The following is a 60,019-nucleotide window of genomic DNA, read 5'->3' on the forward strand; positions in this document are numbered from 1 at the left end:
CATCCTTCCTCTACTTTCAGGAATGCCAATTAGTTGCAGATATTGCTTAAGAATAATAAACTGGATACACCTCAGCTCAATGTGCACCGGTTCTATTCCCTCTCAAGGAAATAATGATTTCCCAGAATTGTTCAAGACTTATTTGACTGCCTGTGAATGGAGGGACCAGGACGAGGGACATCAAATAGATTCTTTTAGAGCCGTGTTGTTGTTTTTGGCTTCTCTCGCCGCACAACTTCAGGGAAGGCAATGTCTGCTCACCACACCGGTCCAGACTAAAATGAACTTAATTACAGCCCCATATAAAGATGTTAGTTACGGAGCTGCAGCATGTAAGCAGCTTCAGATTCGTAGGAAATCACACCCTGAAGTTTTACCAACTTTATTTTACAAATTTAATTTACATTTAATACACTTAATTCTGTACATCAGACAAAATGTGAAAACCTAAAGCATGATGTCTCCCTCTATTGCTCATATATTTCAAGAAATATACGGCATAAAAATAAACTTTAACAGTGATTTGATGTAAAAAAAATTTACACCATCAGGAACACAACTGCAAATACTGACCCTGTCCTTTCACTGAAACACAAACACACACACTCACACAAACCTGACATGATCTTTTTTCTTTCGCAGTGAAAAGCACCATATCTACCAGCACTAATGTGAACTGCAGCTTATAGATTCAAACAGTAGCTACGCTCATGCCATCGTTTTACAGTCGGGCCGAGCTTCGTCTTTCTCTGCTCGGCTCGTCATCGCCCACAGCGCCATTCACATTACACGTCGTCACACACTGCGACAGCATCATTTTGTAGAAGCTGGACTGAAAACATCCGTGTCCAACTTACACACAAACACTACGGCACATGATACAACCCGACTCTGAGCCAACATTAAAACGACTGAAATGAGGAGAACTGGATGATGAGCATCGTCGCAGCGTACGGCTCATCTAACCTGAACTTTGGAGAAAAACGGCCGAGCGCCCGCGACGCCGATTTCTCTCAAAGTGTCCGACAGAGTCGCTTTGGCTCTTTTCCTGTCGGCTCTGGAGAGGTTCGTCTTGAGCTTGAGCAGAGCTGAAATGTGTTTTTCACTGTGGGTGAGAGAAGGAAAAGGAAGGTTAAAAATCAGCATGTTTAGCACAAAGTTAATTATCACAACAGTTTTACATTTAAGGAAATAGACTTGTTCACATAGTTCACTGAGAATTAGATGAGAGGACATACTACTCTCATGTCTCGAGGGTGAATTAAACTAAAGCCAGGAGGTGGTTATCTTAGTTTAGCATAAAGACAGGAAACATGGGGAAACAGCTCGCTCAGCTCTGTCCAAAGGAAACGAAATCCACCGACCGACACCTCTAAAACTCACTGACTAACAGCCCGTGATTGATTTGTATTTTCAGAGAAAGAGAAAAACTGCTCAGGTAGATAAACAGAGCAGGTGTTTATTCTGGGGGAGGCAGTGACACCTCTCAGGTCCGAGCTTAGCTTTGATTGTGGCTCTCTGCCCTTTGACTAACTGCTGCACAGCAGCTTACTTAGGTCAGACTTTATGTCTGACCTAAGTAGCGTGACTACACTTCTTTGTTTATTAAACTGAAGCGGTACAAATATATATCATACTTAGGCACATTATCTGACCACCATCTCCTCCAGCCAACACTGCCCTCACACCACACTTCTTTGTCCACAGGAAACACTGCAGCAGTGCGATATATAAACAAACCAGCCACAAAAAGCTTTACCAGCTACTTCTCTGTCTGCTACTTCTTCTAATGTCGTCCTGCTGCCAGAGACAGCTCAACACACCTGAGATGTTTAGACACAGTGTGCTTCCTGTTACCTTTCTGCTCTGTCTGTGACTGTTTATCCTCGCCCTCCTGTCATTAGGTCTCTTACACTTGACCTAAATAAATGAGACCGCTGTGCTGTGTGTCCATGTGCTTTGTTCAGAGTGAAAGTGTTACCTCAGGTCAGGAAAAGCACTTCCCAGTGATGCCACTTGCATCTGTATGGCGGGGAGCTCCTGGAGTTTCAACACTTCTGCAATCTTGGTGAGGATTTCTTTCAGCCAGTCCTCCCGTGAACCCTGTGAGGACGGAGCGGGTACGTCAGCTCAGTCTACAAGTTTCCTAAAACTGTGATTAACACACCTCGTGTGTTTTAGGGAGGATTTTATCGTGAGCGGTCACAGGAGTGGAGTTTTTACTCTGGATTTTCCCCGGACCGCTCATTAATCAAGCTCTGCTGTTGGTCCAGTGAAGCCTTTTACTCACTGAAACATTCTTCCTGGATGAGTGGGTTGATATGAGTGATACAATACTCACAGGAACAGATAAAACAAGAGAGATATTTGTCCTGTGCCATAAGTTTATGAGACATTTTGGTCATGGATAATGTAACAAACTTCTTTTCCAAATACTTTTATTAACTTTAGCTATAAAATCCCTTCAGATTTGCCGCTGTTAGTCCCCAGGCCCCCGGTCAAATTTCACTGTGTAGCGACGATGAGGTCTCACCATTTCAAAGAATAAACTGTGCAAACTGTCTGCGTTGTCTGTCACGGTCATGTAGGCCTTTTTCTGCCATTCCTTGTCCTTCAGCTTGACTTCTCCTTTGAGGAGCCTCTTCACATATACAACCGTCACTTCCTGATGAAACTGGGAAATCAGCTCCTGTAGTTAATCCAATCATCAAATCAGAAACGCAAAACAAAACAAAACAAAACAAAACAAAACAAAACAAAACAAAACAAAACAAAACAAAAAAAACCCAAGCATTCATTCTTGGACTGTAAATGTATTTCTTGCTTTCGTACCCGGTGACAGGATTCTTTTGAACCCCTGAGCCCTTGGATCTCCGTTTCGATGCTGACCAGCAGCTTCTCAAACAGGGGCTTGTTCAGCCAGTCGCTGGTTCCCAGCTTGCGGTAATGTGGCTGCGTGAGAAACACGACGCATTTAGACACTTTCAGTCTCAGAAGCATGGAGATTGCACTTAAAATCACATTGTTCACATGATTTACATTTCAGAGAAGGAAACTGGGTTACACTGTAACACTGAGGGAAGCAGTGGAAGGAAATCTCATCTCATACGTGGGACCAGAGCGAGGAAAACTTTGTTTAGTCTATCTGATTTCCGGATTAAGCAGAAAACTCTTCTCTGTTTGTGGCTTGATAAACAGTTAAATGATACAGCTGATGTTGTTGTTCAGTCCTCCTCTATCAAAGACCGTGAGGAGACCAAAACCAAAAGTATCTGAGCTTTTCCCGTGATAATTTCTGATGACCTTCCTGTAGCTTTAATCACCAAGCTCATTGGTTTCTGCTGAAGATGTTAATCTGTGTAGTTTTATCAAATGATACTCAAACAGAAGGAAGTAGCGTATTTGCTGGGGTATATTTTTAGCGGCACATGAATCCACATTCGTTGGTATTTGTGGCAGAGGGGTGGTGTATGTTGGACTGAGTCAAAATAAGATGCAGTGTGTGTGTTCATGATAATAAAGGAATGTTACCAAGTTCAACAGTAAGGCTCACTGATGTGTTTTAGTAGTTTTAGAAAACAATGCACAGCTTTGGATATACACACAATATCTGTTGTTCATTGCTGGTTTGGAACTTTGCACGAGATTTGTCCAAAAGAAGAAAAAAAAAAAATCCTTTGCATCACATGGAATCAAACTCACCCTGAGGGTCTCGTGCACAGGGCTTAATAAATACGTGTGGGCAGATTCTTTCATGTCGGTCAAAACACACAAACAGCTTTCCCGCACATTCTCCAGGAACAGGTGGTCGTTCTTATTCAGGACATCCCTGCAGAAAAACCACAGGAGCCACATTAGCTCACAGTGAAGTGCTCTGCTGTCATCTTAACCAGACCTACGTCTCATCACGTCTCATCGCCTGAATATCAGAAACGTACCTGAACTGTTCCACACAGCCGAGGTTCGCCTTGACGAACGCCTTGCTGTTGGCTTTGTTTTGCCTTATGACGTCGTCTTGGAAGCTCTTGAAGCTGCGGGAGTTTGTGGTAGAATGAAAACAGTTGATTTTCACCTCCACACGGTTTCCATTACGTAAAGTATAAAACAAAAATGGATTTTAAAATGACACTGTTGTAGAAGAAAGCCATCGGGCTTGTTACCTCTGCATTAAGCCGCCCAGTTCGCTCGTTAAGCTCTGGGCCTTGTGCAGGTCTCCCACCACTTTTTCAGCTGAAGTCACCATACCGTAAATTAACTAAAGACAGACGGAAATAACAGCATTTTAAAATTACTGCTGAGTACAGAGAGAAAGAATTTCCTATACTACATGCCTTTTTTTTGTCAACGACTTTCTTCATCTACATACGTCAAGAATCCAAAGCAGTTAAACTATAACAAGGAACTGAACTCCTAACCTCCGCAGTGCTAGTGCCTTGCTTGTTTTCACACCGTCGTGCTGTTTTAACATTGCGTTGTACTGATCCTCACCTGGATGATGTCGTCGGCCACAGGACTTCTGTAGCAGCCATCCTCTCTCGTCGGCTCCTCTCCCTCGCTCCACTTTTGCTTCGCTTCCTCCAGGACACGGCTGATGTAAGTCGTCAGATCATTCTGAATACAAAAAACAACAAGTAGCGTTAGCCAAAAGTGTTGGGTGTTAGAATTAGTTCTGAGAAACCTGCTAAACTAAAACTAAAAACAGCTATGGATGTCAACAAAACACACAAGCTAAAATGAGCTCTGGTTACCTGTTGTTTGCTCAGGTACTGGTCCTCCAGAGATTCCAGTATGTCTTTAGGCAGCAGCTTCCCCAGCGCTTCAGTGTTGATCTCACTGGTGAGCTTTGGATTTTGAAGGAGTCTGGCACAGAGGAGCAGAAATCGTAACTTTTACTAACACCTCCACACGCGTTAACTCCAACTTTGTACATTATAGGAACATTATATCAGAAACATGTACTGTACATTTTTATTAATCTGTGATTCTCATTGTGCTCCAGAACGTTTTCATTTTAACTGCTTTGCCTCAGCTGCTTCCCTCATTGCACAGGCAGCAACATGTTGTTTTCAAAAAAAAAAAAAAAAGATAACCAACTGGTTTGGGAACACCGGGGTGTAACTGTAAAAAACAAGCTCCAACTTGGACAACTTTCTTGGCCTGTGGGGGCACAGCTGCAGGGTTTGTGCGTCTCCTGTCATGGATTCCTACACTGCCTTAAAAGTTATACAATTTTAGAGCAAGAAGCTTTGTCCATGAATCAGCCTGAGAAGTTAAGGGTGTAAACAACTGCTTCCTCATTCATTTCTCTGACGTCATATAATAAAATAATGGCAAACAGATTCAGTGGCAGATGTTTTTAGTTGCGCTGATATCCTAGATGTGGATTGAGAACATTAGTCCCATTCATTCATTCATCTTGCTTATATTGTTTAAGTTCCTACATAAAACCACACTGTCTTCACCAGGCAGTCCATACAAGACAGAAAGTCTAAGCTAGTCCTGTTGCAGTTGCTCTTTGGGGCAACATCTACTTACAACCCCTCACGACAGACTGCACAGCTAGCTAGCAGTTGTGACTAGTCTTGGCAAAATCTAGTAGTTGAATGCAGGACTTTCACATTTCAATATAAGTGTGAATAATGAGGTGCTAATTACTTTAAACATAAACTGAATTCATTACTTACTCAGGATAATGACTGTTCACCCAGAGCAGGAGGAAAGTGCAGTCCTTGTCCTCCAGACCAAAATCTGTGATCTTTCTGAGTATGTCACTGAAGGTCTGGTGGTACAGCCTGGCATAAAAATTACAGATGTCTGCCTCTGGTGGGTAGCAGGTCTTCACCTCATCCACCACACACAGCAGGTCCTTCTTCAGCTGCCTGGCCATGCTGCAGATGTGTGCCTCGACAGACGACTGCTCTACCTGGTTAACGGAGGGCGTTTTCGGGTTGTCCATACGATCCTTTACCAGGCTGTGGAGAGTTGTGTTGTGGAGCTCCTTCCAGCCGCTGGGCCTCCACCTCGGGGGCGTCCGATCCCTCTGCCTCCACAGTTGGTCCTGCTCATCCTCCTGGTCGATGGCCTTCACAGCAGACATCAGAGCCTCGCTGCTGACGTCGCTGAGAGACAGACTCCGCTCTAGAGTCTCCAGGATGCGGCGTTCCAGGGTTCTGTGATCTGCAGCCAGGTTGTTAACTTCTTCCTCATTACATTTCAGACTCTCTGTCTCCGTTGTCTCCCAACACAGATGCTCCTCTCTCTCTATCAGCAGCTGGCTCGCCTCACGGAAGAGGCGTTCCTCAAGATTTTGCTCAAATGTGAGGATCACTGAGAGAAAAGGGCAAAGAGGAGGCTTCTTTTTAGAATGTGGCAGATGTTGTTTATCATAAAACGAGGCATCTAAACATCCTAAAAGGAATACACATTATATTTAGGGCTGTAGATAAGGATTAGCTTTACTATTGATCAATCTCCCAAGTTTTTGATCGACCAGTTAGTCAACCTGGTGGCAGAAAAAAAGTAAAAAAGGCCCTTCACACTGTTTTAAACACCAAATGATTAATCGACTAATGGAGAAAATAAGCGGCAGGCTAATCACTGATGATGACAATGAAGCCCAAGAGAGTTTGAGAGTACAGTTTACTGTCGTTTGTTCTCTGAAGAAGTCAGTTTATGGCTATTTAAGGCCACTTTTGTCATGATAGCAGGGATTTCTAGAACAGAGTGTGTGGTGAACTTTACAGAACAGCTTCTCTGTGTTTGTACACACATACCGTTCTCAGGCTCCTCTTCGCTGGGCGACTGGTTTCCATCCGTCGTGGGGGCGATGTTGACACTGTCCTGACCTCTGAGGTTTCTCAGGAACTTGGGGAGTTTTCCCTTCAGCCAGCCTGCACCGGGGGATCTCGGAGTTTGGCCGTGGAGAAAGTTGGCCCTGAAGCCGTCTGACACTGTGGACGCTGACCGGGTTCGCATCCTTATCCGGGCAGAGAAACGGGACCAACAGTCTGAAAAAGGCGCTGACAAGTCTGCGGAGACAAAATACCACCAAACATTTGTCAAATAAAAAGGAAGTGAAAATCAGAAATTTCAACGTTCGCATTTTACCGAACTAGCTAGCTAGCTAACTACATTAGCTAGGTAAAATACTTGAATTTAGTTGCTGCTGTTTTCCTGCTTTTTAGGGTTTAATTAGCTATCTTTAATTACAATCCTGTCACGGTGTCTTTAAATTACCATATAATTATATTTTCTTATATTTTAAATTTTAAAAGAAAGCTTAAAAGTTAGCGCTAGCTAGTTAGCTAAACAATCTCGTAGGTTTAATTGCTCCTTATAAACTTCCTGTTATTTTCAAAATAAAAACCTTACTAACGCATTGAATTTTATTTTATTTTTATTTTTTTGTGCAAATAGTATCTGCAATGCAGAGGCTGCTTTTTTTTTTTTTTTTTTTTTTTAAATAATATTTTTCCCATCCCATTTATGTGAATTTTCTCACTCGTTCATGGCCATTAACGGAAAACAGCAGCGGTGCATATATTACTGGTCCTGCCTGTTGTTGAGTCTAATGTATTAGGAGATAAGATGGAGATCCGGAGGATGGATGGAGGTGAACCAGATGGTGCTGTCAGGCTGTTTCTGTGCCTGGTCTTCATCAAAGCGCCCGGGAATGCTTTGGCTTTAAGTGACCGTGCTTCACAAGAGCTCGTGCGAGTTTTCGGAATTGCATCTTAATTTCTGAGGAGTCCGCGCCGTGACCCGCGCGCGCGGCGCGCCGCCGTTTGAAGATCATCCGAAAAACATTCACGCATGACTCTGCTCATCAGTGGGTCCTCAGCTATACACGCGATTATAGAGAAAATCGAAGGACAGACGGACACAGATGCGTCAATTTACAATTACATAAGAACCGTGGAGCTCAGAGCGATTCCCACCCTGTCCCTTCACTGCAGATCTTATACAGTCTATGCAGCAGATTTAGGAGCAATTGCGTCTTGAGTTTAGCTGTTTGAGAAACTTTCTTGAGAGTAAACACACTATCGCTATCAGCCCAGAGATGGACATCATCTTTTTTGTCTAAACACCCCAGAAGATGTTACTCACCCTGATCTCACAGCCGCTGCCCTGTTAGTTAAAATTCAGCTGCTGTGAGCGTCAGGGTCCCTTTTAAAGCACGGACTGGCTCCTCCTGCATAAGATGAGGCGTGATGCAAAATGATCCCCAGATATGTGGAAAGTCCACGCACACACACACACACACACACACACACACACACACACACACACACACACACACACACACACAGACAGAGAGAGAGAGAGAGAGTGTTTGGGAGGAAAATGTGACTTCTGACTTATGAAATTCTGTAAAGACTTTTATGTTGTTTAAATTCTCAAGTGTTGAGCGTAGGACGAATCCTCCCAATCTCAACATAACTTGATGCCCCTCAAACTAATGGCCAACTTCCTAACAGAGATTTATGTTTACATGCTTCCATGTTAAGAATAACATAGCCGTTTTCACAGTTTTGTTTTCACGTGTGCAGGGCTGCAATAATCCTACAGTTCTTTTAATTTTTGATTATGCAGCTGATAGTTTTCTCAGCTGGTCAATGGATCATTTGGTCTATCAAACACTAGAACACTGAATGAATGAATGAATAAAAATAAATGAATAAATAAATAAGTAAGCAAGTTGTCTTTTTTGTGTGATCAGCAGTCCTGAACCTCAGGATATACAACTTACTGTAATTCAACATCACAGTAAACCAGCAAATGCTCACATTTGAGAAGCTGGAACCATCAAATGTTGGAAGTTTTGCTTGAAAAATAATTCAAGCAGTTAACAGATGACAATCTATTGCTTGACAAATCAGTTAGTTGACAGAGAAAACACTGTCCCCAACAAGGAAAGAGCAGTGTGACAGTGAAATAGCACCTAAAACAGACTGAAAGGGTTCACCACTGTACACATGCGCAACGCTGATTACAAATCATGACCGCAGTCATTCCCTAATCTCAACCAAGAAACCAAAACCTAACCAAACCTCAACCATGATGGCGGCAGATCAGGAAACAGTCATGTGCTTTTTAGGCACTGGCAAATAAACAGTTCTGTTGCTCAGCTTTGGGCAGGTAGGGATTCATTTCCTCAATTATTTCCATCAATTGTTCTGGACTGCTGTCCTTTGGTGTCACTTCCTTAGTCCTATTTACTCGAAATTACATTTATATACAGTACCAGTCAAAAGTTTGGACACACCTTCTCATTCAGTGTTTTTTCTTTGTTTTTTTTTCTTTCTACATTGTAGATTCATACTGAAGACATCAGAAATATGAAGGAACACATCCTCCATCATGATGGTTATAATATTCAGAATCAGAATCAGAAAAACTTTATTAATCCCCGCAGGGAAATTCTTTTGTTACGTACAAACTCCCAACTGAAAATGAAGAAGAGAATGTGTACACCAAGAGAAAAAATGTTTCTAAAATAAATCCGATAAAACGAAGTGAAAAAGAGAAAAAGTATACTGAAAATAAAAGTAAAAATATTGCAATATCCTCCTTAAGATATACATATATTCCAATATCAAACAGAACAATATAATAAAATAAATCCTCATCTTCATCCTCATCATCTACAGTATTTGTTTAATGACTTGAGTTGCTGATCATTTTTGGAGGATGTTGCTGTGCTTCTGTTTTCTGTTTGTTTTGTTTTTTGCCTATATTATTGATACAAATGGGGTGGACAAAACAATAGAAACACTTGTCCCTGTCATGCAGTACAACTCAACAGCACCACAAACTGCAGCCCCCAGAGTGACTGTACAGTTTTAGCACAAACTTTTTAACAGTCATGAAGGAGAATTTATTGCAGGGCTGTTGAATTAGGCTGTTTTAGTTTTGTAAGAAGCGTGGTGCTTCTTTAAACATGATAAAAATCAAGATTTTATCAGCTCAGAGCCGCAGCTTTGAACTGGCTTAGACGACAGACACAGAAAAACATCGAAATGAGGTCAAAGTGTCATCTCAGATGCTAACTTCTGGTAATCATTACCGTGACAGTTGCATCATCACCCCAGTCAGGTGATGCCAGTATTTCTCTTCGTTTTGTCTTAAGTTCATCATTCTGTCACACAATCCCTGTTCCTGCTGTGGATGATCCCGGTGCTATTACAGTGCCACAGCATGCTTCACTGTGCATAGTATACAGTACAGTAAAAGGTGCTTTTCATGAGTGCAGCGTCACAGCAGATGTGAATATTTTTTATGTCGTGTATTATTTTGTAATCGATTTTCCCAAATTCTGTCTTATGTATTTAGAATCTGTCGATATATTCAGAGCTTAGCTTTTGCTCTGACATGCTGCTTTTTGAGATATCACGGTGATGCTGTGCGGTAAACAGTTTGTCTTACCTTCTACTCCGTGGGACCTGCAGGGGAAACAGCTGCGAAGTGTCGAACACATTGCTCTTGGAGGCAGCAAGACTCACAAGTGTGTAAAGTAAATCTGTTTCTGCAGCTGATAAACACTGAAACAAAAACACATATGCAAATATGTCAGGATGTGGTCGAGTCACAATGTGAGAAACTGCACTCTGCTTTCCTTTAATGCACCTGTGCACATTTCCTCTGAGCATTTACATTCAGGAAGTGAGAATGAACGTGGGAATGATTTTAAAATTACATGTGTACAGTTTAAACAGTTTACCCAGTTTCTCACACCGTGTGTCAGATTCTATTTTAGAGGCAAACTTAGGATAATTCATAAATTCAGAGACTTCATCTTGTTTTGTCTTTTTAAAAAAAAGCCTAAAGCCCAAAGAATCTTACAAAGCTGAGTAAAGTTCTTACCACAAACTGCCCCACAAATAAACACTTTCTCGAACGTGACTTCAGGTTAAAGTGTGTTTTCTCTGCTTTCTCACACCTCACTGATTTTTAGATAACCAGTGTGCTTTGTAGCACGGCTATTATTGACTCAGAGGGTGCAAGAAACAGGAATTTGCAGCTCCTGGACACAAAATGACCAAAATGAATCTGCTCCAGTAGCTCAGGGCATCTACACGTGTTGAAAAATCTTTAAAGAAGCAGTGAATTAAGTTCTGTAGTGAGGACGATGTTCTGACATGGTAAGAAAATTAACAGCAGGGCTGGAGCCCACTTTAAGGCCTCACAAAAAAAAAACAATTCCTGAATAGCTGAAAAAAGTTTGATCATCTGCAAAATTCCATGCCATGGACAGCTGTGACCAAGGATAAGGAAGAATTCTGAACCTTAATCTTTTTGTGTTTCTCAGTCAAACATAATTAAAATGATGGCTTTTTAAAATCCCATGTATTTACCTAACCTTTGCAGCATCTTTTTTTTTTTTACTGTCATCCATCATCTATACAGCTTATCCTCTTACGGAGGCAGGTCTATCACAGGGCTGACACATAGAGACAAACAACCATTCACGCCTGTCTTTGCACTGTAGGGGGAAGCCGGAGGAATACCTGCAGGGAATCCACCTGCAGGGAACCCACCTGCAGGGAACCCACCTGCAGGGAACCCACATCCAAACTCCACACAGGAGACTCCGCCAGCCGGTGGAGTCTCACACCTTTTCACTGTGAAGCAACGGTGCTAACCACTGCGCCACCACGCAGCCCGAGTCCATGTTTTTAAAGACTAATGATGATACCCTTGTGTTTACATCATGGCTTTCACATGATGAGGATGAAATATTCACCAGTTTTTGACACTGACAGTTTTCATGTCTCTTAATTCACAGAAGTGGAACCGGTCTTTTCTTTCAGTGACGACATTTACACAAAAATAGTTTTCCCTTCCACAGTGTCACAAGATGTGTTGTGGTTGATGTGACATGAAAATACTGTGTTGGCACATCAACACTTTTACAAAATGAATGGGCCAAATAAAAAGTGAAAGTGAGGTGTGTCTCTGCCCAAACTTGCATCAGCGCCAAAAGTGAAAGAGCGCAGATGTCACATGAAACAGGAACTAGCAGACACCGCAATGAAGGTGGAAATGTGCAAAAGTCATTTTAGATAAGAGAGAATACATAGGAAGAAGGTTCTTTTTATTTGTTGCAGCCGGTTCTAGATGTTTCCACCACTACAGCGGGAAAGTTTGGTTGTTCTGTCAGTGGCGATGTTGTGATTGGAGGGGGCGTCTTTATGAATCACAGGAGTTCACCCTGAGTGTTCGTGTCCAGACATAACAACGTCATTCATCCTCTGTAATTTCTCTTCTCTGAAAATTACTGTGAGTCTTTTGTATCTGAAAATTAGTCCATGTGTGGGATTCACACTCAACCTCTTTGTCACGATCCAGGTGACAAACAAACCTGCACTTTTTCAGTTTCACGCTTCAGGATTTGTTGCTCTGACAACAGTTAAAGTCGTGTCAAATTGTTCTGGAAACATCATCCATGAATGAAGAACAGGGCCCGGGGGTCTGGATCTGAGGAAACGTAACACAACACTTTGTCATTGCAGTTTAACACTAACAAATATAAAACACCACAAACAAGTTCATCTATACAAACATTAGAGCATTCATTTGAATGTCTGACTAGATTTTAGCCATACTTTGTGTTTGACTTTAAAAATGCTGTGTGTTGCGTTCATGTGTGTGTGTCTGCAGGAGAAAGGGAAGTGGATTGTGTAGTCTGAAGTGTTTTACCAGATTCACTTGGACAGTAGGGGACTTTTTGAAAGCTTCAGTGTTGTGCCAGATTTTCCTTCCACAGTGTCACAAGAATTTTCTTGAGTTTGATGCAGTCTTCACCCACAGGGCTCACAGACTTCAACACGCCGAAGGGCAAGACAGCAAGACAATGAACGCTTTCTTTTCAGGCGGCTCGCTTCCTGTTGATCACTTTATCATCTTTATTACAGCAGGATTTGACTGGTTCAGAAGCCCCAGGCGCCTTTAAAACACTTTATACCAAAACAGTATTGAACATAAGTCATCACAGGAACTCAAACCAAACCTGCAACTGACAGAAACCACATCGACCTGTGGAGACAGACACACACTCTGCCTGAATCTTTGCAGCTGATAAAATTATGATCGATGGATTAAATTAAGTTTTGTTCTCTGAGTTGTTGCGGTACTTTTTTCAGCTGAGTAGATCCTATATTAATGTTGTGCATTGCAACAGACATTTCTCACCACAAAATATAATATAAACTATTTGTTTTAATGAAAAAGATTCAATGCCTAGTTGATTTACTGCAGTTATTTTACAGCCAGCGAACAGCTGTGATCAGCCGAGGCTCGGTGCAAGTGTTTTTACTCTGCACGGTAAATGTCCAAATGCTGTTCTCACAAGCTTTTCTTGGGAGTTAATGTGTGACTTCTAACCAAAAACTTCACACCAAAAGCACAACCACACAAACCCATTGGTTTTTAGCATCTAACTTCTCAGAAAAGCCTAAATAAAACCACAGGTGAGAACCACTGAGCTCCGCTCAGAACATGAGAAAAGGCAGCCTTCGCAGCAGTTTCCTGCTCTGAAGGAAACTCTTCATCGAGGGCAGTGAGACCAAACAGTGAAAACACATTTCTCAAGTCACCAACTTAAGACATGGTCCCTGAAAGTATAGTCTTCTCTGGGGCAGAGTGTTTGTCTGTGTCTTATGTCTGCAGACATGGACCTTCACTCCTGGTGAGCTCCTGCAGAGCAGGAGGACACGCCTCCTTCAATCACAGCATCATCACTGACAGATCCAAATGTTTGGTCTGTTATTATAATGTGGAGGAGGCAGATATTACACACACTGGAGAGCAAATCAGATTTTTCCCTTCTTGAATTTGCTCCAAAATTGGTTCATAAATATATTTGAATCCCCTTTTGATGAAGACTTCTGTGATGATGAAGCTCGATTGAAGGAGGTGCGTCTCTCAGATCCACAGGAGCTCAGCAGGAGTGAAAGTGCTTGTCTGTAGATATAAGACCCTGCAAAGGCGGCAGTCGAGCTCCAAGACTTTACTTTGAGGAATTGTTTCTTTAGTTGTTGACTTGAGAAAAATGTTTCTGCAGAGTTTGGTCTCGCTGCTTATGATGAAGAGCTAAGATGTTTCCTTCAGGACATTATCTCTTTTCTGCTGTGGATGATTGTTCAGTGTTTCTGAGTCAAACTGATGGAGGAAACATCTAAGTTGATGCTGTTCAGGTGTCAGTAGAAGGTTGATTTAGAATGAAGTTTTCTAAAGAGGAAGTGTATAGGTGTTATTTTTCTGTGGCTGAGTCTGAGACTTCCTGTTACTTTATTTTTTAAATATGAGAAGGATCAACTTCAGAATCTGTGCTTTCTGTTTTATACTGACAGTTGAACTTTGACACTGTTTGAGCACTTTGTGGAAAATCTTTATCTGTGTTTTTGATTTTTAATCTCAGCTTTTGTGACCATTGTTACAACTTTTTATCATTTGGGGCTTTTTTTTTTTTTGACTCACTAACTTCCTGTTGAAGTATCCAGGCACTGTGGATTACAGATATCCTTCACTGCTGATGTTTCATGTGAACATTAACAAAAGCTCCTGACCTGTAACTGCAGAATTTTATTCTTTAAACTCCTGCTGCATGATTGGCTGATTGGATAACTGCTTGTATAAGCAGGTGCACAGGTGTTCCTAAAACAAACCTTGGTGATTAAAGTATATACAACTTGATGTAAAGAGCTCTGGGCTGCACTGTATGTAAGAAAAGTGCTATACAAAAAAAGTGAACAACATTTCAAGATTTTACATTTTAGCATTTTCATCAAAAATTCAAGAAACAAACATGAAATGAATGAATATGACAGCAGAAGCACAGCAGTCTGGAGGGCTCACACCAGTTAAATTCCCAGTATATGCACAGTCCAGGACCATCCACCAGCTTCAGTTCAGTTTTTATCAGATGCTGTGACACTAAACCCAGACTGAGGTGCAACACAGTCACCAAAGAAGACGCTGGAGAAGAAGACGTTTCACAATCCTCCGCCCCCCCAAACACTGGAGTTTATCCAGATTGTGAAATTAATGTGTTTTGTTTCCACAAAAAAATTCTCGTAATTCAGCTGGAAACACTAATATTTAACAAACCAAATGCGTCACATTTAATGAGTTTTGTAAGTGATAACACATGAAACTTCTATAGTTGCCTGCAAGTTAGAGGAAACACAACAGTGAAGTTGTTGAACTAATATTTAGTAAAAAGAAGAGAAGAAAATTTCACACAGTGTTATTTGCAATTTGTGTAAGAACAGTGGACATATATTATTTTATATATACATATATACATACAGGAAGGGAAAATAAAGCTATACCTGTTTCTGTGCAAAAGGTACAGCTGGTTTTTAGCTTGGATGGCTGTGTTTGAGAGCAAGGACCCTCAGAATGTGTTAAATCACCTGAGAAATACTTGGAGCTTTGAGTTTTTATCTTTCATACATTTCATCCTCCTCCACTTTCAGTTGTCTGGCAGCAGGAAGCTGAGGCAGGAGAAAGGCAGACTGGACAGGCAGTTTGTGTTGACAGTGACCTGCATGTCGCCAAATAAAACGTGGCTTTTGTCGCCGCCGGTGTCGCCCTGTTTCTTCTTCAGCTCCGTGAATCGCTGGAGGATCAGCTGGTGTTCGCGGCCTCTCGTCAGGCCTCGAAAGTTCAGAACAGCAACCAGGTGCTTCCTGCTGCAGGTGGAGAAGCACAAAAAAAAAAAAAAAACACTGATAAATTTCATGCTTATTCATCACCTCAAAACCTGTCAAGTTAACCTGAAAATGCACTTCAACGGCAGATTTTGCAGGTCGAGTCATCCGAGAACTATTTTCTGAAAAACTAGAGAGTCATGGCAACAATGAAGCCACAAACATAAAAGTCTAATTTGTCACGGATTAAAGGAGGTGTCTCGTCTGGAGCCACAGGATTTCACAACGAGTACGAGTGTACGGATGTTTTTGTTTTGTTTAAAAAAAGATCCTCCTGCTGTTTACTTGCATTTTAACAATAATACTTCCAGTGTTTTCATAGCAGTTTGTTACGATGCAAACTAACAGTGTACAATCCACTGTGTTGGCAGTGATATTAGGTATATTCACAGCCATTTGGCCAACAGCTTGTTGACGTATCTTTAGGTCTTTTCACCAGGTGGGAGATAAAGTAAAGTCATAGGTTGATGTGAATGTTTTTTTTCTTCCACCTGGCTCATAATTACAGTTCAAATGCCACGACATAAAGGCGGTACGACGACATATATACATGCACATTTGTTGTTGAGAGTCGCATGGATGTCAAAAAAGCAGTTTTTAGAAGCCCACACAGTCCACAGGGTGGAAACATGCAGAAAACCTCCCACACTTAGCTGCTGGGGACCAGCTGGCTGCCTCCTCTGTGAGGAGGTCTAATCAGGAAACTTAAGTGAAAACATCTGTGCGAGTGAATGTTGAGTGTGGGATTTTATGGTGTGCAATCCTCTGCCATGTTGAGTTCAGAGCAAACATCTGATTTGAATTAAAATCCTGAAACATTAAAGATGTTCCCAGGCATGTTTCAATACTTAGGAAATCTCCTTTAGTCCAAATAACTTAACTAAAATAAAACTGGTGTGAAATATTAGAGGAATTTAAGTCGAAGCTGACATGTCAGTCCACTTTAATGTGATGGTCCTGGTTAGTCAGTGGCCTCGGTAACGCTCCCGAGTTCAGGATGAATCATCAAACTGTTTTCTGTTTTACAGGAAAAGAAAAGAGAAGGATTCTGATATAAAAACACTCAAATCTGATTTTCTTTGACTAATATTCAATTAGTCATAAATAATAAAAGACTGAAACTTGGAAAATGTGTTTCATTTCATTTCATGTGACAATTATTGCAACAGATTCCTCAAATTAAAGACTGAGATATTCAGACGTCTGCCCACGCCCAGTCATGGGTCAGGCTGTTTTCATCAGCACAGAAAACGGAGGAAGTCAGATCCTGAAAATATCAAGTAAAAACCTCAAAAACAGGTGTGACTTCAGTTCACCAGGAGTCACAGTCCCACATAACAACAACTAAACTAAATCAACTAAACTAACTACTACTAATGATGACTGCTCGGTGTGTCTGAGTTAAGCAGAGTTCTGAGTGGAGCTTGTTTTGTCTTAAAATAACAAAAATCAAGATTTTCATCTTCAAACTGGGATAAGTTTTTTTTCTCTGTGGAATCAGAAATCAAACCAGTTTCCATAGTTAGGAAAGAGCACGTAAATTTTACCAAACATTAAAAACAATAAAGTGAATGATTACAGCAGTGAAATCATCTGAATGATCGCAGCATTTGAAGACCACCTTGCAGATGTTGCCTTTTGACTCGACCTTCCTCGTGACAAACGTCTGGAGTTTTAGGTAAACACCGAACGCAGCCAAATGATCTCTTCTCTCAGTTTTGGGTTAATCAGTTACCGATCGTACTTCACTTCCTCGTTCCCTTGGTTATTATATCTTACACCCAGCGTTTCAGGTCCAGTTTGGCTCATTCGAGTGCAAAAAGGGTGGATTCCCATCCAGCTTTAATCTGCTGACCTCTCTCTTCACAAAGCAGACGCAACTCTGTCCACTACTTCTTCAATCACAAAGGGGGAAACACTTTTTTCTTCAAGATGAAATGAAAATCAGGATGTTGGTTAAATGTCTTCACTTTGGGGCTTTCTTTGTGTCGAAGCCTGTTGATGTTTGTTTCACTCAGTAAAACTGCTGCTTTTCAACACAGATGTGGTCAGCACACATTACTCCGACAGCTTCCATGTAGGTTTCATTTTAACAAACCTGCCTGGTTTTTTCATAAATAACTGGTGGTGCTTGGGAAATCCCCGCGCTTCAGTCCATATTGACCTTCACTCTCCCTGAGCTGTCTGGGACAAAAACTGCTGGATCAAAACCAGCCTCTGAAAGTTTTGTCATCACTGGCTCCATCCAGTGTTCTGTGGATGATTACCATGATCGTGTCTAAATGACTGAGTAGGAGATACTCACCTAAAGTCAGCGTAATGCTCCACTAAAGGTTCAAGGTGATCCTTTATGTCCGTCTTGTTTTTCTGTCCAATGATGTCGCTCAGGTCGTCTCCCACTGGGTGCAGCCACTCGTGAGTCGATTCCTACGACAGACAAAACACAAAAAACATCAAAACTAATGAGTGAGCAGCTGCTAAGTCTGACTCCGTTCTTCATTCTAGTGCTCTGTGGATTCATTTAAAAAAAAAAAAAAAAAGAATTCAAGGGTGTTGTTATCATGACAGGAACCCTGTTCTGTTGTGATCGTGGCCTCAGTGTCTTATTCTCACCAGGTAACAAAGGTACAAAACGTATTTTTACATTAAACCTGCTCAGATCACCAAATGATTTGAGGTTTACTGCATTAAGACAGTTAATACACTGTGAAATAAATACTTGGCTCCAACAGTAATCATGTGCAGACCAAGCAGAGGAGACGCTGCTCGTGTTGATGGGGATGTAAACAGTTTAGTACCATCTCTGTGAACAGATCCACCAGCTTCCTCCACTGCTGGTGGATCTTGTTTGCTGCCTTCTCGTGCTTCCGGTTCTTGCAGGAAAAGTTGCTCCTCATCAGCTGGCCGATGTATTCCCTCACCACGTGGTAGTGCAAGCGACTCGCAAACTCCTGTCACCGGGAAACAAACGCACACACACATACACCAGCACACACACAAAGACACACAAACAGAGAGCGTGAGGTGACAGAATAACAGGATAGCTCCCTCCTCCTCCACAAAAGGGGAAATGGGAGTGAGCTGGGGAAATATTGGTATTTTTATTCATCCTTCACATGACCAGCAGCCAACAGATCATCTCAGCTGACACCTCCACTTCCAACTATTCTTTCGTCCTAGCTGGCACAGTTTATTCCCTTTCTGCAGTGGCAGCATCCGGCCCGCAACAATGGTGCCCGAACCGATTCACTGGAACTTCCACGAAGATCAACGAAAAGTAAATAAGGATTTCCCCTGCAGACCTCCGCAGCTTTAACACGGCAGCGAGACAAACTTATCAGCACTTTTTTTTCCACTTTGCGCTGATTAAAGATGTGATATATAAAAGCCCCAGTGATATTAGATTTGTCTAATGCAGATGGGAAAAATACCAGTATGTTTTCGACCCAGACTGGAAACTTAACTGGATCATTTTCCACACTTTTTTTGGCTCCTTACCAATTATGATTGGCAAGGAGCCAATCGTAATTAAGAGATGGGAGTTTTTTTCTTGTATGTTGATTTAGCTGAACTGACGTCTTTTTCCTTCCTGCCTCCTCTCCCTCACCTGGACGTGTGGACGTCTCATGAGGGCACAGTGATGGGAAAGCAGCGTTGTCCGACTGTAAAGCTGATTAAAGTCCTCGTCGTTGGTGAGCCACTTCCTCGTGATCATCCTCTTCAGGTACGGCTGGAAAACAGCACATGAAGATGTTTCACAGTGAAAAACGTCACAGATTTTTCAAAACAAATACAGCACAGTGTTTTCTCTGTTCTACTCTCCATAGATTGGACAGAGGCTTTTATTTTTGCTTGTTTCCTGCCTCAGACAGTAAGTTATTACTACATTTTCCAAATCAGTGAGGCTGATGAGGTTTCAGGCCGGAGAATGCCACCAGAAAAACAACAGCATCATTCACTCACAGTTAACCCATTTTTACTTTTATCCTCATGAGATGATGATATGAAAGATGGCAGCAGTCTATGCAGTCTAACCTATATGACGGACATCAAAAAAGTCATGTTTCGACTGTGGAGGCCTGTGTTTGGTTTGACGCCCACAGTTGATGGTTTTCTTTAACCATGAGCACTAAACATTAACATGTAAGGAAGTCACCAATTACGTATTTTGTCTTTTAGATTGGAGAAGCCGTTGAGAGATTGTTGGTTTATCTCGGATTAGGAATTCACCACACTGTCTTACATCCTGTTTTCACATGTCCCTGCACTTGTTCTCCTGTGGTGTTATACACAAAACTGCAACTGATTAGCGGTTCAGGAAAAGAGCATTTCTTTTTCAATTTGAAATTTCCTTTTCAGAAACCACAACACGAATTAGCTTCGGTGATTGAGGAAGTGAATCCATCAAAACTGGAACTGGCCTTTACTCTATAACCCTTCCACATTTCATCCACTGACCCACTATTGTACCTTGACATCCTCTTTGTACTGGTCCTCCAGGCCCTGCAGGAGCCTGGTAATCAGCCACTTCACTTCTTTTCTGAACCCCTCCACCTCATCCGGGCAGGCGTCCCGGTAGCCATCCATGTGCTCCCTGCAGGAGGAAAAACAGGACAACAGGACACGGAAAAGTGTTGGTGTTTTAGATTATAACATGATGTTTGTAAAGCACTGACATTGCCTGTTTTCTGGGAAACATAGACACAACCTAATTATAACGTGTTCCCACTGAAAGGATGTAAAATCACATCGAATGTAGCATCAGGTTTAGAAACCAGACAGTAACCCTGCAGCCTCGTCTGCAGCCATACCCACAAACCGCCCACAACATATCTAGACGTTTTTAAATGGCGAGGTGTGTGTGGTGACTGACAGAAGCAGCTGGGTTGTTTATAGGGTTCAGCAGGAAAGTAATCTCTCACTGCTTTCTCTTTCCAGTGCTCTGCACTGTGCAGCGTTTCACGCTCATAGTCCTGATTCCCCGAAATCACATGAGGTGGCTCTTTCTCCAAGGCTGGGGTGCTTGTGTTGCCAGATCCAAAGAAATGCAAATGGCAAGCCTTAGTTTTAAATGGGCATGTAACCAGCTGGGTGAACAACGCCGAGCCACGGGGGAAATATGTTGGCGTAAATAAAAATCTCCCAGCAAAGTCAAAAATAACTCTGCCATCCAAAACAAAAGCTCCACAGTTTAACTGTTTGTTTTCTGCATCAGATTTTTTTTTATCAAGATACAGAAAAAAAGGAAACTACTTAAAGTCATGATCCACTAAACTCAAATATAACAGGATTACTGACAAAACAAACTGTTAAACCATTAAACTGTCCAGTAGTTTGATTTAAAAAAAAAATAAAATCTTCATTCAAGGTCTCAAGGAAGCTTTTCCTTTTAACCCAATTTAAATAAGCTTTTATTCTGAAGATGAAATGGCCAACCCATAAATAGTGTCTCCTTTCACTCTGGTTTGCATTCTTTCGCCCATGAAGAACTGGCACTCTTTTCTTTTTTCCAGAGGCAGGGAGGGTGGAAGCCATGTTTATGCATTTTGCAGGACAAGCTCAACGCTGTGCAGGAAGTCATGTGACTTACTGTAAAGCAGTGAAGCTATTGATGTAAGTGATCTGATACTCAGTCCAAAGAGGCTGTGGCTTGTCGTGGCAATGATGCTTGAACTCTGTCTCGAACCTGCAGAGGAAAGAAAAGGAGGAGGGAGATGGATTTAACCTGTCAGAAGACAAAAAGGGTTTCTAAGGCTAACTCCGAACCCCATAAAAAGATATTCACCATTTCACTTCATAAACAGTCAGTAAAGCAACATTTACAGAGGACAGGCCGACAGGGGGCCGGACAAAATAACACCTACACCTAACAAAGGATAAATACATAGTGTAGATTGTGATACCTGTATATTAAACGATATAATTCTAATGCAAAGCTAATGTAAATGTTTTCCTGAGGACAGGGCAGAGAGGTTTCAGTGTGGTCTGGATTACAGCTTTACTGTTTGTTTTTTGATGATGTTTTTTTTTTTTTTTTGTCCTCCACTTGCAGCGAGATCTGACAGCCTGAAGTGAAAATCATAGAATTATTGATACAACTGATGCAATAATATATTTAAGGATGAAAAGAAGAAGATGACAAAGAAGGAAACTTAAGTAAAAAGTAAAAAAAGAAACGTACGATGGGAAAACACAACACAGACCTGGTTCCATCACTATTAAAACACTGAATCTCATAACTGCTCTTTCACACTGTGAAATATAATGTTCTGATTAATTTTAAAAATGATTAATTACAACAACAAATGTTCAAAGATACACATCTTAGTTTAGCAATAACACAAGTTACACAAGTTTCCTTTCATCTTGCGCTTGATTTTTTGAAACAGAAGTTGAGAAGTCGCAGACCGGGGGGGGCGTCCTCAGGTGTTGAAAGAGATCGCGTTCGTGTCAACTACAGATTTTCAAATTGTGGATGAGGAGACCTAATGTGGGGGCACGTTGCATTGACTCATGTGCTCTGATTAAAGAAAAAGAAATACCACTCAAACTTGGATTTCACACATATCAGCACAGTTTTGCGTTTCTAGCAAACCTTGCACTTTATACTTCAAGGAAAAAAGCTCCAAATGATTGATGAGTTTTCAAAATTCAGTATATTATAGGGCCGAATGGTTAATCCCAAGGTTTAGGAGTCACAGTCACATGGTGTCATCACCGTGGAACATTCATGGCGTCCCCACATATTTGGCCATGTTGTGTATATAAAACAATATCCCCTGTTGTGTAATATGTGTGTGGGCGAGCAGTCAAGAGTTATGGTTCAACAAGAACAACGAGAACATAAATACATGAATGTCAGTCGACAATTCCCACTGTCACTGTCGCCTGATGTGCTGAGACTTTCACACTGACCCAGCCGCTCTGTGGTCTCGTTGCTTACACTCTTTTATTATTTATCTCATTCATATCGAGCAGCGTTGTGTTTATGCTTCTTTTCCTTCTTCCTGCTACATTTAGACTGCAGAGATAAAATGATCAGAGGAAGAGGAGGAGCAGTTTTTATCTGCTCCCTCTTTTTTTGTTTGGATCAAGAATGATGAACGGGAGGATGGACTCATGATCTTCTCCATGACAAGACAAATATTCTCAAATTACTTAATAGGAAAATCACACAACTGTGGTTATTGCACAGAGGGCAGGATCCTGTTTTTGGTTTGTTTTTCCGTGCCGCAGTGGGTGGTTTGCTCCCTCACACTCACACCTTCCTCTTTTACTTATTCATTTATATTTTTAAATTTTATTTGGATTTTATGTTTATGTTTTGATGACTATTAAAACCAAAACAAATGAGCTAAAATAGGCTGGAAAAGCTTTGTTGAGCTGAGGAGTTTGTGGGTCTGTCATCGTGAAGATTAAAAAAGATTAAAAGGGAAAAGAAAAACGGTGGAGGGAGGCTTCTCTGGTACTGTTGTGTCTTTTGTGTCATTTGTGTGTTGTTGCTATTTTAATCAAGAGGTCACAACCGTCCTCTCTAAGACGCCTTGGACGACCTTGCCCGATAAATATTTGTCAGATGTTGCATTTAGTGTGGAACGTAAACTGGACGTGGACGTGTGTCGTTCTGTGCTCACAGACCTTTTGGGGAACTGTTTCAGCTCCTGGAGGCAGGACGAGATGACTCTCTGCTCCAGATGAGCATCAATTTTTCCTGAGTGCACAACAGTTGCCTTAACTTTCTGAAGAGTGAAAGCAGAAACAAAGCAAATTAAAAAATGAAGTACATGAAGTGAATGTGAAGCTCTCTGCTGCCACCACATGGACAAAGCTTTGTATTACATCGTGGTGGATCAGAAATGAATGGTGACTGGTCTCACATCCAGTCTGACGTGTCTACATCATTTAAACTCATAAGATTTGAATACTGGACATTTACTTGCTTTATAAATAAACAAATAATAATTTGAAAAATTACACTTTAATACGCTAAAGTTTGTGACATTTAAAGATCACAAGAGTTTTGGTTTTAACCACATGAAGAAAACTTCTCATGAGATATCTCAGAACATTAAAACACATCATTGGTGCGTTGTGCCAGGGTCGTACCGTCCAAATGTCCATATGAAAAGGAGAGTTGGGGAAGTTCTCCTCCTTGTTTGGAGTCTTGCTCTCCATCCAAAATTCTTCGTTTTCAAGTTCGATGATTCTGTCGAGTGAAGAGTTCATGTCCACCTGCAGAGACAAACAGACATAAAGCAGGGAGCTGTGAATATCTGTAGAATTTCTGCCTCAGAATCAGGAAGTAGCTGAAAATAAAATTTAAAATTTTTAAAATAACTGAAGTAAAAAAAATAAAAATAACAGGAGCTAAACTCAGGCAGGATAAAATAACATTTGATTATTACACCAGTGTCCCACCTTCACTTTGCTGCAGTATTTCTCTTTCAGCTGCTTCAGGAAGTTGTCCTCCAGCTGCAGATCTGTGCTTTCATCCTTCATGTCCGGCTGCAGGGACAGACTTCCCATAATCCTCTCGCTGTCGGGTGAAACAACAACATTTCTTTGAGCTGCAAACTGTGCGCAGGTGGCATGTCGCCTCATGTTGGGGGAAGAATTCGGATTTTTATCAGAGAGTTGTGACCTTGTGCGCAGATATTTTGGAAAACATCCAAATACTTTGGAACAGAATGTTATTACATTACAGTAAAAGTCACAACATTCAATTATTTCTAATGAGTTACTGTGAATCCTTCCCCAGAGGTGGTGCAGGTGGCTCGTGGGCCTGTCTGCTGCATGCACAGCACAATCACCAGACATCACAAACTTATGTAAGAAGAATTCACCACTGCCCAAAACTGAGTGAGTGCATATATTAACGACTGGGTTCATTTTCTCTGGAGATTTGTGCTCATTTGTGTAAAAATATTTTTTTTTAAAGTATCCGTGTGATATACTGTATAAAAAAAGTCTTATTTAGGATGATACTTGACATAATCTGTGAGAAATGTGGACATGACCTGATTATATTTTTCCATTTTGGCCTCAGGAGTGTTGTGTCTCTTTTTATCGGATCAGCTGTTTATTTTTGGTCTCCCAAATGTTGTTTCGAGCGCAGTTTTTTGGTTTGGCGTGGCCTGATTCAACAAATAATATCAGCTGTGCTGCCTCTTTTCTAACTGCTTCTCCCACTCACACTCACCGCGGTGGTGCTGTGGTGGTGTTGTGTCTCCTTTAAACTTTTTTACATGTGTTTATGGAATTTCCTGCCAGTTTGAGACTGTAAGCGTTCTTCTAGGAAGAAAATCTGAACAGACGTTTTGCTGTTACGTTCTGGTGAATGATAAAAACCAGGCAGGGCTTCCTGGTGAACCAGCAGTCCAGCAGGTTTGCAGGTGCTAATCACACAGGTAACAGGTTTTCCCACCCTCCTGTTATGTTTGCAGTCTCTAAAGCAAAGCTGAGTGAGCCCGGCGACGTACCTGGGTTTTATTTTCTCACATGTGATGAAGCTGATCCAGAGCTACAGAGCATAATATAAAGTAAACTGTTAAAAGTTCAGCTGAAATGTTTGTTGTCCAAAACAATGTCAATGTGTTTTTTAAACATATTGTTAAGAGGAAGGAGGAAAAAAAGTGTCTTTGGGGGGGGGGGGCATTTCACCTCAGCTGGCTGCAGGTGGGTGTTGGCGTCTGTGTTTGACTGACAGCAGCGAAGGGAACAAACAAACGTGCTCTGTAGCGACATGTCTAAACAGTAAATGCAGCTTCCCAGGTGAAGGTTCAACAAGCTGAGGTGCAGGACGAGACGTGTTCGTGTTTGTAAGATAAGAGGGAGTCTAGACCGAGTGGCTCAGTGTGATTGTCTGCTCTGTCAGCTGACCATCGATAACTTTTGGAAATTCAGGTAAGTGTGGCTCCATCATGAAACCAAGAATCTCACAGCACAAATGATTTACAGGCGTTCGTTCCTGTATTTGAGAAAAGCAGCCATGTTGATGCACTGACCTCTTGTATCTGTTGAAGATCCAGTCCAGCAGAGCGTACAGATCCTTAAGCTCCGCCACCTGCAGCTCCAGCTTCTTCAGATGCTGCCCGACGACCCTGTGATAGCTCTTCACGTAGGTGCTGAAGACTTTGAAGCTGCGTGGGTAAGACCTCTGCAGCTCCCGCTTCACGTTCTCCAAGTCCTCCACGATGGCCTTACCCAGCAGGCCCAGGTGAACAGCCAGCCAGGACACGTTCTGCTCCCTCTGCTCCAGGTGAACATTCGCCACCTTCGCCTGCACCCCCTCACCCACTGCGTCCCTCCAGGCCTCCATCCAGCTGTCCGGTAGCCCCCCTGGCTCCTGGGCTCTCATCTCCTCCTCCTGGATGATGCGGGCCACGTGGACCAGCAGTCCCTTGTTTCTGGCGGGAAGAGAGCTGGAGTCACGCACTATGGTGCTGATCTTGTTCCTCAGGTCTCTATAGAGGAGGCTGAGGTCTTTTTCCTTCTTGACCAGTTCCATGGGCGAGTCCTCACCACACTGCTCCTGTTCCCGCTGGAACTCCTGCCGCAGGGAGAGCAGGTTGAGGTGAGCCTCCTCCAGCACCTCCATCTCTATCAGCTTACTGATCTGCATCACTGCAAACAAGCAGAGCGGATGGTGAATCTCCCCACAGAGTCTGCAGATTTTTAGATTTTGCTGCCGTGAACTTCAACAGGAAAAGTTATTTTTGCCATTTCAGCTCAGAGTAATTCTAAGTAACGATAAAATAATTCCAGCGGTGAACTGCTGGACTGTTACAGCACATGGATTTTTTTAATTTTCCTTTTTAGATGTTGACGCAGCAGGATGTAGTAAATCACAGGAACTTGAAGTAATTTTGTGTTGTTTCGAGCTCTGAACGTAATTGTTTGAGTTTGAATGAGAAAACAGTTCATGCATGATGTGATCTTCTTTGAGAGAGGATTTTAATCTTTGCAGACAGTGGCGTCAGTATCTGCAGACACACTGGACCTCTGTGTTTACAGCAGGAATACAATTCCTGTGATTGGCTGCTTCTGTTGCCAAAACAGAGAAAGATAAGGAAGGAAGTTGAATGTAGAGACAGAGAGACAGGAAGGTGCTCAGGAACACTGAGGAAAGGTTGCATTCATAGCTTACAGCTACGTATGTCTTTTACAAGGTTGACAGCCCATTGGATGTAAAGTGAAGGACACATGAGTAACCTTTTCTACACAATCTGACAACAGATGCAAATGTATGCCACTGAAAATCAAATCAGATTGTTCCCAGCAGGCAGTCAGGGTCCAGCGCTCTGTCACTTGAATTCTCTGTGGTCGTTGTCGTGTCTTTGTGTGTCTACGGTCATTCGTTCATTGACTTTCCAACAAGAAATCTACCCATTGTAACATTAACTGCCACCAAGGTGCCTTTGAGCAAACCCTCCCCTGATAAACAAGAAACCATGTAGAGAGACTGTACCTGACAGTGGTGTCTGGGGTATGTCTGGCAGTGTGTACATCTCCTCGATCCCCTCCACCTCCTCCTCCTCCTCCTCCTCCTCATTTTTCTCCTCCATTGAGGCTTCAGAGACAGTGAGATAAGGCTCCTGTCTGCAGCTTTGATCCTTCTTAGTTTTTATGCTCAGGCTTCGCAGAAGGAACTCTGACCTTTTTAACAGAGTGTCACTGATCTTGTTGGGAGCTGAGGATGGAAAACAAATGTGTTTATGAAAACAACAGTAACATGTGACCTGATAATTTATAATGACCCAAACATGATGTCTGGTCTGCATCAGCAGCGGCTTGTGTTGTGAACTGAGCTACTGAGATATGAGAAAGTTGTCCAGTGTTGACTGATTTCCTTACCTGTCTTTGAACGCCTCAGTTTGCTTGCCTTTGGAGTGTCTTCATCTTTTTTCTGGAACAAGCTCCCGATTCTTCTCAGAGGAGAGGTGGCTGGAGAGCCAGCGCTCAGGCCTGACGGGGAGGCAGAGAGAAGAGAACTCAGTAGAACTGGCTCCACAGCTCCTCGTTTCACAATCACATCTCTCTTTATCGGGTCAGTAAGGAAAGAAATCAATCTTTGTGCTTGAAATTGACATGGTTTCAGTTTCTTAAGGTTCCTGTTTACTCTTACTGTTTACGCTTTGGCAGTACTTTGTCCTTACTGTGACCTAAAACTAAACCCACTGAGGAATGTGAAGATTAAGTCGTGATGAAAACACACAGGTTAGTTTAGCTTAGCTCCAGAATAAAAAGTGAAAGTCATTGCCGGAGTTTTGGCAGCAGCCTGCCCTTAGCAGCTAAATTAAATTTCCTCGTGTGTGCGATTAAATCATAGCCTTGGTGAATGCTGAGGAAATTTCTAAATGTTAGGACTTTCAAATAAATGTGATGCTTTCCTCATGTACTGCTGATTGTGTTGCTGCCTTAAAGGTAAAATCCACCCTAAAACACTTCAACACAGCTTAAAAAAAACAGCTGGTGGTAATGTTCACTGCTGTCCTTGAATATTCTGCAGTGAAAAACATCCATTACAATCCCCCGAAACTCAACGTGATATCCTCAGATATCAGTTAACCATCACACAAGACGAAGACGAACACCAAATCCTTACAACTGAGGGGCTGGAACTCAGGAATGTTTATTAATTTTGCCTGAAAAAAAATCACGGTAACAATCAGCCACTTATCAAAAGAGTTAACCATTAATTTTTTTTTTTTCAGCCTTGAAAAAAGCCTTTTACAGAAGCAATGAGCAGCAAATGGACCAGAGGGCAAACAGGATTTTATCTCCCACTGTTAAAGCTAAAGCAAACATTTCTATCTGCTGTAACAGAGTGAGAGACGCTGAGAATCAAACTTTTGCAGTGATGTTTTAACAAACATCCAAATGAAATCTATAGCAGACGTCACACAGAGACACATTTCTACATCCACAGCAGCAACACGGCTTTTATGTTTTTTACTAAAGTGTAATGATGCTCGTCTTTTCCTCTGCTTTCCTGTTCTTTCTGCTCTATGTTCCCACATTATTGCTCTTTCCACCCACACACACACACACACAGTATCACCCACAGCTCAGTGAAACAAGTTCACACACGTTTTCTGGTGAGTGTTCAAGGCATCAAAGCTGTAAAACTGTAAGCAGAATTAGAGGAGGCAGGTTGAGGCAAAGGACTTTCACCTGAACAGGTAACAGAAGATGACAGATGTTTGGTTTCTTATGCTACTGTGCACTGATCAGCCACAAAATTAGAACCTGTTACCAGTCAATCATTCGTGATTGATCACTGTACATTTGCTTGTTTTTTTCCAGTGAGAATTTCTCTGCAGCTCAGTGGGTTAGAATTTAATTTCCCACTGATTTCACATTCTGACACTGTGATCTCTCCTTGTACTTTACAGTGGCTTCAGAAAGAAATCAGGCCCTTCCACGTCTTCCAAACTTTATTGTGTTGTAGGTTTAATTTCAGACCCATGCCCTCAGTTTACACTCACCAACCCATGACGACAGAGTGAAAACATGTTGCTAGAAATCTTTGCATATTTATTAAAACTGCAATTACAATTCAGACCCTTAGTTCAGCACTTTGCTGTTACAGCTTCCAGTCTTCTTGGCTAAGTTTCTACAAGCTTTACTCACCTGGATTTGGGCAGTTTATCTAATTCCTCCAGGTGGATTCTGGATGGGATTTGTCTGTGAGACCTTCAGGTCTCTCCACATGCCTGACAGCCAACTCAAAGGAAGAGTCCTGTTGGTTTCAAACTTTCTCCATTTCACAATTGTTTCCTCCTGGGACACTCAAGGGTTTAAACATGGTTTTACACCCTGCCACATTGCAGTTTTATTGCATTTTTCCTTGGCAGTGTGAATTGTTGGACCTTACATACAAAGGTGTGTCCCTTGTCCGAACAATTCAGTTTGCCAAATCAGGTGGACTCCAGTCAACTTCTACATATCAAGAACATGTTTTCACTTTGTCATTGTGGGTTACTGAGTGTAGTTTGATGGGAAAACATGGGCAAATTTTGCCATTTAACTTTAAAAGTACAACACAATGAAGTGTGCAATAAGTGAAGGGGCCTACATGCTTTGTGAAACTCCTGTAACTGTGTAATACTGTAAATAAGCTGGTCACACAAACACCAGATCTCACCTCGTGTTTCCTCTTCTTCTGACCTTGAGAGGCCACGTTACTGAGCCTGCTCTACAATCCCCATTTCACAGCAGATTTCATGAAACCATGATGGTACTCACTGGGTGAGGGAGGCGGTTGTAACTCTGACTCATTGCCATCTGCAGCTGCTTTAGGTGTGACCTTTGACCCTTTGCCTCCAAGTGAAAGTGGGCTCTTCTCCGCGGCGTGTCGTAAGCTCTTTCTGACCGACCGCACCACGCCCAGCACCTCCTTCACGCCGTCGTTCAGCGTCGTCCCGTTGCTCTTGTGGGACTCCTTGTCCTCGTCTGGGGTTTCCATAGACTTGTCCATCATTTCTGACATCTCATCCTACTCAATAACGACCAACTGTGAGGACAAAACATCAAATTAAAGGTTAAACAAATGTAAAGGGAATGTCTGCCTTCCCCTGCTCTGGTAGCAGTGTGTGTGAAAGCAGCAGAGAAGGTGTGTTTTCAGTGACAGAGGCTCTGGTCAGCAGAGACAGGTGGATTCGGTTTGTTTACAGATAACACGACAACCTGCCTCTTCTGTCCCTGAGAACACGGTGTGAAGAGCTGCAGACGTAAAGGAAAATGAGAACGTGTCGAAACATGCCCCACTCACTTTTACACTTTCAGGTTGATTTTCTTACTAAAATCTCTCTCACACTCACACAGAGAAGATATGTGAGTCTCTTAACTGACAGTGAGTCTGAACATGGAACAGTTGTTGATGATATGATTTTGTTTTTTGGTGTCATGAGTGTTTGACTTGGATTTTAGTGGGAGTTTACTTTCCATATTTGGCGGAGAAGCGGTTACTCTACGGGCCAGCCGGGGTCAGCCGGCCGAGAACCCGCTCACTTAGCTCGGAGCAACCGAGCTAGCCTAAGGCTAATCAGCTAACCGAGCTAGCCTAAGGCTAATCAGCTAGGCTAACAAGCTAAGCGGCAGCTTCACGCAGCTACATCCACCACACGACAGTCCCCGTGTCCGGCCCGACTAGCTCGACCCCGTGCGACCGAGACACAGAGCGAGCGCTCGTACCAGAATGTAAGTTCCTTACAAACTATAACTTGAAATAATAATTAATCTTAATTATGCTAATACATGCTAATTAGTGCAACCATCCATGTAAAATAGTGAGAAATTTACTTACCGAAAAAACAGCAACACAGACTCCTTCGACGGTCGGTTAGTACAGTCTACACTAGAACAAGCCGTATTGTCGCAAAAACCTATCCGAACATTGGCAAACAAACACGGACACTGCAGCCGCTGTCAGTCGCTGGAGGTAGCCGCCTAGCCCAGCCGATGCTTTAGCAAAGAGCCAACTGCCAGTTCCTGTCTATGGAGCTGTCACTCAACGTAACCACGCCCTAAGTTGTGTAAGAATTTTAAGCCTAAGTAACACTAAAACAGTTGTGGTACAAAAAAACTCACCCCTCCCAGGCTGTAAATGTGTTTTTTTTAGGCTGTAAAGTTGGCTATTTTAACATGGGGGTCAATGGAGAATTGCTCACTTCTGGAGCGAGCCCCCAGCGGCAGCCGAGGAACTGCAGCTTTTTGAACGCGGACGTGATCCTCACTGCTGAAACCTACAATTCCCCCCTCGACCAAAACCCAGAGACAGAGTTATTGATTTTTTTTACTGTCCCATTCACCCACTTCAGGGGGAGTTGCACACCGTCCGTCCTATCATCTTACCGGAGACAGCTGGGGTCATATGCAGCCTGACAGGGACACTGCAGGCTCTGCGTGAGGCTTCACCTTCTTTATTATCTTTATAATTTTGGGTAAATAATTTTGTTGTATTTCTATTTACAGTTGATATTCTAATAAAAAGAAGCAAGAATTGAGCATCAATCAAACCAGTAAAAGATCTTTGTGGGAAAGACAAAAAGCACAATATTATCTGCCAGATGAAGTGTCAGGTGTCTACTAAGAAAACTTACTACACAAGATAAAATGCTACTGTAATAGTTTTATTTTAAAGGGAAATCCACCCATTTTGTTATTATTAATAACATCTAGGTTTCTCCTTTTATTTCCCCTCAAGTATCATTAAAATTTGAAAGTCTGACAGAGACCTACAGTAGAATTTAACATAACAGGTCATGTTTGGCTTAACATCATGAACGTCATTTTAAATAAATAAACCAAACAAGGAAGTTACTGAAAATAAAACTCTTAGTCTTCTCTGTCAGCCGCGCTATCATAAACCGGATTTTTTAACAACATTCCAGTGTTCATTTAAGGTCAAGACCATGTAAGAAAAAGTTCCTTTTTTTTCCTGCACACTTTCCTCTTTCTCCACAAGAGACAATAACAAGATACTAAATTAATCATTATTATTAGAGACTGATTCTGTGGGTATAATAGTGAAACTTGCATCAGATATTATAATGGACAGTTCCTCACTTTACTCTCTATAGTAAAGTCATTATACAACACCAGTGTAAATCCCCGCAGGGATCAGAGTGATGTGACAGGATTTTACTGTAACCTTAAATAACAACAAACACAACAATGTCACATTAAACTCTCAACAGAGGACGAACCATTATCTTATCTTGTACTGTAAAACATATCATACAAGTCTGTCAAGTCACGCTTTGTCAAACAAGTTTTTATTTTTAAAACAGCTCCAACAGCTCACCACGTCTAACATGAAGCCATGTGTATTCAGTCGCTTTAACTGCAAAGATAAGATTTAGCCAATGTTCACTAACTGTACACTAACCTATAGAATTACATTTAAAAAAGGAGTCTGCTTACCTGCGTAGCTCAGGTGGAAAATACCCAGCTTCTCTTTCTGTTCTTTTATTGCTTCCACTCAACTTGCTTTCATTTTCTATACCTGTAAAAAGGTAAAGCCAGTTTGATTGGGAACTGACTGGCAGCTGACTTCTGTGTCAGTGAAAACAGGAAAGAGCCGACCAGCCAGTTTTTTCTGAGCCAGGACAGAGCAGAGATCACCTTTCTGCCCGAGCTGTGATTAGTCTTTGGAAAAACTGGACAAGGACAAGTTAATGAGTAGACAGACATTAACTGAAGGGGAAGTGTTAAGTGGAGAGAGCGAGGACTGTTTATCATAGGATTGTTCATAACAGCAAACATCTTTTTTCCTTTCTTTTTTCCCCTTTCTTTTTTTTTTTTTTTTTTACAAATCCTGATCAGTTTACAGGTACTTTCTTTTTTTTTTTTTTTAAACCAGGAATGTGGCGTTGAAGTATGTGGCTGTGCTGCATTTAAGAGCCTGTTGTACAGGTAAAAGCTCCTAATACTAAACTGTACTGAAACAAAAATACACAAGTATTATCAGCAATGAAGTATCAAAGGTACTCCTTCTGCTGAATATATTACAGTACACTACTAGAGTGTGAGTACTGGAAAATACATTTACTCAGCTACTATATTTTAGTATAATTTCAAGGTACCTGTACTACTATTCAGACAGAACTGAAACATGACAAATCCCAACCCCCACTTCCAGGGTCCACAAGACAAAACAGTTGGGAGCTGCTGGTTTAATCTTTGGCAATGTGTTGAATTTTATTATTTACTTATTATTTATTATTTATTATTATTACTTATTATATGTTTGTAATGTAAAATCTGTGAAGTTGTAAATACATCTGCGGGATAAATGTACTGTTGTAAAGAGAAATGAAGTGGAGTACAAGTTTAAAGCAGCATAAAAATGCAAATACTTATGCAAAGTACAAGTACCTCATAGGGCAGTACTACAGTGCTGGATCAAATGTATGTAGTTACTTTCCACCACTGTAATCTATGTAGGTCAAAGTCAGCTCTCTTAATAAGGCTGTAACCTGCTGGACAGGCTCGTGGTGCATTCAGGATCTTTTTGGCTTTGACTCCTTCAAACAAAGCAGCGTCTTCCTGAGCCTCCTCATGAGTTTGTTGTTGCTTTTTTTTTTTCTATTCAGATGGCTTCACTGACCATTTAGAAATCTAAGAAGAGAAATATGAGAAGCTTAAGAAAAAATAAACATGACTGTGTAACATGATTGTTTTTCCTTTCTTATTCCTTCAAACACCAAAACAGATTCTCAGTTTTTGACTCTGTGTCGTTTCTCTCCACCTACTCTCTGTCAGCTCAGGTCAAAGTGTTGCTGTGGCTCTATCGACACAAAACAGGATTTTATGCAGTTTCATCCACTAGAGGGTGATAATGTGCCATGTTTGTTGCAGCTCAAAAATTCTTGTGCGCAGTTGAGGAACTGTCCTCACTTTCCTTTTTAAATTGCAGGAGATTGGATTTAAATCACATCTCAGGTGTGTTGATAGAAACAGTGAGATTTGTTCCAGCTGCTGTTGAACCCAGATCTGAGGTCTGCTGCTCCTCCATGAAACAACACTCAACATTTCCGGTCCAGGTGAAAAGCATCGTGACCAGCTGCTCCATCCTGTGTGTGTGTGTGTGTGTGTGTGTGTGTGTGTGTAGATATATGGAAATGAAAGTGTTACTGAGCCAGTATCTATAGTATCAGCAACAGCTTAAGAGAAGTCACCACATCCTGTTTTATCCATCCGTGCAACACATCTATCATCCCTCTCCTCCTTCTTCTGCCTCTTCAGTCAAAGTCTCTAATGAAAACTGTAGGTGGAAAAAGAAAACACGTTTAAAATTCTTGTTTTCACAATACAGATGTTATTTTTAGCTGTTGGAGATGGAGCTAGTTTAAATGTCTTCATGTACAGCTCAGCAGCTTAGTCCAGTGGTTTCCAACATAGGGGTTGGCCCTTCCGCAGGGTCACATTGATCAATCTGAGGGGTCGCGAGATGATTAATGGAAAACGAAAGAAGAAAAGTTCTGATTCATAATTTTATAAGGAACCTAAAACAGCTTTCTACATAGATAAGATACTGATACTGATTCATACAGGATACTGAATACACATTTGCAGAGTCCTGCGCACATTCACAAGTATCAGTACACGTTTAGAGATTCTTTCACTCATTTACAAATCTGATCACACGCACACACTGACACTGAGATACAGTTACCCAACTCTCCCCTCACATTTGTAAATAGTTTTGCTGCAGTAATGGCCCCACAGATTTCCACTCAGCAGCAGCTCGGCCACACAATGGCTGCTTCAGAGCGCAGGCTTCAGATTAGTGTTGCATAATGAAAGGAAAGCTGTGGTGTGAATGGTGTGCGTATGTGTGTGCACATGTGAGCCCAGAGGTCCACAAGCTCAGACTGAGCAAATGTGATAGAGATTATTTGATGGTGTTCAACATGTTCTCCTCGACCTCACTCGGACATTTACTCTGGTTTCTTTTCATTCAGTCCGCAGGGTTCAAATGAGCTCAGGTTATGAATTAGCTTTGTGTTAACACAGAGCAAATTTTCAAATGACAGAAACTGGAAGCTAAATACTATGTAAGGGTTAACAACTGCTCGTTGTGCTATGCTGGAACGTTCTCATCTAGTCTGACTGTACTAAAACAAACTGCTTCAAGCTACGTTATATTACATAACTCTACCCTACATTAAATAATATCAGGTTAAACTTAGTTATAGAGCTACAACTTTTTCAAAAAATAAACAACACAACCCAGTGATGTCCATCTGTCTTCAGTCTTTGATGTTTTTTTCTGATTAAAATGTTGTAATTTTTATATACATAAAACTAGTAGCTAGACTACTCCCCTTCGATATTTATATTTGGTTAGTTTGTTTGGTTAGTTTGTGTTAGATCAGACTAGGTTGCTGTAAATGAGATATACTGTGCTGCAGTTCTTTAGCTGTTATGCTTGTTGTCAGAGTCACAGTTTCACACACACACCACACACTTTGTGGTGTCACCTCGTACCCACGGGCAGCCCTGGAGTGAAGAGGAATCCTGATGCTGAAATTCCTCATTTAAATGCACTGACAGCGATAGCTCAGCGCTGATACACCCTCAACACTCCTGACACTGATATAACACAGAGTAATGATATTTGGACAAAATATTACGCTCATCTGTGTGAAAATTACCACAGCCGACCTATGGAAATGAGATCCATTCCTGCCTGTCAGCTGACCGGTATTCAGGTGACCCACACAGCTTGGAGGGCTTCTTCCTGCCAGTCACACAGTAACACCAGACAGGAAATCACCCGAGAGCACTGCGTATCTGCTGTTGGTCGGAGCGCCTCGTCACTGCTTCACTGCAGACAGAGCTCTGGCATCTGCAGATGCAACACATCAGGTTTTAACTCTTAGATCTTTGGAGACCAATGGACCAGGACAAGCAACTGCTGCACACGGTGTCCGATGTGTCCGTCCTTGATATTTTTGTGACTGCAGTGAATTCAGTATCAGCTCTCTGAAAGGAAAAGAGAAAATTGTCATCAATCGTGCATTTTTAAATTCAGTGCAGATACTGTTTGGCTGTCTACCACCATTGTTTTGAGGGTTTACATTCTTTTCCCGAAGAGGCTGTGACAAAAATATTCGGCCAACTTTCCCATCAACGTGTCTGGTTCTGTTTCAGCTTGTGTTTCAGTTCTGTTCAAGCTGTCAGTCTGTCCATCAGCGTCGCTGCTGCTGAGCCTGTTCATCCTTTCATTATCTGTCACAGTGACAGACACTAGGTTGTGATACATCTCAGTCAAGTTAGTCATTATGTGGTTGTTGGTTGAGGTGTCATCGACATAGAAAAGAAACTAGAAAACAAACAGACCAACTACATTAAATGAACACCTTTGAGGGGCTGGGATCTTAAAAACCAAAAATCTTCATCAACTGATCATCTAAAATTTATCGGCTAACCTGTTTCTATGCCTGTCAAGCTTTCTGTTCTCAGAAGCTGATTTTTCTGCTCTAAAGTCTTAGTCATTTTCAAAACAGCAGGTCCTTGATGTCAGACAGAGTTGGGTGAAAGCAGGTGTCTCACTTTTAGGCAGTAACTGTTGATTTTGTTGGCTAAAATGAAGCTGTGGCTAGCGGATTTTATTAGCTATTTAAGCTAACGTTGTCTCCAGCGGAAGGCAAACGGCAAGTCACTAGCTAACGTTAGGAAAATACTTGTTCAGGATAAGAACATCCCCACTGTGAGAGTTTGGTGTCATGATAGAGCCTCCGTCCAGTTTTTTATTTGCTTTGTGGACAATAAGAGCGTTGTGTGTGTCAAACAACAGAGTTTAAAACAATATATTCAATCATAAATGAAGGGAAAAGTCAACAGGCAGATGGCAGGAGAGTGTCAGCTGCACAAACAAAGTGAAATTGAGTGAATTAAAAAAAAAAAAGTATTTTCTGTGTGTTTCTTTATGTTTCTGGTTGGATTTCTGCTCCGTGACTCATTCTGTTTTCAGTTTTCTGAGCTCAGGGGAGAGCAGAGAAACAAAAAAGAACAAAAAAAACAGCTGAGGTGAATTTTTATACTTGTGCTGCCAGAGATGGTTTTATGAAAATTGGTTTTAGGGGAAAGTAGGAAAGGAAATAGACAAAAGATAAAGGCAGATACCCAGAGAAGACAAGCTTCAGAGAAAGGGAGACTGACAGAGAAAAAGAGCAGGGGAGGAGGAAAGTGGAGATATGAGATGAAAAGAAAGTATGAGAGGAAAGTTAAGTAGAGAGGAACACGTAGAGAAGATACGATGAAGAAGAGGATTTATGAAAACTGGGTTATAGGAAGGGAGGGATTTTTTTTTTTCCCTTGAGGATGAAATGTTTGCACCTGAATCTTCCTCTGCTTTGTTAAAGTTTCCTGATGTGGAGACTGGACAAGTCCCACACACAGTGAATGTATGATATAAAGTAAAAACTTTATACCAAGCTCAAAGAAAATTTCAGTTCAGTTTAGCAAATCTGGTAACAGCATGAACACTGTAAAAAGTGACCTGTTAAACCTTTGATCTCAGTATTATGTTGAGCTTTGTGCTCTTATTGTGATGAGTGTACCCAGCCTCCTCAAAGGTCTTGGTATTTCGCCATCATTAACCTAAGAATGTCCTCTGAGTGTTAATTGGGGAATCACGTTGTCCTAAAAAGGTCTGATGTAATTAAGCCTTATATCAGATGAAAAGAAGATGGAAGTCTGGTGATGGGTAATTGTTTGGACAGGATACACACTTTGAAAATGGAATGGAAAAATACAAGATGGATCGGTGTGACTGCCCTGTTGGATTAATCCTGAAGTGAAGTAGTAGTGTAGTTTTCGTGACCCAGATGGACCCACAGAAAACCCACCTAAATCCAACAGGCATGAATACACTTTCGAAAAGACAAAAACTGATCCAAAAGCGACCTGAGGACAGTTGGACTCGAGCCAAATAGGCTTCAGGACAATGAGACTGCTTATACCAGAATCACAATTGGCAGCAGCGACGCGTTTCACAAAAGACTGTCAGTATTAAAATGCGCATAAATTTATGGTGCTTGTTCTGATTAGTGAAATGAGCAGAACTGAAATGATCTCATGCTGCAACTTTGGTGAAAGAGGCCACTGATCCAGAACGTGGTCGACCCACAGAGACCGAACCAGCGACGGAGCGCTGACACTGACAGCAGCACCATGTGAGATCAGCTGAAGGCTGAAACAACCTGGCTTCTTCATTACCTGGGACGTTTGCCTGGCTGTGCCGTACCTGTATGTGTCACCTGTACAACAGTTATGTTGTTTTTCTTTTCCATTTATTTTATTTATTTATTTACTTAGATTCAGGAGGATCGATTCCTCTGCAGACCTCTGTGACCTACAGCTGCCCATAATACCCTTCTCTGGGGATTTGCAGTGGAAGGATTAAGGAGACCTGGATGCCGTGTTCAGTCCCCCAGAATTTTTCTTTCCATTCAAGAAATTAATCTCTGGCTGTTTTAAGGAAAGTGTTTTCCTTGGTTCACTGGTTTAACTAAATAAAATGGAGGCAAAGTTTGTGGCGGTGAAAAGTTCCTGTGCTGCTCCCATGTTGTCAAAAGAGCTTTGCTACAAGGTGTTGAAGGCGAACTCTCATCAAGCACACAAACACACACACACACGTACTGTACACACGTATCCAACACAATAACCCCCACAGAATCCAGAGCTGTGGGCTTTCTTTACTGAGCAAGGTCACAGATGGCTACTAATGCCCTGATCACAAAAACATCAACCTCTATTTTCATCTCCGCCACTATATCCTCCCTCTACACACACACACACACACACACACACACACACGCACACACACACACACACCACCCTCCACTCTGCCTTTTCCAGAGAATAAATGAACCCTAACAGGAGCTGTTTCCTTGTCATGTGTTGCTCCCATGTTGCAGCACAAAGTGTTATTGGTAAAAACAGATTTATTTGGGAGAAAGAGGCAAAGAAAATGCATTACGTAACAGTTTAGTCAGTTTTCAGTCGCTCATGTGTGATAATGTCTGGTTTGTGTGTGTTTGTCAGTAGTGAGGCAGTGTGAAGATGAAATTTTAAAATGACTTCCTTCATGTCCTAAAAACATGGCTGCTTGTCCGTGAGGACTGACTCCAACAACCTGTGAGAGCATTTCAAAGTGACCATGAACGAAACACAAGAGATGTGTCTAAGCTGAGCTCAAACTTTATCGGCACTGAGTCTCACCTCAATTTGCACAATCTATATGTCACAGCTGTGATAATGAAAATCCAACTTTAACCTGCTCCCCCCCTTTAATAGGTGCAATCAGCGAGGGACTTTGGCTTTTCCACCTGCGCTCACCTGTTAAATCTGTTCTGTAAAGCATGTACTCAATGTCTGCATGCAACAAATACATTCAGGCATCCTGTCATATATAAATATGTTTTTCTTATTTTTCATTTATTCACTGAATGTGGCGTTTGACATCACAGGTCTGCTTTCAAAGACCTGTTCCCTGTTTAGAGGTTGAACCGCCTCGCTGCTGCGTGGTGCAAACATCAAACGCACGTTCAGTCTCAGATGTATTTTTATCCTCTCGGCCCCCCCATACACACACACACACACACACACACACACACACACACACACACACACACACACACACACACACACACACACACACACACACACACACTCCCCTTGTCTATGCTGAATAGACCCTTTTAAAGGATTTTGTCTGACCACTTCCTTTATTCTCCCCACTGAAGGCTAATTGAGGTTGTGCAAATTAACAGAGGGAGCTGTCAGACGACAGGAGGCTTGGGGACGTGGGGGGGTTCTGAGATGGGGAGGTGGGGAAGTTGGATGGCGGCGAAAATAAGCGCTTCCTCCTCAGTGGTTCCCAAAATAACCCTCGCCCCCGTGGTTTGATCGCCCCACTCCTGAGGACCGGGTATCCCAGCTGTGAGACGGGCTGTCAGAGTCGCTCTCTCTGAAACACACACACACACACACACCCAACACAGACACACACACTCATCTCCCTCCTTTTCTATTATATAGAGAAAGCAATATCACACACACACACACACACACACACACACACACACACACACACACACACACACACACACACACACCTAACACAGACACACATGGCTTATTTATTGCTTCCATTTTTATGTTATTACATTTTTAACTTTGGTAATCTTATGCTGCTGACAACAACATCGCTCTATAATACATGGACAAAAGTATGCAGACACTTGAACACTACACCCATATGTGACAGCTGAACATGTGATTGTGGCATCGTGAACATTCCTCTGCTGCTGTAACAGCCTCCATCAGATATCTGAACCCGACTGCAGGGATTCGCTCCCATTCAGCTTCAGTAAGGCCCAACACTGACTCACTCATCGTCGCAGTTCATCACAAAGGTGCTGGATGAGGTTCAGGTCAGGACTCTGTGCGGGCCAGACAAGGTCCCTCAGCCCAAACTGGGAAAACGTGGTGCACGGGGACCTTTTTAGTAACATTCCCTCCAGCTTATTATGTCTGTTGCCTGTTCAAATCATGTATTTCACTGTTTTCATCTTGTTTTGTTGTTGTAGAGCTGAGGGGAGTTGCTCTTTATTTTCCTATCTATCTAGACTGTGGAGATTTCTAACATTGCAAGAGATTTCTGAAATGAAATCTTGTATAAGAGATGCCCATGTTTTTTGGGGGGGGTCTTTTTGGGGTCTATTTTGAACATTTTAATTAAAAATCAAGGACCTCTATTAGTGAAGCAAATGCATGAGTCAAACCACATCACACTTCACCACCTCCTGCGGTTTAAATTTATTCAATGAGAGTGGCGTTTGACATCCTCTCCTCTTTCAGAGACCCGTTTCCTGTTCAAAAGGCTGAATCACCTCCCTGCTACGTGATGCAAACATCAAACATGCATTGAGTCTCACTTTAACTCCGGTTTATTCCTCTGCGAGTCACATTTTCACATACATATTCTGTAGGTTTGGGCCAGATTAAAATATAAATATCAGCATTAAACCTTAAATAAGCCAGTCAAATCCAGCCTCTGCTCACAGTTCCCAGGCCGTGTTCCTCCTCTCATCTCCCCCGACCTGCCATTCTCCTTTCACCAATCAGACATTCACCCATGCACACACCTGTTTCCAGTCATCATCAGCCCTGCAGTCACTTGAGCTCTACCCACCTGTAACTCGTTCACTAATCAGCCAGGTCCCTGTAGTGTTCTGTCAGAGTGTCTGCTCTGCTTTCTGTTCCTGTTCCTTGGTGTTTCCTGTGTCCCTGCTCCCTGTTTTTATTTCTGTGTTCTCTGTACCTGGACACCTGCCCGCCATCTTGTCCACCCGTCTGAATGTGATCCTTTTTTCACTTATCAAAAGCTACTTCACTGCATCAGCCCGCCTGTGCTGTTATCAGCAACATTCGACAGTTTCTCTTAATCACGTCACAGAGTTATTATCTATCCATCTCAAACACCACCTTTCTCCTTCTGTCCTTTGTTGTTAAAGGTGAAAATGACACCAATACCTGCATGTAGCATACAGAATGAGCGGCTAAGGGCCTGGACCAGCTTTAGAGCTTCAATCACAAACTGTTTCCACAGCAGAGAGAAGAAACACGAGACAGAAATGAAAGCTCTAAATCACCTTTTTTTGTGTCTGGATAAAGCTGTTTTTTTCTCTAAGTCTACAGACAAAGCCTGATATTTGGTGTCATTGGTGTCAAATCCAGGTTAAGAACAAAAGTATCACTGTGAATTTTATTCAACACAGGGTCTGATGCATTTGTCCCTTGTGGGATTTATGTGCATCGATTTTAAAAACCTGGCTTGGAGCTTTGATGTTGGAGGACAGGCTGGTTGGCGAGAGTGGAGGAGCTCCTGTCAGAGATATTTGGGTGAATTAGCTGCACAATACCTGAAATATGAAACAAAAACCATGACAGATTTTCCTGAGTTCAAACGGGAAAATCTGACGGCCGAGTCCACTGCGGGCTGGAAGGAAAAAGGAGGCTGGGTTGTGGGAGGAGATGGGGGAATAAACCTGAGACAGAAAATAATGTTTCGCTTCCTGTAGCTTGGGTCGAGATGCCCCTGAGCAGAGCACTTACATCTAGAAATGTCTTCAGTGAAGTCAGCGGGGGGAGGGGAGGGTTTAGTTGTACCCTGCAGCTTCCAGGTATGACGGTGTAATTGAATTCAAGAAAAGCTTTGGAAAAAGAAAATGAAGCTTATGTTGAGAAAATCTTATCAGATAAGTTTTTATTTTTATCTCAGTCATATCTTGTAATTCCGAGCTCTGTGAATGACTGCAGGGTGACAGTCGAGCTCCACCTGCTGTATGAGATGCCTCAGACGCTGGGAGCTCGATGACACACCTGGGCGGCTCTGCCAGCATATGGACGCCACCAGGGGTTTACTACATGATGATCTATCTGTTCTCTCCTGCTCTGTGTTTACATGGATTTAAGAAATCCCACTAATGATCCTAATCTGAGTAACACATTGTGGCTGAGATTAAGTTTGCAGTGAGTGTTTTTTGTTTGTGGAGCGGAGCCTGATTAACGACCCTCGACGCCCCATCCACATGATGAAGCTATGATGACAGGATTAGGTCACACCCAGGTTTTGCTCTCTCTGCTTTACCCCCGCTCTTCATATTGCACATTTTGAATTTGAAAGAAGAAAAAAAAAACAAAAAACAAAACTGTGCAGCAATGCCAAAAATCCCTAAAAAATCAACCTAAATATTGCAAACAAGTTTTTATCCATCGAAATACAAAGAAAAGATGCAGTTGGATGAAAACAAAGCGGTTATACTGCAGTAAAGTCTCTTCCTCTTCTTCCTTTGGTTTAAATTCCTGCAGTGTACATGAATTGTTGCAGAAAATTTTTCTTTTAATGTTCAAGGTGAGAATTATTTAAAGTACACTTGCCATCATGAAAAAGGAATCAGGAAAACGAAATTGGACAAACTACTAATCAATTAAGAAATAAGTTGAATCTGGGACAGGCCGTAGCATACAGGGAAATGATGTATTTTTGGCCTGGTTTTGAAAACCTCTACAGAGTTTCCCTCCTGAATACGCCGTGGAAGTTTATTCCAAAGAAAGGAAGCCAGTTAATTACATCCACAGAGCGTAAAGGGCATGATGGGGTATAAGAAGGAATAAGGTCCAGACCTTCTTAGATTTTATGAGGACTCTGTCAGCCCTGTTTTGGATCAAATGCAGATCTTTTGTTCCTGATATTAAGAAACTGAAACCAGTTTTCTTAACCCTTTCTTGCTTCAATTAACTGAGTCTCACAACTGACTAATTAATAAATCGACTAATTGTTACAGTGCTTTTCTGGAACGGAGTTTTAGGAGAAGAAGAGTTTGATTATGAATAACAAACTAGTTTCGTGCCGCTTGTTATCACTGAACATTTCCTGCTTTTCACACGTCATTTCACAGCCTGTCGTTTCTCTGACTAACCCCTGACCCTGACCGAAACAGCATTAACATGACCATGTGTGGAAATGACGCACAAAACGTCCTGAAAAGGGGCGTGCCATTTATGCGCCATCCCGTGATATCACGTTGTCCCTGCTGGTCTGGATTAACTTCTGTCATCTACAACTACTTGAAGTATTTCTCTGGTGATAAAATCCCTTCAAACCACCTAAAGGCAAGAGACCACGGCATGTGTGTCTGCCTTCCATCTGCAGCCTATAATTTAAGAAATATTATCTGTATTTTCAAAGGGCTCCACTGATAAAAGCACCCTGTAACAGGTAAATAACAGGCAGTGGTGATGGATGTACTCTGTGGTCCTGGATCCATTTTGCTCTTTGGTTTCATGTTTCTTATTCATGTGGTTAAAAGGAGATAACATTGAAATCGTGCCAAGATATTTTGTCAGCGTGTGAAGAGTAGAAAAGAGGCTGAATATCACAATGTGAGCGTCAGCGCTAAATGTCAGATTCTGGTGTCAGTCCCTTAGAAATGAAGACAAACTGCCTCGTTCCAGACTCATCATTCAGCATCCATACAGAAGGAAATCATTTACAGAGCTGGGGGTGGGGGGAACATCCTTATGGGACACAGGAGATAAATGAAGTGAAGCACTGGAACCAGCAGGTCACACAGCTCGACTCTACATCATCAAACTCCCTCAGGACTTCCGGCTCTTACTAACTACTCCAGAAACACGAGGTTGTCCTGGTGCTGTGCTGCTCGGGGTAGAAATCACATGCCAGTGTTTAGTATTTTTTCCTCTTGAATCAAGTTTCTCTGCAGTTTTTCCAAAAACAGAATCTGAAGCGTGACATGTGAAGCTTTCAACACAAGTTCTACCAGAAAGACGATTATCATTTTATTTCGTCATCGCTCTGAAGCTCCACCTCTCAGTTATCATCCAGTCACCTCACTAGGATTTCTTAAAAATCACCCAGTGATCATCTGAGCTGATGTATTTAAAACATTTATATTCTGAAGTTTATATAAGACTGAGCCAAAGCAGGAAACATGCAGAAAAAACACATTTATGAGATAAAAATAAAAATGCTAAAAAGCCCCATGAAGCTGTGTAGTGTCACTCAATCATTTCACTTATCAATAGTATAAAAATATTGATAAGTGGACTTAAATTGATCGATCTGAAATAAGAAACAAGTTGATTTACAAAATAAATACAGATGGAAGTGCTTTATTTCATTAGTTGACAATTTACTAATAATTTTCTAATGGTTAATAATGGTTAATAATAATAATATATTTGTGTATTTGGGATTAATTAATTCCAGTTAATTACCAGTAAAAACAACTGTCTACAGGTTTTTCCGAAAGTTTTTTGGTCAAAAGTTTCAGATTCAAACTTTCAGTAGTTTTTGGACAAGAACGGAGCCGAAATTCAGTTGTGGTATCAGACTTATTGATTAAAAATAAAAATAAAACATCATCAGTTATCCTTTGAAAGAAACATCTCTGCCCTATGTTCAACCCTGCCTGTCAGTATAATCGAGGGAACGTAACATAAGCCCTGCAGAGGGGGTTATGAGAGGTTGCAGATTAAAATGCTATGACACTGGGAGTTGGATAGACTTTAAATAATGCATGCAGCGTCATCAGCTCTGTGTCATGTGGATGAGCCAGAGATGCAGAGGCTCCGTTCAGCCTGAGAGGCCCCAGGGCTATCTGTGACCCGCTGGATCTCTAAGGCTTTGAGCGGGTCAATGAGCAAAGTGAGCGACCGTTCAGTTTCAATAAGGTGATATTTACTTTACGGCAAAATGACACACTGCATCAAGAGAATAAGCTTTGTAAACGTCTCTAGCTCTTCACCTGCATCTTCTCTTTATGACTGAGGAAGGATTTGCAGGTTAAATCAACAGAGGTGTCAAGTAAACATGTAGCAGCAGACTCAGATTTTACACGAACCATCAGATAAATATCACTGTTGTTGGTCTTTAACGTCTCCAGTGCTCCATTCTCAGTTTTTCAGGAAACATGAAAAACAGTCCACTCCACCACCGGACAACTGTTGTGATGTTGTGCACCATTTTGTTCAATAAAAAAAAGTTGATGAATAGGAAAAAAAAGTTTTCTGGTCTGAGAAACTTGCTGCCTGTTGGTTAGTAAACTCGTTAGCTCATTAGCGTTTTCACAGTGGAAATTCACGTCATTAATCATTGAGCTTTAGAGGAGCTTGAAGGTGCTTTTGTTACCTTTGGACAGAGCTATCTGTTTCACCCCATCCCCAGTCTTTGTGCTAAGCTAAGCTAACTGGCTGCTGGCTTCATATTTACTTCATATCTAAACAGACTGATCTTTTCATCTAACTCTCCAATTGAGATTAAGTATTAGATTAGACTTACATCTAAATCATGTGGTTATAGTTCATATCATTAATACACAAGCCTCAACCTTTACAACTATCCTGCATTTCAAATTACATGTGCATAGTTTAATGTTTTGGATAGGACTTCAGTCTTAGCTTTGTCCCAACCCCCTCTGGATCTGGTTTTAACTCTCGCTCACCTGATCTGATCTGACTCAGACTGGAACACAGAGATCTTCAGTGTGAGATCTGGGTCACAGCGAGAGAGGTTTGCTTTGTTTTTGTGGACTCGCTGCGACTCCCAAAAGAGAAGATAATACAGTCTGTTCCTTGATTGCACTCTGCTGTCTGCGTTCTTGTGTTTGCTGTGCAGGTGAAATTGCTGGGTGAGGTGCTCCTGCTTTATTAGACTGTACGCAGCAGAGGCAGAGAGGAAAAAAATGAAAATGAAATGAGCGGAGAAAACATTTCGTGACCTGAATGTGACTCCTGAGCGTCACAGACATGTGCCAACATCCACCACTGTGCCAAAAGGATGAAATCCAAAGGCAGATTTGAATTTTGAATTTATTTATTCACCGCATGAGCAACAGGACCACTGAGCAAAATAATCCTGAAGGAAAACACCACAACTTTTGTGTATAAATCTGTTTTAATTTTGCTCCTCTCTATCACCAGTTTCCCATTCAAATTATACCCAGTATATGAAAAGTGCTGTTACCACTGTACTGTAGTGTCACATCCCCCATTGGTGGATGTGTAAATGGTGAAATGTGCTAATGTGTTGTTGTTCCCGTGGCTCTGTGGGCCTCAGCTTTGGGTCATCGTCTCCTCGTACTGTTGGCGGGTGAATCTGTGGCTCAGTGGCCAATCACAGACCATCTGGGGATGTGGAAAAGCAGAGGAACTAATTTTCTGCTGGCTGCTTTCACCCAGAGCCTGTGAATTATGAGCTTTAACTGTCGGGGAGTTGTGGCCAGATCAGTGTCAGAAAGGCAGTGGTCATGTTACATTTATTGACTGACTTCTTTTACCAGTTAAGTCATTTAAGTTTTGTATCTTAATGGTTCCCTGTGGAGCTTTTGTGTAAAAACAGAGTCTGTTTATGTTCGACTGTGTTTAGAGTCAAATCCTGACTGATGCAAACACTATAATGTTTTGAGGTAAATACGTTATTTTAAATATACTGTACATCAACATAAGGCAACAATATTTTGGGAATAATGATGAAAATTATAAATATTGAGGCTTATTATTAACTTCATTCAGTCAAATTAGTCATTAACTCTAATACCGCCTTTAAAACCAAGCTATATCACAATATTACAATCACAAATCCCATAATGATGCCTAATTCCAGATCACGTATTGCACTCTGATGGATCCCCTCGGCTCCTCACAGCAGATATTCAGGCTCTTTAAATCTCAGGCATGTTTCCCTTTCGAAGCCTTTATAAAACCACCTGGTACAGTAGGTGGAGGCACTCGCTCTCCTGCAGCAGCTCACATCAGCCTCTTTTCCTCCTCCCAGCCTGCTCCAGGCTCCACCTGCAGAGCCGCCCCATCTAAAATTGATTACAGTGACATTTACTATTCATAGAAAAGGTTACTAGAGTAACCCTGTGCTGTGCCGCATGTTTGAGTGGAACATTATTCCCAAACAAATGAAGAGGCGCTCTTCACTGCACAACTGTGGAGCAGAGCTGAATGACAAACTGGTTGCATAATTATGAATAATGTGCAACAAGGATTTGGTCTCTATCCTGATTCTTCCCCGGCTCTGTTTATATTTTGAAACAGAGAGATGAAGAAAGAAGAGACAGAAACACTCGGTGTTTAAATTATTACCGTAAGATCAATATTGTAGTATTTTTGACACAAGCTATTTTTTTTCACACAAAACATACAATATTTACAGCGAGCTGATGGTGATCAAAACGTTTTCATGCATTCTCGGCCTGATCACTGATTTCTGGATGATTTACTTTTCAAAAAACAGTTTTCTTATTGTTTAAAATGCAGAACATAGTCAACTAAATTCAGTTACTGCTTTAAACCAAAGCCTTAGAGAATACGTGTGTCTGTGTTTCCATTAAAACTGTGTGTACTGAGTTTTGGTTAAACTGTTAAACCACTGCTCTTTAATAAGCGCTCAGGGGGGTTAATTAACCTGTGGGTAACCATGGCAACGGTACATGTTTCATTCAACATTACCTGAGCTCTCGGTGGTGAAACAAACCTGACCACGGGTTAAAACTGACTGAAGTTTTTAACTAGTATATTAGCATTTTTCCCAGCATGCATTGTTTGAGAGACATGATGAGTTTTTCATCAATAACCATTCAGCTGTGGATATGATTTTATTTCCCCACATCGCTGCATGTTAGCTACACCTCAGCTTTTAGGTTTTTCCACCTACAGAAATCAGACACATGTAAACAACATCTGCATGTGCTCCACTTGAAGTCACCCAAACTATTACAGCAGCAGCAACAAGCTGAGTGTTTACGTTCGCTTTCTGCTAAGCATTTCCAGGCGCAGCGCCGTGCTGAGCAGCCATGACGAGTCTAACATGGAGGTGTTTTTACACCGCGTGGGCTGAGAGGCCTCAGAGGAGACGGAGCTCCTCGCTGGCTGCCGTCCATACAGTAAGTGCTCTTCATACAATCAAACGCACTGCATCTCACTGCTCGTTAATTTAGCCGGTGCACATTCAAGTGTTTCATCAGATCCATGCTGTGTTTCATCAGTCTGCCCTTTCGAGAAATAACTCCTCTCTGCTTATGTTGTACGGCACATTACCAGCATCACTTCCACATAATGAGACCAAACCTTTGACTTGTTTTGAAACATTTTACTTGATTCAAGGTAACACTTGAACACACAGCAGTGAGAGCCATGTTTGTCAGTGTGGTGCTTTCACTGACCTAAAGATGCACAAAGTTAGACAACTCATCAGAAGTCTTACACCGAGGCATGAAAGTGTGTTATTTTTCAACACCAGAAAAATGTTACTCAGCTCCAAATGTGAGACTTTCAGGTGCTTGATTACAGTTTAACAGTTTACCCTCTGAAACAGGGGCAAACAGCTTGTCTGGCTCTGTCCAATGTTAGTAAAATGCTCGTTTGAGCAGCTCTACAGCTCAAACTCACGTCACAGTTTGTTTGTTTCACTCATTCAGGTTCCAACTGAATTTTAAACCATCACAACCCACTGACATTTTATATTCAAATGCACACACATATTTTTTTTCTGTTGTATCTTATGTAGACTGCGTCCTATATTGTTCATTGCACATGTGACATTACAGCCGTAGTAAAAGCTGTGAGGCGACGGTGTTTGCAGGTGGAGGGCGGGCGTGCATTACCTCGGCCTATCACGGACACATCTGAAAGGCCCGTTTGAAGCCAGCAGGAGTGGGAGATGAAAGTCCTGGCACAGCACACTTTGACATCATCAAAACACAACTCCCTCACAACACTCAGCAGCTCTAATGGCTGTGTTAAAAGGTACTTTTAAATACACAGATTTACAAGTGGCCCGCTGGCGTGGTCCGTGTGGTCTTTGTTCCAAATTGAACATGAATGAATTCTACATAATGAAACCGGAGAGCAGTCAGAGGAGATACAGCCCAGCAAAATGACGGCAATTTACTGTGATAGTTAATAGATAACAGATAGATAGTTCAGGTTTTTTGGAGCTTAGTCGTGACAGAAATAGTCAAAGTCCTGCTGTCACAAATTTCACTTGTAGAAAGAGTAAACAGTAAAATATACCCAGTTATCTAAAGTAAGAGTACTCATGGTGAAAGGGAGTAGCTTGGTTTTATTGATGCATTTTTTTTAATAAAAAAAATTTGTGTCATGTTGTCAAATCTAAGGAAGGAAGGAAGGAAGGAAAAATAAAGGAGGCAAAGGGGAAGGACAGAGGGGGGGAATTAAATATGGTAGAAGAGGGAAGATGAAAAGAAGTTAAGAAGAAAGAAGAGAGGATGGAAAATGTAAGGAAAGAGGAAATAAAAGGAGGACGGTGGAAAGAAGCTAAGGCAGAAAAGAAGGATCGAATGATGGAACGAAGAAGTTCATAAATATGGAATCAAGGAGGGAGGAGAGGTAAAAGGGAAGGGCAGAAGGAAGGATTAATAGAAGTATAGAAGAAGAGGAAATGAAAGAATGAAGGAAATCTCCACCAGTGTGTTAAAATTTGTATTAAAGTAAAATAAGCATGTGTAGTTATGTTTCACCTCAGATGGCGAAAGAAAAACGAAAATAAAACGAATAATCTGCAGCCGTGAATGAATAGCATTAGCATGCTAACAGGCTTACGGTGACAAAGTTTTAATGTTAGCATGTTCACCGTCAAAATTTTGACCAGACGACGGTGTGGGAGGAAAAGTCAGAGGGTCGTCAAACGCATTAACATCATCTGGGGACCATGAATGACCGACATTTCTATCCCCAGAGCTGTGCCGCTAATATTTTTACCTAGCCTCGAGGGAAAACTCTGGCTCTTTAGCTGATAAATGCTATGAGAGCTGCGACAGTGAACCACAACAGTAAAGTTCTGGGGTGGACAGATGCTGATTCACACTGTTTTCACATCACACATTTCAAACATTATTATAAAAATACCGATTTAGGTGCTTTAAGTAAATGTTTCCACCTCTGATCGAGAGAGAGACGCTTAAAAACTGCAGATTCTGTGACCGTATTTAAACTTGTCATTCATTATAAAGTCAGAAACACTCAGAGGCGCATCAGTGAATCTTGTACAAATCCGCAGCGTTTTTTTTACTGATTGCAGCCCCACAGCGGCAAATGTTAACAGCTTCCACCTTTGAGAGAATTATGTGTAAAGTACGAGTGAGACACAGTCTGTTCGTGTAAGAGGAGAGACGAGTGTGAGTCTTCCTTCCTCTGAAAAACAGCTTGTGACATTTGAGAGATAATTGACACTGCATTTTTTTCCCCCCCTCGCAGCCTCGCTCCCCGCAGCCCTTCATTTTCCCAGGAGTGACCCCTCTTGCTCCGATGAAGTGCTCTTCACAAGGCTGTCATCCGAAAGGTCAGACCCAGAGAGCGAACGAGGCATGAGAGAAATAAGATGGAGATCCTGCCATCCATCTCGCTGTCTGGATCAAGACACCAATCTGACCTGTAACAGTATATCAGCCTCAACACACTATCAAAGTGTACGTGGGAGCACAGATCGTGTTGCCTGTTCATCTGAGTGCGTGCACACACCGCAGAAACAGACCGAGACTGAAAGACTTTCAGCTACAGACACTAACGTTTATATCACCTACTGCTGCAACAAACCAATTCTTGGAAACTACATGCATGTTTTACCCTTGAATTGAACCTGTGGGGCAGCGATATGGAGAATTTAGACAGTTCATCCTCATAAATATGGCTTAAACAAACAGAATTAACAATTATTTTTAACTGTCTTTGTTGATTAAAAAAACTGAGAAAAATTACAACGCCCCAGTTCCAATGCACCATTCTCCAGCAGGACATGTATGAAAATGCTTCCAGGTTGTAAGCACTGAGATGTCACATTATTCTCTGCTCGTGACGTGAAGTGCAGCAGCGGGAACAGCAGATGTTGGGTTTACTTTCCTTGAATAACTATGATTTATGAACATGAATCAGGGACTAAAATAAGAACAGCGTTTGGATTCATGGTGCAGCCTCCAGCTCAGAGGAGAACAAACACACCTGAGCTTCGTTCGGTGTAAAGGTAGAGGAAGAGACGCGCTGCAGGGCTGCACTCCCACAGGACCTTTCTCACCACCACAAAAATATTTTCAGTGAAATGTGATTATCAATATCAACACGCGTAGATACATCTACGAAACATGTATAGTAAAAGATGTTGAATGTGTTTTAATGTCAAACAGCAGAGCAGATCATCTTTGTCTTCATTCAAGTTATTTTGATTGAACTCTTATTCCGATCCTGAGTGGAATAAAAGCCATTATTTAAATAATTTTACTGTTCAGAGCAGAACTAATGTAACACACCTGTGTATTTTCTCAAACAAAAGACACTGATTTGATGAAAATTACACTTTTTTGTACAAGGGCAGTAAGTAAAACTTTTACTCTTATCAGAAAATATATATATAATGTGCAGTTGCAGTTGTTTTTCAAAACTCTGGCACAGTGATTTCTTCAGCAGCTGCTCAGATTTGAGGCTTTCACCTTCCAGTCAGTGCGTCACTGTTCCGAACAAAAGCGCCCTGACCGCTGACTGACGCTGCGAGACGCTTTGTTCTCATGCCTCAAAAAGCAGAGTGACAAAGAGGCATCGTGGAAGAAAACCTCTGTGAGAGTCAAGCACCGTCAGGGTTAATGCTTTTTTTTTTTTTTACTGGACTGCGTTCATGTCACGTGGGAGTTACCATAATTACCAGTTTCAGACTTGTAAATACTGTTCACGTCAAAAGCCAAGTTGTAATTACAACTAGGAGACGGATATTTTCTGTGATGTGCTGCTGACTGGACTGACTGTGGTGGTTTTGCGTGTCTCCTTGCAACTGTTCCACTGGTCCACTGGCCCTGGCGCTGTACCCAGTAAGCACCAGTAATCCATCCAGTCAGAATAAAACTAACCTTCCCTTTGACCAGTACAAACCACAGGGACAATAAATTCTAGGACATTTTTAAGAATTTTGAAAAGGTTTATTACTTGTGCAATAATTTAGGCTTCCAGTATTTTAAAAAATATCATGTCTGTGACAAGCGACGCACATCTAAAATATACCGGTTGTTTTTACTTCGGTAGTCTGTAACAAAATGGACTGCCTTCAAATTCCTGTGAACATATTGCTCCAAAGTCTTAAGTAAAACAGAACACGATTACATTCCCTTTAACACCTACTGTTTGAAGACAATGCTTACATATTATAATATATTAAAGAATGTAATAACATCGAATAAAGTAAGGAGTTTGTTGTTGATCAAATACTGCTCTTTAAAACATCATAGCTATTATTACAAAGTGAAGAGTGAGACCAGGATCACCAAACGACAGCAGTGAGCACAGAAACAGAACAGTGATGTAATTTACATCTAAAGTTAGTGTAAAAACTGTGCACAAAATACAGTAGCTACCATTAGTAGTAGTAGTATGGCACACATGAGCTAAATACTTAAGACAGCATTTAGAAACATCTGTCCAGATCAGATGTGCGGATGATATCGTGGGCATCTGGACGCCGAGGACTTGGAGCCAGAGAGAGGACTTATTAAAGAAAACTTATTTATATATTAAAATCCCAAAGTGTGACTGTGTGTGGGAAACGTTTCACATTTAGTAATCAATGTATTGACGCCCATGTGATTCTCTGTGTTTAAGTTGTGAGGGAGTCAGATGAGAGTCAGCTGAACGTCGGCTGAGAGTCAACATTAAAGGGCCATTGTACTGAGGAAGGCATGATTAACACTGATGCTCTGACATTAAAAACATGTCTGCTGCCAACGGTTATGCTGTCTTTTGTTCATTTCCAGGCAGACAACTTTGTGTGAAAAGGAAATTTAGCCAAAAGGCAAAAGCAAACTGGGAAAAAAAAGAAGAGGTTCAGGATGTCAGCTTGGTCCCTTCAATCATCTTTATTGGCGTACATGTGTCATAAAAAGCTCCTTCATCAGCACAGATGTGTACATGAAAAGAAAAACACCTTCTGTAAATTTATTCTGAAGTTGCCGACTCGACTCTGGCTCCAAGCCCGTGAGCTGGGGTTTGGGAATCTGTTTTTCTACCATTCCTCCTCTGTCTCCGTGATCTCTCTATCCACACAACGTGCTCTTCTACAGAACTCTCTTTAACTCATCCAAGTCTGGACACACTCACAGTAACAGTGGATTTCACAGGAGGAGAGTCTGCTCAGTTGGAGTCCTGCGCCTCCGCCCCTGAAGCCTCTTCATCCGCGCCGACACTCGACTCCTCCTCATCTGGAAGGACATGAAGAAGCTGTCTGATTTCAAATAACTTCGTGTGTGTACACCCACTTTCTTACTACCTTTATTTTCTTTATTTATTTTTGGCTATCAAGCACCTTTTAAATGCTCGGTAGAATAAAACTAATCATCTAAACTCTGTGGTTAGTGTGGGAACTGTGTCCCCTGTCAACACTTCTGTCCAAACATTTATGTGAATGTTTACAACAATCAAGATATTTGTGTCCATATGTGTCGTCTCATAGATGCAATGAATTTTGAATGAATCTCTACACGACTCCTGGTTTACTGTAAAATATACATTTTCACCACTCTAGATGTCACAGTAGATGTTTCAAAGCAAATGTGGTGAATGCTGCTGTTCAGTTCCACAACATGAAGCTGATGCCACACAGACTCAGCCAGAGGCAGACAGAGTGCTAAGAGCTACATGTCCTGGTTGTAATTGAACTGGTCTGAATCTAAACAAACCACATACAAAAAGGCAGCAAGGCAAACCTTTCCACCGCAGCTTCAGACCAAAGAAGACAGACCTCCGGAGACCTCACACTCGTCCTCACCTGCAGTTTGTTCCTCTGCACTCTGCCTCTCGGTTTGGGCGTCCAGAGAGCTCGGCTCGTCGGGCGGCCAGCGGAGCTCTCCGCTCTCCACCTCGGCTCCGTCTGTCGGCTCCACCACGATGGAGGGAAGCCTCTTGGACAGCTTTGGATACCTTTCATGGGTATCTGGGAAGATCTGGTGAAAGCCTATGTAAGGTTAACTGAAGGGTTGTCATATTTGAAGAGGGATGAACACATCATTAATCATATCACATGGGAAAGAACAACAATGCGGTAAAAATCGGATTAGGAAAGCAGCAGACTGTGAGTGTCAGATGAAAGATGGAGCAGATTAGCAGCTGGACTTGAGGATGACTTCACTGATTTGCTGCTTTGATCTCTATAACTTCAAATGTGCAAATGATTGTGATTCTATCTTTTTGATTTTCTAATTATATCTGAAATTATCTTGACACGTCATTGGGGCCAGAATTGATCAAATTGGGACTCAGCAATATCCATTTTATTTGCATTAAAATTAGTATATTTAAATGGGAATCGTGACCCGACTACAATGGTTATATGTGGCCTAAACAAAGAAAGGGAGAGCCCATGTTTAACTGGGATGCCTTGATGTCCTGACCTGCACATCACTAAATCAGTGCTTCCTGGGAAATGCTTTACAAACATCCTTTTTTCAGTTCCTTTTGTTACCAAGGAAAGTGTCTTTCAGTAGATATTCGCCTGAAAGTGTAAGAAACTGAACCAGCAGACAGAGAAATTATCAAACAAAACATCTCTGCTTTAAAACAACGCATAAGTAATCAGTCTTTAAACTTCACTTAATGATGATAGATTATGTTTATGAAATAAAACTTTAGAGTAGCAGATGATAACTCACTTGTCCTTTTGGCTCAGCTGGATAAGACACATACCATTTACTCACAGCAGGACTGAGTCCAACTAATGACCTTACTGGCGTCAACCCACATTTTACTCTTACTCATCACTTTAATGACTCACTGCTGCACACTTTCTATACTCCAGTAACACAAGACTGGTTTGCAATAATCTAAACACACACACACACACACTCACACACACTCACACACACCTGGAAGGATACTGTGCCCTGATCTCCACCTGCTCCTCCCCCGCTGAAGTCCTCCGTCCCCGGCTCCAGAGAGTTCATCACCTCAGTCATCCTGAGTGAAAACACGTTGATTACTACTGATCAATAAATCATCTGCACGGTGTTTCTCTGCTCTGCTTCCTTTGGCTTTTTTTGGCTGATGTGACACGATGAGTGTTTTAGGTTGTCTTACCTAAACTGATTTCACTCACAGTTTGTAGATTAGTGAAGGATATGGTGATGCTTGGTCAGATTCTTGTTCATTGGTCAGATTCTTGTTCATTACTCCATTACACCAACTCCATTAGATATTTTCTAATTTTAACACCATACATTGAACAATAAACAACGTGGAAAAAATGTTCTGGTATAAGTGCAGTTACTCTGGTATCATTTTGGCACCAGCTTTAACTTTCATTGTTTCACACCAAAACAATTTGTGCGTAACCTTGCGGGCTAACAAATGCGATGAGTGCAATGTCCTTCCTCATACAACATGTGCAAAGCCAGTGTTTTGAATAATTTGAAATCAGTGGAATAGTGTGATTTTGGAATTGTGCAGCGATGAGCCAAAACATTATGAACACTCACCGATGAATGACGCTGATTATCTGCTTACTACCAGACACCACAGGTATCACGCCACCCTCGGAGGTCTTGTACAGTCCAGGCTTTGGTGGGTTCAAGCTGTTTTAGTGCCACATGAAGGCCCAACAGCATTTTAGGCAGGGGTGGTCTTAATGTTTGGGCTCATCAGTGTGTATCATCACCTGCATGTACAGGTACACGTATGTGAATCCTACAGGGACACACTCACAAAAAAAAGGTCCACAGACTACCCTCACCCCCCTCACTCTGGGGCGCTTTTTTCTGATTTTTTCATATTGGGTCCTACTTGGCTGAGCCTGAACAGGTGGACAGTTTTAGCATCTTAGATTTAAAACCTGCAGCAACAAGCGAAAACAAGTTGTGAACTCAACGATGACACATCATCATCATCTTCTAAGTTAATATGTTGGACTTGTTGTCATTTGGAGTCTTTTAGCTCTGTTTTTGGTCTCCTCCACCTCCTGATCTAACCGCGACGACCTTGTCACGTTGTTTTCACATGGTCATTTCGTACATTGATGTAATGAAAACATTGATCATACAGGAGCAGCAGAGGAAACACCAGGCCACAGGGCAGCATCGAGGCATCCGTCAGCTCTGCCTCATCCATTATCAGCTATTGTTACTTAAAATAACAGTGGACACAGAATAATACTGAACTGATTCTACTGTTCAATCGATATTGACTTAAAGACATTTAAAAATCAGCCAGCACCATCAGTCCTCTGCTCACTGGTGAAACACAGACTTTGCATGTGACAAGTTATCAGAAACACCACTTTCCATACAATCAGACCGGCAGTTGCAGTTGCCATGGGGACGAGCGATTGAGATTTTATGCCTCTGATTGTCTGAATAGTGCACTTTGCCTGAGCGCACGAGGCCGAGAGCTGATTTGGGGGTATTCATGTGTGCCGTTACGCAGCAATTACCGCCGTCAGGACGAGGCCGTGTTGTTGTGAGACTTCTCTGTGAAACCTGGAATCGCTTCTGCCCTTCATCATCGCGGCAAAGAGACAATACAGCCTTTATTCCTCATCAGAGGCTGGTATTGTTCCTCTGGAGGGAATCTGTGCGGTCATTCCAGCCGGTCTCATATCCGGGTTTAAAAAGGACTCTGCTGCTCTGAAGGTGGCAACTGGAGAGGAGGCCTGTGGAGCTCTGCACATGATTTCATTCTGATCTTGTTTCTGAGAAGTGCATTCACTTTGCGGTGATGTGAAGCATAACAGACACAAGAATTTAAATGTTGATGCCAGGCGTGACGCTTCAGTCACGTCTGCTTTTTTTTCTTCAGCTGAATAATAATGTCTTATTTGAGCCATTAGGTATGAACGTGGTTACCCATGTGTAAATGCCTGACTGTTTACAGGAAGCAGCTTCACTTCTGCTTCAGCAGGGGAACGAAATGTTAAAACACTTGTCCCCTTACATGTTATGAGCAGTGTCCACATCTTTAGCTTGTTGAAAATGAAATTAAAGCCAAACTCAGAGACAGAGAATCCTGAGCTGTGCAGCTAACAACTGTTTTCAAATACTGTTTAATGTTCTGACTTTTAGAAAATGTCCAAATTAATGGCAGATACCAGTGTGATGTTAAGACACTTGTGTCTTTACTGTATTAGCATCTTGTATTTTAAACCTGCAATAACAGCAGCAACAGGAGTCATCATTTAAAGCTCTGTTTTTGGTCTCCACCAGCTCCTGAGGAGTTGCTTTTTTGTTGATTTACGGACTGATTAATCAGAAAATCATTCAATCAACAATACTTGTTTTTATTAACATCTGTTGTTTATACCTGTTCAAAATCTTTCATAAACTACTTAAATAATTTAGTAAAAAAAGTCTTAATCAACTAGAGCTGAAATGATTAGTTGATCAATCAATCCGTCAATAGACATAAAAAAAATTTTCAAGTTAAAATACTATTTATCTTTTGCTTTTATGATCATAAAGTGAAATCTCTTCTTAAAATACTTGAAAACCTCACATTGGGTTTCTGGATTTCAAATGAAACAGACTAAAAAATAATCAGCAGATTCAACTGTGCATGCCAAAAACCCACAGAAGCACCCTGATGCTCTGCGAAACCACTCCACTGATGTTGAATCGCAGACTTGAGTCCAGAGCCAGATGCTTGCACATACTAGTGTTTTTGTGAAAATCTGATTTCCTCATAAAACACACCCAAATCTCCAGATAAGTACTGAGCTCTCAGCCGCTGCCTCCTTTCCCGTCCTCACTGTTTGCTGTTCGGATGAAACATGTACATCTGGTTTGACCTCACGGATTAAAATGCCTCCTCTCTCTTCTCTGTCAATCATGAGATTCATCATGGTGGAGACGGTCCAGTTAAAGTGGCAGCAGTTCGCAAAACCAGCATCCTCCAGCACCACCAGACAATCGGCTTAATTCCACTATTTCATTTTCGTAGATATATTAAAGTGAATTGCAGGAACGGCCGCTCCACTCTCCCCCCTCTTATCACGTCTGCAACACTTTTTTTCCATTTCTGCAGCCAAACCTGACCCAGCAGCAGCACCACCTCCTCACACGCAGGTGCCTCGGATGAATCCAGTAAGTTTTTACTGCCCAAGGACATTTAAAGGAAAAAAAGAAAAAAAAATTCCAATCTATGGCCTAAAATAGTGATGTTGTTCTTTATTCTTTACTCACCATGCAGCCTTGAAAAATGTTCCACTGCTCTGTTTCTGCTGCAGTCTGTTGCCCCAGTTCACATTTCCTGTTCTATTTTTTTTATTTAAATGCAGTTTATTGATGATGAAATGGTACAGAAACTTGTTTTCATGCACCTTTATGCATTTCACATATATGTAATTTTAATAAATGTCCACGACGTACAGGTTTGGAGCACAGGTTTACCTGCCTGGCACACAACAGGTAGCCAGTTTATTGCAGGTAGCCAGCACTATTAATAGATTTAAGTACTGGTACATAAAACACAGCTTCTGCTACACCTACACTTAGACACACCACACAGGCTGATCAGTGCTTTCTGCACATTAATCCCACTCACTGAGAAAATCACCAGAAAATCACAAGGTAAAACAGGTTTTAGGAATTTTCCTAAACCTCTGAGGTGCAGCTTTTAACATCAAGCTGATCAGTCATTCAGTCACTTTTAATAAAAAAAAAAAAAAAGGAATAAAACAGCTTCTAGTTCAGTGTGAGAAATGAAAGAATGAAGGCGTCTCAGTGTTTCCAGAGTGGTTAGAAGGCGGATAAAAGCTCCGTACCTGTCTGCGGGCTGATCCAGTGTCTCAGAGCAGGAAGGTCTCCGTCCTCCGCTGCTTCATCACACTGATGCTGCTGCTGAGGATGAGGATGAGGATGGTGATGATGATGATGATGGTGATGATGATGCGGGCTGTTGTGGGCGACAGGCGGCGGGGCGCGCTGGGCTACCGGTGAAGTTACAGCTCGCATCAAAAGTGTTAAGAGCCTGCGCAGTGGAGCGGGACCTGTGCTGCCTTCAATGACTGTCGGATACTTTCCTACTATTTTCTACTCATTTAAGAATACCATTCATTTGTCATATTGTTTAGAACGGTAGGCAATTTCTATAGTTTTGTTTAGTATAATATTTTTATTTCTGTTTAGTACAAAAACAAAAGGACCTTCTGTGGTCATTTTGTCTCTTTTAAGTGAGCATTATATCTTTCAAACAAGAGATATTAACAGTCACTTCAAACAGAT

The 60,019-nt window shown here is 41.7% G+C and overlaps 3 protein-coding genes and 2 pseudogenes across 7 annotated transcripts; 1 reads left to right on the forward strand and 4 right to left on the reverse strand.

Annotated features, from left to right (window-relative positions):
* Window positions 1-366: 366 nt before the first annotated feature.
* On the reverse strand, window positions 367-10,540 carry tnfaip2b (tumor necrosis factor, alpha-induced protein 2b). Of its 2 annotated transcripts, none has more exons than XM_041061162.1 (12): window positions 10,426-10,540; window positions 6,774-7,028; window positions 5,685-6,327; window positions 4,749-4,860; window positions 4,489-4,611; window positions 4,161-4,255; window positions 3,939-4,031; window positions 3,703-3,829; window positions 2,833-2,952; window positions 2,534-2,689; window positions 1,982-2,103; window positions 367-1,105 (listed from the first exon to the last, which is right to left on the reverse strand). In XM_041061162.1, the coding sequence occupies exons 1-12, from the start codon at window positions 10,475-10,477 to the stop codon at window positions 958-960; spliced, it is 2,046 nt and encodes a 681-aa protein (XP_040917096.1). In that variant the 5' UTR covers window positions 10,478-10,540; the 3' UTR covers window positions 367-957. The 2 variants fall into 2 exon arrangements, with proteins under 2 accessions (XP_040917096.1, XP_040917097.1); XM_041061163.1 differs by lacking the exon at window positions 10,426-10,540 and adding an exon at window positions 8,107-8,209.
* Window positions 10,541-13,485: 2,945 nt separating this feature from the next.
* Window positions 13,486-13,629, reverse strand: LOC121197829 (annotated as a pseudogene).
* Window positions 13,630-14,002: 373 nt separating this feature from the next.
* Window positions 14,003-14,181, forward strand: LOC121197828 (annotated as a pseudogene).
* Window positions 14,182-14,399: 218 nt separating this feature from the next.
* On the reverse strand, window positions 14,400-32,806 carry exoc3l4 (exocyst complex component 3-like 4). 2 transcript variants are annotated; one of them, XM_041060287.1, is made up of 14 exons: window positions 32,640-32,806; window positions 29,961-30,228; window positions 27,567-27,677; window positions 27,181-27,402; window positions 25,718-26,336; window positions 24,132-24,249; window positions 23,820-23,945; window positions 23,352-23,452; window positions 21,304-21,399; window positions 20,184-20,307; window positions 19,321-19,443; window positions 18,512-18,664; window positions 18,019-18,140; window positions 14,400-15,695 (listed from the first exon to the last, which is right to left on the reverse strand). In XM_041060287.1, the coding sequence occupies exons 2-14, from the start codon at window positions 30,202-30,204 to the stop codon at window positions 15,476-15,478; spliced, it is 2,379 nt and encodes a 792-aa protein (XP_040916221.1). In that variant the 5' UTR covers window positions 30,205-30,228; window positions 32,640-32,806; the 3' UTR covers window positions 14,400-15,475. The 2 variants fall into 2 exon arrangements, with proteins under 2 accessions (XP_040916221.1, XP_040916222.1); XM_041060288.1 differs by having other exon boundaries at window positions 27,567-27,656; window positions 32,640-32,804.
* A 20,853-nt stretch (window positions 32,807-53,659) lies between these two features.
* LOC121196995 (protein LBH-like) lies at window positions 53,660-59,741 on the reverse strand. Of its 3 annotated transcripts, XM_041060292.1 has the most exons (5): window positions 59,560-59,741; window positions 56,285-56,463; window positions 55,688-55,766; window positions 54,583-54,757; window positions 53,660-54,016 (listed from the first exon to the last, which is right to left on the reverse strand). In XM_041060292.1, the coding sequence occupies exons 3-5, from the start codon at window positions 55,763-55,765 to the stop codon at window positions 53,949-53,951; spliced, it is 321 nt and encodes a 106-aa protein (XP_040916226.1). In that variant the 5' UTR covers window position 55,766; window positions 56,285-56,463; window positions 59,560-59,741; the 3' UTR covers window positions 53,660-53,948. The 3 variants fall into 3 exon arrangements, with proteins under 3 accessions (XP_040916226.1, XP_040916224.1, XP_040916225.1); XM_041060290.1 differs by lacking the exon at window positions 56,285-56,463; XM_041060291.1 differs by lacking the exons at window positions 56,285-56,463; window positions 59,560-59,741 and adding an exon at window positions 58,979-59,050.
* Between the last annotated feature and the right edge of the window lie 278 nt (window positions 59,742-60,019).

The sequence above is a fragment of the Toxotes jaculatrix genome, chromosome 17, assembly GCF_017976425.1.
Source record: "Toxotes jaculatrix isolate fToxJac2 chromosome 17, fToxJac2.pri, whole genome shotgun sequence".
Lineage (NCBI taxonomy): Eukaryota > Metazoa > Chordata > Actinopteri > Toxotidae > Toxotes > Toxotes jaculatrix.

Coding starts and splice junctions, on each gene's coding strand:
- tnfaip2b (XM_041061162.1), bottom strand. CDS start 10,477: ATGTGTTCGACACTTCGCAGCTGTTTCCCCTGCAGGTCCCACGGAGTA. Junction 4,256..4,488: donor TGGCCGACGACATCATCCAG/GTGAGGATCAGT, acceptor GTCTGTCTTTAG/TTAATTTACGGTATGGTGAC. Junction 2,953..3,702: donor CTGTGCACGAGACCCTCAGG/GTGAGTTTGATT, acceptor TTTCTCACGCAG/CCACATTACCGCAAGCTGGG.
- LOC121196995 (XM_041060290.1), bottom strand. CDS start 55,765: ATGACTGAGGTGATGAACTCTCTGGAGCCGGGGACGGAGGACTTCAGC. Junction 54,758..55,687: donor CAGGTGGAGATCAGGGCACA/GTATCCTTCCAG, acceptor GGCTTTCACCAG/ATCTTCCCAGATACCCATGA. Junction 54,017..54,582: donor TGCAGAGGAACAAACTGCAG/GTGAGGACGAGT, acceptor ATGTCCTTCCAG/ATGAGGAGGAGTCGAGTGTC.
- exoc3l4 (XM_041060287.1), bottom strand. CDS start 30,204: ATGTCAGAAATGATGGACAAGTCTATGGAAACCCCAGACGAGGACAAG. Junction 23,453..23,819: donor TTCATATGGACATTTGGACG/GTACGACCCTGG, acceptor TTCACTCTTCAG/AAAGTTAAGGCAACTGTTGT. Junction 18,141..18,511: donor TGGATCTGTTCACAGAGATG/GTACTAAACTGT, acceptor TGTCTGTCGTAG/GAATCGACTCACGAGTGGCT.